The sequence below is a fragment of the Neomonachus schauinslandi genome, chromosome 8 (assembly GCF_002201575.2).
Source record: "Neomonachus schauinslandi chromosome 8, ASM220157v2, whole genome shotgun sequence".
Lineage (NCBI taxonomy): Eukaryota > Metazoa > Chordata > Mammalia > Carnivora > Phocidae > Neomonachus > Neomonachus schauinslandi.
In genome coordinates, this window is record NC_058410.1 from 94,314,544 (window position 1) to 94,386,632 (window position 72,089).

At 38.6% G+C, this 72,089-nt stretch overlaps 2 protein-coding genes across 2 annotated transcripts in view; one reads left to right on the forward strand and one right to left on the reverse strand.

Annotated features, from left to right (window-relative positions):
• Positions 1 to 10,902: 10,902 nt before the first annotated feature.
• Positions 10,903 to 34,074, reverse strand: BEND6 (BEN domain containing 6). The gene is made up of 5 exons (XM_021692093.1): positions 33,955 to 34,074; positions 26,756 to 26,933; positions 14,494 to 14,714; positions 11,812 to 12,004; positions 10,903 to 11,030 (listed from the first exon to the last, which is right to left on the reverse strand). The coding sequence occupies exons 1-5, from the start codon at positions 34,072 to 34,074 to the stop codon at positions 10,903 to 10,905; spliced, it is 840 nt and encodes a 279-aa protein (XP_021547768.1).
• A 25,704-nt stretch (positions 34,075 to 59,778) lies between these two features.
• The window catches only part of DST (dystonin), a 476,155-nt gene continuing 463,844 nt past the window's right edge, over positions 59,779 to 72,089 (forward strand). The window contains 2 exon segments of the mRNA XM_044917613.1: positions 59,779 to 59,959; positions 60,546 to 60,580. Of these exon segments, the coding sequence (XP_044773548.1) occupies positions 59,779 to 59,959; positions 60,546 to 60,580 (216 nt within the window).

The window sequence follows — 72,089 nt, forward strand, 5'->3', positions numbered from 1 at the left end:
TAAAGGAAAATTCTCCGTAGGTTACAAAATTACTTAAGTAAAATTCCAAAAAAAAAAAAATTCAGCATTTTTGTTTTTGACAGTAGAAAGTTGAAAGGAGGATTTAAAAATTCATCTAGAGGAGGGGTGCCTGGGTGACTTAGTTGGTTACTGCCTGACTCTTGATCTCAGCTCAGGTCTTGATCTCAAGGTTGTGAGTTCAAGCCCTGTTTTGGGCTTCATGCTGGGCATGAAGACTACTTAAAAAATAAATAAACGAAAAATAAAAATTCGGGGCGCCTGGGTGGCTCAGTCGGTTAAGCATCTGCCTTCAGCTGAGGTCATGATCTCAGGGCCCTGGGATCGAGTCCCACATCAGGCTCTCTGCTCTGTGGAGAGCCTGTTTCTCCCTCTCCTTCTGCTGCTCCCCCTGCTTTTCTCTCTCTCTCTCTGTCAAATAAATAAATAAAATCTTAAAAAAAAATTTTTAAAAAATAAAAATTCATCTAGAAGAATAAATTTGTGACTATTATGAAAATAATCAGGAAATCTGTGAAAAATAATACTGAATGGTATTTCATTTTTCTCCTGATTCTTTGCTAAAAAAATATTTAAAAAATTAATAAATCCCAAAGGACAGCAATGCAAAGAAGAGTTTGGGTGGAAGAAGGAAGAGGCATGTATTATCTCCACCATCATCAAAGGAATTATAATAACCAGGACCATCTGGGGCACTGAGAGTTTATGTTATGGTATTTAATGTAATATAAATAATACAGATATTACATAATATATACTTATCATATATATCTTATATATTATGTATAAACATATACTTTATAAATATATACTTTGTATATGCTTTATATATAATTTATAAATATATAATTTATATGTAATATGTCCCATATATATTTTCCAGAATTAAAAGCTGTAAGTATCCAGATTGAAAAGGAAAAGAATGTTTCCTGCACAATCAATAAAAAGAGACGCACAGCAAGGCATATTTTTTCATTTCCCTGATTTTAATACATTAAAGAAAGGGAAGATCCAGAGAACCTCAGGGAGGAAGGGAAGGCATATTCTGAATAAAAGAATGAGAATTAGGATTTCATTATTCTCTTCATAGGCTAGGGTTGCCAGATTTGGCAATAAAAATATAGGACATCTAGTTAAATTTGAATTTAAGATGAATGAGTCATTATTTAGTGCGGTATACCCCAAATATTACAAAGGATATACTAAAAAAATTGTTCATCTGATTCACATTTAACTGGGTGAGTTTAATTCATCCAGCAATCCTACAGCAGCAACAATGGGTGTAACTCTGGTAAGAACATTCAAGTAAGCATTATTTACTTGTCCCTTACTGTAAGAAATCAAATAAAGTAACAAGGAGAAAAACAAAAGAGCAACAGCAGAACACCCTGTCCTGCTATTTTTAGTAAAATAGGCAGCAGATTGGGCGCCTGGGTGGCTCAGTTGGTTAAACGACTGCCTTCGGCTCAGGTCATGATCCTGGAGTCCCTGGATCGAGTCCCGCATCGGGCTTCCTGCTTGACGGGGAGCCTGCTTCTCCCTCTGACCCTCCCCCCTCTCATGTGCTCTCTCTCATTCTCTCTCTCTCAAATAAATAAATAAAATCTTTAAAAAAAATAGGCAACAGATAATAACTGCAGAAACCAAGGACTTTTAAAAGTTGCTATTAGAAGGAAATTGTGCAGAAATTGTGCAGAGAACATCAAGGCCCCTCATGAGTAGCAGATCTCAGAAAGTGCCAGCAAAAGTATACTTCCTGAAAAGGAGAAACTCATCCAGAAATGCAAATTCTTTAACCTGTAAATCTAACAACTGAGCGGTGAGCTTCAGCAGAAGTCATGAGGTTGGGATACAGAGAAAATGCACAGAGTATCTAAGAGGGCTCCTAGCAGCAGATCTCAGAAAGATCCAGCAGAATCTTACTCTATGAAGGTCAAGGGCTCGTTGGTAAATGCAAGGGCCCTGTACTATTTGCCGCTGCTGGTGAAGGGTCTGGGAATGCAGGGCTGGTGACAGAAATCCTTCCAGACTCAGCTTGGGTCAGAGGACCAAAGGGAACAGGGCTACACAAAATATTTCTCAGGGGAGTCATCGTGGCTGCAATCAGTCAGTGGTCTCTATGACAGTGAAGAGAGAGCCTTAGAAAGGTCTGAAGCCTGGCAGGGAGCCCTGGCCCCTCTCACCAACCATAAACTCAAATGCAAAAGCTGGACGAGGAAAAACCATGTCATTATAAAGTAAATGTTGAAGAAAAGCTCTGGCACAATATTAGCACAAAAATTTTGTAAGGAAAAATGTGAAAAAGCTGCAAAAATGACAAATGCATTAAAGACATTCACAGAAAAAGGGATGTAATTATCATCTCCATGTAGGAAGATGGCAGAACACACATGTAGAAACTCATACATTAGTAAATTTTTCTTTGACACTTTTGCAGGGCTAATTGTGGATTTAGAAAGTCCTTGTCCTTCAGATAACATAAAAATATTCGTGTATTTTTTTTATCTCAGTCCAATTTTTACATTTTATTAATCTGGAATTTTTTATGAAATATAGTTTGAAGTAGGAACGTAATTATTTCTCATTCACCAGTTACCTCAGTATCATTTATTGAATAAACCTTCCTTTCCCTACTTACTGAAGGTTCTACTTTAATCATATTCTAAATTTGTATGTATATGAATACATAATACATGCATACATATACACATACATATATATCAATTGCCTTCTGGGCACTCTATTCAGTTTCATCAGTTTTCTTATTTGTAACTCATTTTTAAAAATAATTTTATTTATTTATTTGACAGAGAGAGAGAGAGAGCACAAACAGGATGAGCAACAGAGGGAGAGGGAGAAGCAGGCTTTCGGCTGAGCAGGGAGCCCGATGAGGGGCTCAATCCCAGGACCCTGGGACCATGACCTGAGCCAAAGGCAGATGCTTAACCAACTGAGCCACCCAGCTGCTTCTTATTTGTAACTCATTTAGAACCAATATATGAAGCTGATTAGAAAGACGATATATATTCTATTACCTATAAAAATTTCAAAACACATCTAAAAATATCTTAAGGAAGGACCATAGCAATTCTAGTTGAATAATAGTTATGTTTTGCAAAGACAATTTTATTTACATTTAGTAGGCAAAACATACTACAAAGTAGTTTTTTAAAGTAAATCACTTGTATCTCAATAAAATTATCATTTTTCAATAAAAATGTTAACCTTCCTGGATAGTGTGTATATATCCTACATAGCACGCATGTTTATCTTGGATATTGTCTCTATATCCTACATATAGTATGGCCCCTTAGAAGACAAACAAGCCAGAGCCACATAGGCAGTTATAATGGTAATGCCTTAATGTGTAGGGGTAGAGAAGCAATCAGCCCAGAAAAGGATCTTTTCCCTGGATTTTATACCCTAATAAGAAACGAGCAAATACTTTTTTATGTTTTCAATGAGATTTATTTATATTTAAGTAAAAGTAGCAAATGTTAACATAAGTTATTTCCTTAATCATATTTATTTTGTACAACCACATTGTTATCAAGCAGCATTATGTGGAATGTTCCCTGGGTCCACAGTTCTGAACTTCCCAGCTATTATATGCATCCTCTTTTCCAAGTTTAAACATGACCTTGTACATTGAAGAAGCATGGCTTGTTATTGCAAAGTTGTTGTGTGTGACAACCTGACATCACAGGAGAAGTCTCTTGATGAAGAATTTTTATCTTTCATTCATTTACAAAATGGTATTTTTCTTTTTATGTGATTATCCAACCCATGAGATTTTGTTCCCAATTCTTTTTTCTTCTGTTACTATGAAATCAGACCAGTTAAAACTAAGCAGTGTAGCAATAAAACCAACCAAATACATAGGATGTTATCTTATATAGGATATTTTAGATGATATTTATGTTTATATTACACATCTGTATTTAATGTACTTGGCAATAAAAAGTTAGAAGCATATAAACAAATAAAAAAATTTCAAATCGATGCATTGTTTTAATACTCACAAAAGCCTGGGTTTATTTCTTTTTCAGGAATGCAGAATAGTTTTTTTTTTTTTAAGATTTTTATTTATTTGCGAGAGAGAGAATGAGAGACAGAGAGCATGAGAGGGAGGAGGGCCAGAGGGAGAAGCAGACTCCCCGCCGAGCAGGGAGCCCGATGCGGGACTCGATCCCGGGACTCCAGGATCATGACCTGAGCCGAAGGCAGTCGCTTAACCAACTGAGCCACCCAGGCGCCCCTGCAGTGGAATAGTTTTATATTAAAATAAAAAGGTCTTGCTGCTTTTTTTTTTGGATTCTTATTTTATACATTTTTAGGTAACAGAATAATCCTGTAATTTCATTGTGAAAACACCATTACTTGGTTAGATATGATTATCAGATTTTAGGCCAACTTTGCTTCCCTCACATTCATGAACATTGATTATTTCACTGTTTACTTTTCCAAACATGTGCTTATGCTAAAGATCCAAAAACTAAAATGGGGAGTCATTGGTAATAATAAATGTACAGTGATTGAAAGAACAATGACAAATCTTAGGGGCTGAAGTTTTTGTTGCTATGATGAGTTCTATTGTGTTGTTAGCTGTGCAGAGAAACATTTGGGGACAGGAAAATGCATTATTTCCAAGAAACCATATTGCATGCTGAATTGACTGCTAGAAATTCTCTGGTTTGATGCATCACTGATATTAATGATGGAATCTACATGCAGTTTCTTCAGCAAGCTCGTTGCTCCATCAAGAGCCAGCGATATTACAGATGTCTCACAGCCTGTCACTATGTGTCTCTGTGCTCACCGCCAGGGAGGTTGCAGATTCTCCAACAAAATCCAGTGTTAGATTCAGAACTGAAGGTGTTTTATTTCAGTTACCTACAATACCCATCAAAGACAAATGAAAAAAAACCCCAGCAAATTTTGTTAGAGTTCTTATAGTACTTTTTATAGCCACATGAGTTATTTTTGTGTCTAGTACAAATTTTTGCTTAAAAATACAAATTGTTAATAGGAATTATTATTATTGAGGTGACTTAGAAATTATTTTATGATCTATTCAGAGGAATTCCAGCATAGACAACAGTTAAAATATTTACATATTTTTTATCTCAAATGACAAAAAAAAACACAACACTTTGTATTAGGTAAAATTTCAAACCCACAAAGTAAAATGAACCATCCCCACATACCCATCAACCATCCTAAAAGATTATCAACAATTCTGTTTGTCTTTCTTCAGTAACATTTATTGATTGTTTAAATAGCAGGCATTTTCCCAAATCTGGTTTACCTTTTTCAAAATTCACAAAACCCAAGTGAGCTAGTCTATAGAGGCAGATTACTATAAAGCTAATAAAGCTTGTTTGCATGAGTACCTTCCAATATGTTCACATGTATATATTTTTGTTAAATTTGCGAAAGTTAGGTATTTCAACCATAATCAGTTAAGACGACTGTGTCTTTCCCTTTCAATTGTCCCTTAGTCATATTTTCTCCTCTGATTATAACCAGGGGGTGACAGTGGGCATTTCTGAGATTTTGTTAAGGGATATACTTATTTTTGTGCTTTGCTATCTCTTCTACGTATAGTTATATTAATGGTGGCCATTCCAGTTTGCAGTGCCTTCTAGCAAAAATATGAATATGGTCAATTCAAAGAATATTTAAGAGGACTGACTGCGTAGAAAATTTGAAATGCCCTGAAATCTTATAGCTCAGATATCAGAGCAACTTAATAGAGGTTTCCCCAAATTTGACAACAATCCTAAAACTTACATTGCTACTGAAGAGTTAAGAATTTGAAAGAAAACTCTGTAAAGTGTAAAAAAAAAAGCAACTTTTCATCCACTATGCTAGAGGACAGTCCAAATGATTTTTTTTCTATTGCAAAGTTGTCAAATGAAAAGTCAATCAACATGTATGCAACCCCCAAAAAGTAAGATAAAAGTATTATATGTTAGTAAAATATTATGTAATTCCCCCTACATTAGGTGATATTTGAGAAATTTGTTAACTTTTAAACATTATATCATTTTGGGGCAGTCGGTAGAGCACATGACTCTTGATCTCAAGCCCCCCGTTAGACATGGAGCCTACACAGAGTTGTAACTGATTGTGTATTACTAATTTTGTGTTTCTTTTCTTAAGGTGAGTTCTCCAAACACTATTAAGCCTTAGGTTCTACAAATCCTGGATCCATCCCTACGGTAGATAGTATTATTATCCCTGTTTAAATTAAAATTCAGAGAGGTCAGGTGACTTTCTGAAGGCCACACATTTATCAAGATGTAGAGCAGGCTTTAAAACCAGACTTTCTGACCCTAAAACATATAATTTTGTGTGTCACCTTGGCTAGGCTATGATACCAAGTTGTCTAGACGTTGCTGTGAAGGTCTTTTTTAGATGAGATTAACATTTAAGCAGTAGATTTTCAGTAAAGCATATAACCCTCTATGATATGGGTGGGTCTCGCCCAATCAGTTGAAGGCCTTAAGAGAAAGACTGAGGTCCTTTGAGTAAGGAGGAATTCTGCCTTCACACCACCTTTGAACTCAAGACTGCAGCATCAACTCTTCCCTGGGGCTGCAGCCTGCTAGCCTGTCTTGCAAATTTTGGACTCACCAGTCCTTACAGCTCTATGTGCCGATTCCTTCAATGTCTCTTTATAAACATCCTATTGGTTCTGTTTCTCTGGAGAACCATGACTAGTGCAATAAGAAATACAAAGGACTCTGGGACTACATCAAAATAAAAAGCTTTGGCACAGTGAAGGAAACCATCAGCAAAACAAAAAGGCAACCTACTGAATAAGAGAAGATATTTGCAAATGACCTATCTGATAAAGGGTTAATATCCAAAATATTTAAAGAACTTATACAACTCAACACCAAAAACCCCCCAAACAGTCCAATTCAAAAAATTGGCAGAAGACCTGCATAGACATTTTTCCAAAGAGGACATACTGATAGCTAACAGACACATGAACAGATGCTCAACATCATTAATCATCAGGGAAATGCAAATCAAAGCCACAGTGAGACATCACCTGACACCTGTCAGAATGGCTAAAATCAAAAACACAGGACAAACAAGTGTTGACAAGGATTGGAGAAAAGGGAACCCTCATACACTATTGGTGGGAAGGTAAATTGGTACAGCCACTGTGGAAAACAGTATGGAGTTTCCTCAAAAAAATAAAAAATACAAATACCATATGATTCAACAATCCCACTACTGGGTATTTACCTGAAGAAAACAAAAACAGTAATTTGAAAAGATATATGCACCCCTGTGTTTATTAAGGCATTATTTGCAATAGCCAAGATATGGAAGCAACCTAAGAGTCCATCAATAGACGAATGGATGAGGAAGATGTAGTGTGTACACACACACACACACACACACACACACAGACATTTTGGAATATTTCTCAGTCGTAAAAGGACAAGATTATGCCATTTGTGGCAACATGGATGGACCTAGAGAATATTATACTAAGTGAAATAAGTCAGGCTGAGGAAGACAAATACTATATGATTTCTCTCATATGTGGAATCTAAAAAACAAAAACAAAGGAATAAACAAAAGCAGAATCATACCTGTAAATACAGAGAACAAACTGATGGTTGCCAGAAAGGTTAGGGTGAGGGATGGGCAAAATGGGTAAAAGGGCTTGGGAGATACAGGCTTCCAGTTATGGAATGAATACGTCATGGAAATAAAAGGCACAACAAAAGGAATACAGTCAATGGTATTATAATAGGGTTGTATGGTAACAGATGGTAGCTACACTTAGGGTGAGCATAGCATAATATATAAACTTGTTGAATCACTATATTGTACACCTGAAACTAATGTAACATTTTGTCTCAAATTAAAAAACTAATAAAAAAGTTCTTCAAAAAAATACAAAGAACCATATGTTAGTGTTGACTCTCTAATAGTTACTACTCATAAAATCTTGGCAATTCATTTAACCTCTTGAGGTTTTAGTCTCATTATCTCCAAAGTAAGGAAATAATTTTAGACCAGGATTTCTTAATTTTGGGTTAGGTAATACTTTGTTGTAGGGGGGACTATCCTGAGCCCTGTAGGATGTTTAGCAACATCTGTGGCTCTGTCCACTAGATGCCAGTAGTTTACCCAGTTGTGACAACCATATATCTCTCCAGACATTTTCAAATATCCCCTAGTCGGGGGGCAAGGGACAAGAGTTCCTCCCATCCTATTTGAGCACTGCTCTCCTAGGTCATCTTTAAGTTATAATATATGCATATGTAATATTATTGTAGAGATTAAACTGGCTGAGGCAGCTTTGGAAACTTCAGGAGAAAGCTGTTTGACCATTTAGTGGGATGTTACAGAGGTGATATTTTAATATTCTATAATTCTTATAAATAAAGTTTTCTTTAGTTCCTATAAGAAAGAAGCAAAAAATGGAGAAAAGCCAGAACGATTGACAACATGAAGCTCTTGGCAGTGAGCTGCAGGCAACTTGAGGAGAGTCACAGGAATGAGAGAGAATAGATACAAGAGGAGGGGGGAGGATGGAATTTAGCGCTTATCCTCTCAGAAACGAAGCTTAGCCGGGAAATGATTGTTGTTTCAAATCCAAGCCACCAGCAGCAACCTTGCGCTCAGCACTGGGTGGAGGGCACAGTCTACCACAGGGTCCACAAGGTGGGGGTTGCTAGGCTTCGTGCATGCATGCATGGGAATTTGTCAAAGTCTACATGATTTTGCAGTGCATAATACCTTGCTAATTGTCATGCAGAGAAAGTTATTTTTCCAAAGAATACTTTTTGGGGTGGAGCAAGGAGGGAGTATGATTTGCCTGAGTATGTGTAGTCATCTTCAGGCTTCTGTTAGATGACCAAAAAGAGAAAAACATAGCAGCATTCCACTAGATGGTGCTATATCTGACTAATTCATGAAGCGTGGCTAAATTAGGTTGGATGTGACCCTGTCTTTCCCAGCATATTTTCTCAGTCCTTTTGAAATAATTTGGATTTAGCTATACTTCAAATGAAAGATACTTGCCAATTAAGAAAAATTTTCCATTCTAGTGTTAATCTCCACTTCTGATTCTATGCACATTTCTATTCAAAGCAACTTGTCAACAAAGCAAGACTCAGGCCCAGAAAGCACCAGAATATATTGTGTTCTTAGCAAAAGATTTGTTCCTTTTTTCTATTTGAATTAATGCCGTAGTCAGGTGATTAATAACACTACTACTGGGTTGCAAGTATAAGCAAAACCGATATAAAACTCTTAACTTTAATGTCTTCAACGTTCTACTGATTAATAGGGATGAGTTTTGTGCTTACCCTTGGCATTCTGAGGTATTAAAAAGGCAGAAGTTGGGATATTAAAATACTTTGCAGAGCTCTGAAATACAATAAAGTGCTCCAAAGGGTAGCCCTATATAGCAGACCCTTGGAGCTCTGGTTACATGGCATTTAGCAAGGGAACTTGGCTATTATACATCTGGATGACTGGGCAGCTTCGTGTCAAAATGAGCAGTTCCAACGGCTCATTTAAGCAATTGTCTCCTAACTGGGAAGTTGTGAGATTCACAATCTACTGAACTTTTTAATCACTTGGGGAGAAAAAGGACACAAATATCATATCTTTTATAAATATGGAAGTTGGTCTACCAGTATGGATGAGCCAAGGGAAAGACCCCCCACCCTGCAGTTGCTATAAACGGTTTTTTTGTTTGTTTTACTATTGTTGACCCTCATCAGAGCTAGGCTTAGTTATATAGCAAAATTGTAAGCCACCCTCAAGGGTGCTGGGGGTGGTAGTGAGCAATGGGTAGAGGGTGGGTGGAGGGAACTACTGCATTACCCACAGCTCCAATCCTATTTAAAGCACTGTCAGAACATAAAGACAAATAAGATGGTCTCAAAGGTGGCTAGAGTTAGGCAGAGAACAAGTAAATTGAAAGTCAAAGATAAAAGTAAACAAAATGGAAGAAAAACCTGTCCTCATGTATTTACCATATACCTCTATTAATCAAAAAAATATTAAAAACACAATAATACATTTTTTCACATATTTTCCATCAAAATAATGGAGAGGAAGCATGAGCACAAGTGAACCAGCCAGCACATTGGGTTGCTAAAGCAAGCATAAAATTCCACTTAAAGGGCAGGGCCTGACTATAAAGTGTATTTCCTTCAAAACTCACTAGAAGCAATTATTTTTCTTTGTATAATAGAAACATCTTGGATAAAAATCCTTTTAAAACCATTTCAAACTATAACAACTGATTTAAAGATTTAAAGACAGTGAGAAGCAGGAGGGAGAATGGCGGAGGGGCCCCGCCAGTGGTTGGTATTTCCAGCCAGCGGTTGGTGCCAAAAACAAATGACTGTTTAGAATTGTAAGTTCAGTCCCATTGATGTACCTCAGAGATTTCCCTAGGATCTGTATCTCCCCTGTTCTAGAGAAACACTTCCTAAATTATCAAGTGTCCCTGCTTTGGCTCCTTTCTACTCCCACCCACAAGTTAACATACATTCTGTGAAGAAAAAAAAAAAGTTCCTCAGTTAAACACATTCGAAAAACATTACATACTCTATAACCTTCTTAGAGATTTCTGGTGCACTTGGGCATATTAAAGAATATAAAATACTCTGAGAAGTTCTGGAAAAGGAAAATCTCTATTTGAACTTAGCATTCCCAAATTTAAATCCTCTTCCCCATCCTCACCTCCACCCCCACGAATACCTATTAGCATTTCTTGGGCCACTGGCATTCTCTAATAGAATGTTCACAAAATGCTATTCCACAGATAAAAGTATTACATCCTCTTGCCACACGGAAAGGATTGTGAGGATTGAGAGGACTTACCGAAAGGATCTACTTAATGTCCTGAGAGTTCAGATTTTTGCTTAAATTTGGCTTCTTGGTACAGTTGTTTAGCTTTTGCCCTATCATTCTCCTAATTGAAACATCATCTGTGTTGGGAAATAACTGTTTTGTGACTCCTGTAAAAAACAACAGTAACACACAAAAACCCTTTTTGAGGTCTTTGCATCTTAAGGTATGAACTGAGATAAAACATTAAGCAATCCACAATGTAATTTTGTCTCCATTTTGCAAAAGGAACCCTAACATCCATGAGAAATGGCATATTAAAATACAGAGAGCTCAGATTCAGTGATTCCCTAAATTTTTTGATGTTTGCAAAAAATTATTTGATATCTAGATTATTATAGTTGAGGAGATTCATTAACTTAAACACTGTAAGTAGGATTAAGGAGGGCATGTGATGTAATGAGAACTGCGTGTTACACACAAATGATGAATCACTGAACTCTACCTCTGAAACTAATAATATACTATATGTTAATTAATTGAATTTAAATAAAATAAAATAAAAATTTAAAAAACTCCATAAGTAGGAAATTAGCCCCTATTTTTCTAGATTAAAAGATAAGGGATCTAGAACCAAGATAAGAAAGAGAAAATAAGATATAAACTGTTACTAAAATTTTGTTTGAAAGGATTTTGAAATGCACTTTTCTGAAGTTATGAATTTTATGAATTCCAACATTTCAGTGAAATAAAATTTAGTTTTATTTTAGTAACTGCTTTAATGTAATTTTTTTCTATAAAATTTACCATATTTAATAAGAGGTTTAGGCTCTCTTGAGATTTTTCTTTTACAGAAAAATAAACAACAAAAAGACCATGAAAGAATAACTTAACCTTGAATGGTAAAATAATTTCAAATTCATGTGACAATGTAATATAATCATATTATACCTATGATTTCTTGAACTTCATTCTGATTCATAGCTGGTTTTACGGCTTTGTCCCTCGAAGTAGAGGACTTCGCCCCCGTCAGGCTGTGTGTGGCCATGTACTCATTTGTGTAGAGTACTTGCATTAAATCATTAATAAACTTCTGAGGCTTGCTCTTGTTACAACGGGCAATCTGCCATTTTTCAATCTTGAACTAAAAAAATACAAAATAATAATTGAAACTGGAAAAAGAAAAGGAGAGTAGTATCTGGAGAAATATTTTACCAATTGAGTTAAGACACAACAGAAAACAAAATCAACATTCTTGGGGCGCCTGGGTGGCTTAGTTGTTAAGCATCTGCCTTGGGCTCAGGTCATGTTCCCAGGGTCCTGGGATCGAGCCCCGCATCGAGCCCCGCATCAGGCTCCTTGCTCTGCGGGGAGCCTGCTTCTCCCTCTCCCACTCCCCCTGCTTGTGTTCCCTCTCTTGCTGTGTCTCTCGCTGTCAAATAAATAAATAAAATCTTTTAAAAAAAAAAAAAACAACGGGCAATCTGCCGTTTTTCAATCTTGAACTAAAAAAATACAAAATAATAATTGAAACTGGAAAGAGAAAAGGAGGGGCGCCTGGGTGGCTCAGTCATTGAGCGTCTGCCTTCGGCTCAGGTCATGATCTCGGGGTCGTGGGATCGAGTCCCGCATCGGGCTCCCTGCTCCTTGGGAGCCTGCTTCTCCCTCTGCCTCTCTCTCTCTGTCTCTAATGAATAAATAAATAAAATCTTAAAAAAAAATGTTAATTAAAAAAAAAGAAAAAGAAAAGGAAAGTAGTATCTGGAGAAATATTTTACCAATTGAGTTAAGACACAACAGAAAACAAAATCAACATTCTTGGGGCGCCTGGGTGGCTCAGGCGTTAATCGGCTGCCTTCGGCTCAGGTCATGATCCCAGGGTCCTGGGATCGAGCCCCACATCAGGCTCTCTGCCCGGCAGGGAGCCTGCTTCTCCCTCTCCCACTCCCCCTGCTTGTGTTCCCTCTCTAGCTGTCTCTCTCTCTCTGTCAAATAAATAAATAAAATCTTTAAAAACAATAACAACAACAACAACAAAACCAAAACAAAATGAACATTCTTTAAGGGGATGTATTTTACTTTTAATACATATTTTACATTTCAGGGGTTAGAGTTAAATGTTATCTTTGATATAATTCCTAATATTTATGAGGTATTTGTTCCAGAGTATATACAAGCTCTTGTCATGTGATCTGGATTGGATGGTTTAAGGATGAGTCCCATCCTCAACATATTCTACTAAGTGTGGTAGGCAGAATAATGGCCCACTGAAGATATCCATATCCCTGGAACCTGTGAATATGTGACCTTATAGGGATGTGATCAAAGTTAAGTACCTTGAGATGGGGAGATTATCCTGGATTATTCAGGTGGGCCCAATTTCATCATAGGAACCCCTAAATGCAGAAGAGGGAGGCAGAAGAGTGGGCCAGAAAAAAGAGGCAGAAGAAGGAGGACAGATTGGAAGAGTGAGAGGGGTTTTGCCTCCATGGCTGGCTTTGAAGGTGGTGGAATGGGCCATAAATCAAAGAATGTGGCTGCCTCCAGAAGTTGCCTCTAGACGTGGGTTGCCTCTACAGTCAGCAAGAAAATGAACTCAGTTCTACAACCACAAGAAACTGAATTCTACAATAACCTAAAGAAGCAGGAAACAGATTTTTCCATAGAGCCTCCAGAAAGGAATGCACCTGCTGACTCCTTGATTTTACCACACTTCTGACCTACAGAACTCCGAGATAATACATTTGTGTTATTACAAATCACTAAATTTGTGGTCATCTGTGACATAGCAAAAAGAAACTGATATACCAAGATTCAAATATTCTAAATGTTAGATTGTTAGTATTTAATTATTGCTCTGGAAGGCATATTTTCCAAAGCTGATACCCAATTCTAATGAAACTCTTGTCTTTTCAGCTTCTGTTTCTTGAAGAGAAATTGGGGAAGTAAGAAAAGATTATATTCTTCCAGTATGCAGAAGCTTAAATTTACTTTCACTCAATGATATAATTTTGTAACCCTCAATGCATAGTTATTCATCACTGATTTAAGAATTTTCTAGTTTAATAATTTCATCATTGACCACAATTTGACTTTAGTTTTCTTTTTTTTTTTTTAAGATTTTATTTATTTATTTGACAGAGAGAGAGATAGCTAGAGCAGGAACACAAGCAGGGGGAGTGGGAGAGAGAGAGGCAGGCCTCCCGCCGAGCAGGGAGCCCGATGCGGGACTCAATCCCAGGACCCTGGGATCATGACCTGAGCCGAAGGCAGACGCTTAACGACTGAGCCACCCAGGCGCCCTGACTTTAGTTTTCTCAACTGGATAGTTGTGAAACAAACATTTTTTGATTTATTGTTAAAAAATTGTTTTATGTAATTGCAATGTTATGGTCATGACCAAAATTTACCTAAAGTTACCTGATAAAACAAGGATCATTTTGTAGTCTTTTTAAAAAAATTTTATTTTTAAGTAATCTCTACACCCAATGTGGGGTTGAACTCACAACCCTTAGATCAAAGTCGCATGCTCCACCGACTGAGCCAGCCAGGTGCCCCATCATTTTGTAGTCTTACTATAATTTTTGTATTTACTGTATCCCAGAGAAAGATAGGGCAGGCATTCCAACTGACCTGTTTCTCATCAGTATGATGCTCTTCTTCAGCTTTCAAGGAAATTGGTGAACTGGAATTAGAGTTAGAATTACTGCACGTAGAGGCAAAAGAATCTGGTGAGGAGTTGTTTGTTGCTCTCCAGAGGGTGGATGCAGATGTGGACATGGTTCCTCCACCCTTAAGCAGGGCCTCTGCCATACCAACCAATTCTTCAAACTGGGTGACTGCTTGTGGTAACACTAAAATGGCAAGAAAAAGTAACACTTTACAAATATTTTTAATAACAGGGGCATGTATTCCCATTTTTTATTGTGTATATATACATACCATATTGCATGTATAGAGTGGAGCAAATTATTAACATTTACTACTTTTGGAAAATAAACATGGTAAGAAGAGTGGTTGGGATATATTTACTTTTTATTATTTAATTTAATAACGGCTTAATAATAAATCAGTTAAAAAGCATTTGGTTGTTGCATTTAAATGTATATGTATTACTTCATAACTAAAATGAATGGTTTAAAGAGTTGATTCTTTTTTCTAATTGCTAATAGTATTATTTGAAGGTTTTTAATCTCATTAGGAGACATTGTTGATTTTATCATCAATCACCTTCCAGATGCTCATATCAGGCCAGTTTAAATGACCATTAAAACAAACCATTTCCATTTAAATTTATTAAAGTAAATTTTCAGTGACCTTTGTGTGTGGTTTTCCAAGGAGTCAAATTTCATAAATTAATAAAAATTCATTGCCACGATTCAAAACTATGTTTTCACATATTAAGGATGAATTTTGGTAATCAGCTGAATGTTCTCTTTGTTCCTCTTCTTTTTATTTAAGATCTTATTTATTTATTTGACACAGAGAGAGAGAGAGCATGAAGGAGGGAGAGGGGCAGAGGGAGAGGGAGAAGCAGACTCCCTGCTGAGCAGGGATTCCCAGGACCTGAGTCAAAGACAGATGCTTAACTGACTGAGCCACCCAGGTGCCCGCTTTGTTCCTTTTTTTAATGGAAACTTACACATTCAAAGGTTCATGCCTCCGTATAAAATGGTCTTCTCTATTTACAGTTATATCTAGTTTGTTTCCTAAGGACAAATAACATTTTGTTGGAGTTCGAAGACACTTTGAACCCTCTCTGATTCAACTCCTCACTGTATGGTTAAGGGTACTGGCTGCTGGAGAAGTAACAAGCTGAAACGTTTTTCTTAAGCATATTACTAAGCTATAATCTTTGGACTAATATTTGATGTGAGAGCTGAAAATCAGTAGCTAAAGGGAGTTGAGTTTGACAAAATGATATACCCAGTTAATGCACAGCCAACAAGATACAGAACATCTCCATCCTCCCAGAAAGTTGCCTCATGCCCCTTCCAAGTCAATCCCTGGACTCACTTTAGAGGCAACCACTGATTTGACTTCTTTAGCTAGAGAAGTTTTGCTTGTTCTAGAATTACATATAAATGGGTTCAAATGGTAAATTCTGGGTTTTTTCGGTCTGACTTTTTTTTTGCTATGGATAATGCTTTCAGATTCATTCATGTTGTCATATGTATCTGTTATTCAATCTTTTTTGTTGCTGACTAATATATTTCATTATATGGATACTCCACAATTAAAGTTTCATTCACCTGTTGATGGGTTATTTTCCAGTTGAAAACATGACTTTAATGGTTCCCTAATATTCTAAGGTATTGATGTTTTATAATTTATTTAAATGTTCTCTTTTTTTCAAATTTAGGTTGCTTCCAATTTTTCTTTTTTATTTATTTGTTTGAGAGAGAGGGAGAGAGAGCAGAGCAGGGAGGGGCAGAGGGAGAAGAGAGAGAATTTTAAGCAAACTCCGTGCTGAGCACAGAGATGACTTAGGGCTCCATCCATAGATCCTGAGATCATAACCTGAGCCGAAACCAAGAGTGGGTCGTTTAACTTACTGCGCCACCCAGGCACCCCACTTCCAATTTTTCTTTATTACAAACAAAACTCGTATGAACCGTCTAGCACATACATCTTTGTATGTATCTCTGATCACAGTGCTCCAAATTCCTGAAAGCATAATAACAGGGTCAAAGGTATAAATGTTTTCTGACCTCAACTAATACTGCTGAATTGCTCTCCAGAAAGATTCTTCCAACTTACATGGCCACCAGCAATGTAAGAAGTCAGCCTTTTCTCTACACTATCAACAGGTGTTAGTCATTAACAATAATCTTCACTACTTTGATAGGTTGACATCTCAGTAAAATTTAAATTGCAATTATTTTATTCTTGTGAAGTTAAATATATACTTATTTATTGACACTTCGAGCTTCTATGAATTATCTGTTAGACCACAGAATATTAACAGTTTATTTTTTAAAGTAATCTCTATACCCAACGTGGGGCTTGGACTCATGACCCCGAGATCAAGAGTTGTATGCTCTACCAACTGCCAGCCAGGTGCCCCTAGTATTTTTTCTATTTTTAATAACTTGGATAGTTTTTGTAAAGTGTGCCTAGTGTATTATAAGCACAGTGTGTTAAATATTATTTACTCCCTTACATATTATTTTAAAACTTTTATTTGCCATAAGTTGCAAGTATTTTTCTTAGAGTTTTTTTTTTCTTTTTTTAAAAGATTTTATTTATTTATTTGACAAAGACACAGCGAGAGAATGAACACAAGCAGGGGGAGTGGGAGAGGGAGAAGCAGGCTTCCCGCTGAGCGGGGACCCCGACACGGGGCTCGAACTCAGGACCCTGGGACCATGACCCGAGCTGAAGGCAGACGCTTAAAGACTGAGCCACCCCGGGCGCCTGGGTGGCTCAGTTGGTTAAGCGACTGCCTTCGGCTCAGGTTATGATCCCGGAGTCCTTGGATTGAGTCCCACATCGGGCTCCCGGCTCAGCAGCCTGCTTCTCCCTCTGACCCTATCCCCTCTCATGCTGTTTCTCTCTCTCTCTCTCAAATAAATAAAAAAAAAAAAAAAAAAAAAAAGACTGAGCCACCCAGGTGCCCGAGTTTTTATCTTTTAATTTCGCAATATTTTGAAAGCATACACACGTTTTTAGTTTTTATTTTAAAGTAGCAGTCTTTTCTTTAGCTTATTATTCATCTATTTTATGCTTAGAAAGTCATTCACCACTCAGATCAGTAAAATACTCAGTCATATATTTTGTATAGTTCAAATATCTTTTTACAAGTGAGATTTTTTCTGCCTGGATATATTTTTTTTAACTTCTAATAGATAATTTTAAACACAAACAAAAATTGTAAGCTCCCATCTATCCATCCCCCAGTTTCAACTCACAGCCAGTCTTGTTCCATTGATACCCCTGTCTGTTTTCTCCCCAACCACAAGAATACTTCAAGCAAATCACAGGCAGCATCTCATTTTATCTGTAAATATTTCTATATGTATCTCTAAAGGTAAGAAATTTAAAAAATATAAACATAACAATATTATGACAGCCAGAAAGCCTTATCAGTAATTCTTCATTATCATTAGAAAACCTAGCAAATGTCCAAATTTCTCTGATTTTCTCATTGTTGTTGTTTTTACTTTATTTAATCAGGATCCAAATAAGGTCCACACGTTACAAGTAGTTGCTTTTCTCGGGGCGCCTGGGTGGCTCAGTCGTTAGGCGTCTGCCTTCGGCTCAGGTCATGATCCCAGGGTCCTGGGATCGACCCCCACGTTGGGCTCCCTGCTCAGCGGGAAGCCTGCTTCTCCCTCTCCCACTCCCCCTGCTTGTGTTCCCTCTCTTGCTGTCTCTCTCTCTGTCAAATAAATAAAAAATCTTAAAAACAAAAACAAAAAACTAGTTGCTGTCTCTTTTAAAAACTATAGGTTTTTTCTCTCTCTCTTAGTTTTTTCCTTGGAATTTATTAATTGAAGAAACTGGGTTGTTTTACAGGGTTTCCCACAATGGGATTTTGCTGATTGTATCCATGACGTACTGTTTAACATATTATTCTGTTCCCTAAATTTGCCCTAAACTGGTCATCAGATCTAAAGTCTTGATTAGATTTAGGTAGTGTTTTAAAATTCTATCAGGTAGCATTGAATGCTGGTTAGCTCTTCTTGTGATATTAGTCATTACTGATGATCACCACTTAGATTCATTACATCATGAGGAGTTGCAAAATGGTGATATTCTAATACTTTTCTTCTTCGTTTATTAGCTAGAATTCTTGTACAAAGGGAAACTTCCTCCCATCAACTATTTGGTTACACTTAGGTTTATTTCCTATAATAATGACAGGATAAATACTTGTTTTTTAATCTGTATTCGCCAGTTTTCAGATGACCATTAAGTTTTTTCTTTTTTGAATACAATTATGAACTCATGCATTTATTTTTATTTATTTATTTATTTTAAAGATTTTATTTATTTGACAGAGAGAGACACAGTGAGAGAGGAAACACAAGCAGGGGGAGTGGGAGAGGGAGAAGCAGGCTTCCCGCTGAGCAGGGAGTCCGATGCGGGGCTCCATCCCAGGGCCCTGGGATCATGACCTGAGCGGAAGGTAGACGTTTAACAAGTGAGCCACCCAGGCACTCCTAAACTCATGCATTTAAATGTATATATGATAACCAGCTGTGGTTATCATTAGTATTTTTATTGGAATTCCACTCAAAGTATTAGTTATTTGGGGATGAATTGGCATCTTTCTCCACTGAGTTTTTTATTTTTCATCATTGATCACATACATTTCTTGTTAGGGTTATTAGTCGGTATTTTATAGTTGTTTGTAATTAATGTGACTAAATTCTGTTTTTTTTCCTAAGAAAATAACTGGAAATTTCTGATCTATAAGGAAATTACTGATTTAAAAAAATAGTAGCTGCTAGATTTGGGGCACCTATTATATAATATTCATTTATCAGTTTTGAAATAAAATAAGGCTTATAATGAATAACAGTAGTTTTCTGCCCTATCACTCACCACTCTTGATTACCACTCTTAAAGATCACCAATTCCAATTCATTTACCTGTTTCTTCTGGTACTTACTTTCATAGTCTTAAATAATAATATGCATATACAACTATTTATTGATTTTTCAGATCCATATAATTATTTACTGATTTTCTTTTTTCTTTTTTTTTTTAAGTACACTCTACATGCAACGTGGGGCTTGAACTCACCACTCTGAGATCAGGAGTCACATGCTCTATGACTGAGCAAGCTAGGCACCCCTACTTAATGATTTTCAACTATGTAATATGATAATATTGTTCTCTTTCAACTCCTCTCCCAGCCACACAGAAATACACATACCTGCTACTCACTTGCAAACATACACACACTCTTCTCATCATCCCAGAATAGTGGTAACACAATTGTTAAATAAATATTATGCTTACATTATTATAGTGATATAAATATTATTCACAATTCCTTTTCTTTAAAACATGATTTTCCCCCCTAGAGTTAATAATTACCTTATTATTATTATTTTTTACACTGTTTCACTCTAAATTTCTATACATCTCTAAACTTTCTATCAGAGGTGTAAAATCTCTTTTCAGAATATTTGGATATATCATGTCATCTGTCAATTTCATATTTTTCTCGGAGCTGTCTCCCCTGGAGCCCTCCCTACTCCTCCACAATCTGAGCTAGCTGCTTCTAGGCTACTGTATACTTTTCATCCTGGAGCTTCCCTTCACTATCATTCGATGACTCCTCCTTATCTCTCTCCTGAATTGGACCACCTGTTCTCTGGATGTCATGTTTTAATTTTTCTAGATTTACTCTCTCATTTGGGAGGAGTTTTTCCTCCATTAACCTTTGAAAAAGAAATCATAGGAAGTACATTAATGAGATGTTATATGAGAGTATTAGCAATCCTCACATTTGGTTGATAATTTCACTCAGGTATAGAAGTCTAGATTTACATTCCCTTCAGAATTTGGAAGGCATTGCTTAATTATCTTGGAATTTCCAGTGTTGCTGGTGAAAAATCCAATGCTATTCTGATTCCCAATCCTTAGCAGGGGGCATGCTTATTCTCTCTGAAATCTTTTGGATCTTCCCTTTACTTCTGCTGTTCTGAAATTTGACAATGTTATGACTTGGACAAGTCTTTTTGCTTTTGCTGCTATCTTTTAATGTAAAAATTTGTGTCCTTCAGGTCTAGAAATTTATAGTATTAATTTTTTAAATAACTTCTCCCTCTTCTCTCTTGTATCTTTTAGGACCTCTTGTCTTTGGACATTCAACCTCTGGGACTAATTATTTTTCTTTATCTTTTCTATTTTCCTTTTCTTGGTCTTCTTACTCTGAAATCTATGAGATTTTCTTAACGTTAACTTCCAGACATTTTATTGAATTTCTAGGTTTCTCCCCTTTGTTCTTTGGATATTCCTCTCTTAAACTATGCTGTTCTTGTTTTGTGCAGATTTCTTCTGCTCCCTGAATTGTCTCTGTTTCCTTTGATCTTATTTTTCTCTTTGTTCATTTTGATCTGTGTTCCATGTTAGAGGATTTCCTTAAATAATCACCATCCCTCAGCTTGCCCCGGTGTCCCTGAATTCATACTTTGGTCCAACCTCTTCTGAGAGAAAACCTCTATCTTTTACTGTGGTGAAGGGTGGTAGCTGCAGGCTACATAGGAAGAATTTGTGACTTTGTGGTCCCAAAAGGTCTTTATGTAGGTCTTTCAATGACTCTAGTTTCACACTACCAACACTATCATAATCCCTTTCACAGGTACAAATCCTAAACCATTTATAGTTCTGTGGTGTGATTTGGCTTCTTTCTTTTTAATTTCTCTACCTCTATCCACTCCTCATCCCCATCCCAGACACTGAGCTTTCAGATTCCTACAGAGTTAGTCAGTTACTACTCATCCATCTGTTTTTCACTTCTAAAATTTTATTGGCATCTTTTATCTGCTGTAGTCTTCTTTCTAGTTTTCCTGACCTTGTGCTTTTATGCATTTTAAGTTTATTTTTAGCAGGATTTCAAGAAAGAAGGGAGAGTCACACATATTTCACTTAAGCTTTATGTCATACTTAAAGAAACCTGGGCAAAACTTAACTGATTTTTGATTCTTTACTGAAATCTCATTTGTTACAAGAGTTGAGTTTTTAGTTGATGCTTTCTTTTTCCTAGGTATATATTCATTCTCTAAAAATAACAACTTAATACCTTCTATAAAATAGATATATCCCCTTTTTCCCTTTTATATCTTACGGTGTTGGTCAGTTGTGGTCCACAAGGCATGTTTCAAATGCTTAAAACATACATGTATGACAGACACACATTTGCCATTCTGAATGTCTAAAACGGCATATATATTCTGTCATTTTTCCTCAGTTAGTAGGCTTTATAAGCTGAAAAAGAGCCCTGATTCTTAGTTCAAAGAGTTATTAAGAGCATTACTGAGCAAAAGATAAATAACCATTTTGCAGTCTTCCCTCAGACCCTTTCTTATTTGGATTATACATAAAATTTCAACTTTCTGTTATCTTCCTACTTCCCAACTGTAGCTTCACAAGGAGGTCTCCTATGATCATGTTACTTAAGATTGTATTTAAGATCGTGTTTTTATGATCTCCTTCAAATCCCAATCCTCTTTTACCGTCCTTATTTTTTCCATAGTACTATCAGCTAACATATTATATAATTTACTCAATTATTATGTATTGTAGTTTGTGACTGTCTTGCCCCACTAGAATGTAGGCTCCACGAGAGCAAGGATCTTTGTTTTATTTACTGGATTTTCCTAGGTACTTAGAGCAGTGCCTAATATATTGTAGGACTTTATATATATTACTGAATGAGTAAATGCATGCAAGAATACCACAGCAGCAGTAGGTAGTTCCTGACTTTTCCTGTTGCCTGAAGTCCAGCCAATAGCCAACTCTACAACTTGGTTTCTGGAGGTACACTTGTGTGTGTGTATGGAGGGGGTAGACAATATTAAATAGATTATATAGAGTATATAATAGATATATAGAGATTATATAGAGAGTTGTAAGTGCCAAAGAGGAAATGAAGCAGGGGAGGATAAAAAATGTTGCAGAGAGTTTGAAATTTTATTTTTATTTTTTTAAGATTTTATTTATTCATTTGAGAGAGAGAAACAGAGAGAGCACAAGCAGGGGGAGAGGTGGAGGGAGAAGCAGACTCCCTGCTGAGCTGGGAGCCTGACGTGGGGCTTGATCCCAGGATCTGGAGATCATGACCTGACCTGAAGGCAAACGCCCAACCATCTGAGCCACCCAGGCACCCTGAGAGGTTGAAATTTTAGATTGAGGAAGGAGTTTAGGGAAAAGATAAATTTAGAGTAAGGTCTTGAAGTGAGTGTACTTATTTGAAGTAAGTAAGTGGATATCTGGGGGAAGAACATTCCAGCCTGAGGAAATGGCCAGTACAAAGATACTGAAGTAAGATCATGTCTGATGTCTTCAAAGAAAACACAAGTGGCTCAGTGTGGCTGGATCACAGAGAAGGAGGGGAGAGTAGTAGAAAATAAAGCCAAGAGAGGTAAGTAGAAAGGAAATAGCCAGATTATGTAAGGACTAAAGATCATAAAAAATGACTTCCGTTTTCCCCTGAGTGAGGTGGAAATGCACTTAAGGGTTTTGAAGAGAGAAGTGACATGAACTGACTTATGTTTAACAATTATTCTTGCAACTGTGCTGAGCATAGACTAGAGAAAAGCAAGAGCAAAAATAGTGACACCAGCTAGGAATCCACCATGATAATCTACATGTGAGATAATGTTGGCTTGGACTAGAGTGGCAGTAGTAGGGGTGGTAAAAAGGATTGTATCCCAGAAATGTTTTGAAGGTAAAGCCAGGAGGATTTGCCAATGGACTGAGTGTAAAGTGTAAAAAAAATATAGAAATTGGTTTTTCGTTTGAGAAATTGGAACAATAGAGTTAGCATTAACCAAGATGAGCAAGAAAGAGAAAAACAGGTTGAGGGAGAAGGTCAGGAGTATGGTTTTGGGCATTTAGTCTGAGATACCTATCAGTCATGTCACGTATACAGTTGGACAATAAGTCTGGAGTTAAAGGGAGAAGTCCAGGCCGGAGAATCATAGCTTATTGATGGATTTTAACATCATATAATTGGATATGATCACCTGTGGAGTGAATGTACATAGAAAGGAAAGAAGTTAAAGGACTGAGTTTGGGGCATCATCAGATATTTAGAGGGTAAGATAATAAAATAAATCAGCCATATAGATTTAGATAGAAAGAAAGATCAGCAGTGTAAGAGGAAAACTGGTAAATGTGAGGTCCGAGACGCTAAATGAGGAAACTTCCAGAGAATGAGAGACAGCCAAACGTTTTAAATGTTGGTCACAGGGCAATTTGATGATCATTGAGAAATGGCTTTTGAGGGGCACCTGGGTGGCTCAGTTGGTTAAGTGTCTGCCTTGGGCTCAGGTCATGATCTCAGGGTCCTGGGATCAAGCCCCACATTGGGCTCTCTGTTTCTCCCTCTTACTCTCCCTTTGTGCTCTCTCTCTAAAAAAAAAAAAGGCTTTTGAGATTAGCAATATGGAATGTTATGGGTTGAACTGTATCCCCTCAAAAAGATAAATTGGAGTCCTAACCCCTAGTACCTCAAAGTGAGAATTTATTTGGAAGTAGGGTCTTTAGAGACGTAGTAAGTTTAACTGAAGTCATTAAGGTGGGCCCTGATCCAGTATGATTGGTGTCCTTATAAGAAGGGGGAAATTTAGACATGGTGAGAGATAAGCACACAGGGAGAACAGCACAGGGAGACAGGCGTTACATGGCCTCAAGTCAAGGAGCAACCAGAAGCTGGGATAGAGGGCTTCGTTGGTGCCTTTAGTGGGAGCGTGATCCTGCTGACACCTTGATTTTGGAGTCCTAGCCTCCAGAAATGGGAGACAACACATTTCTGTTGTTTAAGCTATGAAATTTGTGGTACTTTGTTACCAGTAAATTTATATATGGGGGTTATTAGTGAACAAGAAAAAAGAAGTTACAATAGAATGATAAGGAAGTGGATCCAGATCTAATTGAAGTGGATCCAGAGAGAATAGGAGGGGAAAAATTGAACACAGTGTGTAGCTTCAAGTCATTTAGGGAATTTTTCCTATAAAGGGGAGGAGAGAAATAGGGTGGAAGGTGGAGAAGCAAATAGCCTAAAAGGGGTTTGGTTTTGTTTTTTAAATGCGAGAAATAATACTAAGTCCAATGCTAATGGAAATGATTCATTAGAGAAGGAAAACTTTATCTTGTGTTAGAGCCAGGAGAAGCTCTGGAGCTATGTCCTTAGATGAAAGAGGATGGCACCTGATGCATAGGTGGAGATACTGCCTTTGGCTAGACAAGAGGATAGGTCATCATGAATGTCAGGAGAGAGTGAAGCATAAAGCATGGGTGCAGGGCTAGGGCACCTGGCTGGCTCAGTTGGTAGAGCATGTGATTCTTGATCTTGAGGTCGTGAGTTCAAACCCCAACTTGGACGTAGAGCTTACTTAAAAAACAAAAATACAAAAAAATAAAGCATTGGTGCAGGGGAGATGATAGTCTCTTTCATATCCTCCAATTTCTCAATGAAGTCAGAAGCAAAGTCATCAACTGAGAGCGAGGATATGGGAGGAGGTGTGAGAAGTTGGCAGAGAGAAAAAAATGAAATGGCAATTGGGAGCGTGGGAGGGAGAAGAAGCTTGTCGTAGTGATTCTTTTCATATACCATTGAAACTCATTTGCTACTCACACTTAGAATTTTCTCACCTAAATGTATAACAGAAATTGGTGTAATAATTTTCTTTTTGGGCTTTTATGTGTCAGGTTCTGGTGTTGATAAAAGCAGAAACAATAACAATAATAAATATCATTACTGAGCGCCTATCATGTGCTTTGGGTGAAGCATTTCTTCCAATGATCTCTTCTAATCTTCACAGGAGCAAGGACATGGTAAGTTGCTCCCTGGCCCCCATTTTGTAGATGGAAAGGTTGAAGTTGGGGCTGGGAGTCCAGTAACATGACAAGGCCACAGCTGTATAGCCAGTAAGCAGAGTTGGGATTCAAACCAAGACCTGTAACTCAAAAATCAATACGTTTAACCAGCAATTTATGCTAACTTTATAAACTAGATTTTCATCTTATTCTAAGTCCTGGAACAGATGATAGGAAAACGAGAATGATCTGTCCTTTGAAATCACAAAAACCTCACCAGAAAAAAAAAATTGGTTACAAAAATTCAATACTTAAAGTTGAAAAAAAAATAAAGAGATAATGGCTTGGTGTTGGAATAAACATATTTTAGCTGTAACTGCTTCTGCTTAAAACTATGAAGTCTTCAATGTGATAAATATTCTTAGGAAAGCATGTGAGTCATTACCACGAAATAGAAATCTAGCTCATCACCATGCTCTGTCTCCTATCATTTCTACCTCCACAATTATGTGGAACTGTCCTCTTTACTTCCATAGCCATTACCCTGGGCTAGGCTGTCATCATGTTAGTCTGGATGACTGCAATACTGTTGGAGAGTGGCCCTTCCCCGATTTCTTTCTTGTGTTATTTGTACTCATTTTGTACACAGCAGCCAGAGGGATTTATTTTCAAAATGGTCTGTGTATTTACTGTTTTGCAACAGAATGCTTCCCAACACAAGACATGTTTGCCAAATATTCAGCAGCACAAAATAGTGCATGATGCTTAACTGCAAATGGAAAACATAATTTTTGAAAAATAAACACTTAAATACAATATAGGATCCTAAAAAAGACATTATACCAAGTGGTTTTTAATTTTCATAAACTGATCTTTCTTCTTTATTAGTCTTCAGTGGAATGTGATTTTTTTCCCAGACTACTCTTCCCAACTCCAAAACTACCCTTCAATATATAGGATCTTTAATTCCAGTGGTTCTATAATGTATCATAACAGGTCTCATTTTCTAGTGCTTTCCTTAGCAGAGGGGAATGAGATAGCATATCATGAACATGATAACATATTTGTTCTGTCTTACTAATCTTTTCTCTCTGGGACCTACCACAGTGAGTAGCCCCTATTAAATGCTCAATAAATATCCATTGAATGTTATTAAAAGAATACAACATTTGGTATTTTGTAGGAATAATAAAAAATTCTCTAAGCCATAAACTAAAGGCTTCAAGAAGAGTGCTTCTGTGTTTAGGTAATCACAGATTTCTTAAAATGTGATTTTTTATTTTTTTTTCTCTAGGTACTGATTTGCTTTTTCATTCTTGAGAGCTGATTTGCAATAATTTTCACTCATCATATATTTTTCCTTTTATCTAAAACTGTCAATTTTCTCTAAGTTTACCTTGAAGCATGACCAAAGACTGTCGAAGTCGGCTGTTTTCTTTCCGGGTGTTTGTTAGTTTTTGTTTCAGGCTTTTTATTTTTGTGCACAATTCTTCCTTTGACAATTCTGCTAAAGGCTCTTCATCCTCACTGGAGCTCTCACCAGGCAGAAAGGCATTTCCTGAATATGGGTCTCTCTAAAATACAAGGCAGGCACAACAAAAGAAGCTTCAAAGTGACTTTAATGGTTTATCCCATGTTCTGTATGCTGAAGGGACTTAAGCAGACCTATGAATCCCTCATCTCCCGGGCATTTCCTGCTCTGGATGAAGAGTTGTCCTACCTAGTGAACTAGCCTCAGCTTTGTCTTCCCCCCTCCAGGGAAGCTCAGAAAAGGGAAGACATCAAAGTTTCATGCACACATCTGACACATAGCAGAAATCAGGATTCTGTCTAACTTCAGTGAAGAATATAAAGTAGAAAAATGGTATAACAGAGAAGAATCAACCAGACTGCCATTCAGATCTTTGTAACTCATCCCCACCCTCCATTTCTCCCCTAACTTTTCACTCACAGCCTCTCTGTTGAGACTGAGAAATCTGGGGTTTATTGCATCAGAGAAAAGAGAGAGAAGATTCACCTAGAACAAAGCATTCATGCTTTCCTTTTAGTTTTAGAAATAATTTTTAAGGTCAATAGCAAGACAATAGTCTGAAAACATGCATTTGAGTTGCAAAACCCAGGCTGTGTTGAGACAGAAAAGGATTTACTCAAATTACTAAGCTTGTGTGTGTGTGTGTGTGTATACATATATATGTATATAAACATATATATGTAAAATCAGAGCATAGAATGGAATTTATAAGATCCAAAGGCTGGAGTATAAAGTTTTTATTTTTAATTTTTATTTTATTTATTTTTTTTAAAAGATTTTATTTATCCATTTGAGAGAGAGACAGCACAAGTAGCGGGGAGGGGCAGAGGGAGAGGGAGAAGCACACTCCCTGTTAAGCAGGGAGTCCAATCCAGGGCTTGATTCCAGGACCCCGAGATCATGACCCAAGCCAAAGTTATACACTTAACCTACTGAGCCTCGCAGGCAGCCCTGGAGTATAAAGTTTTTTAAAAATAAACTTTAGAGTAGAAGAGATAATGTTATGACATAAAGAAAATTTCTGTTGCACAGGAAGGGAAGAGACATTCTGGTGCTAGGAGAAGCCTGGAAAATAAGGAGTTGGGATGGCAGGAAATCAGATTTAAGTGTTTTTGCTCTTCCTGACCCCACTGTTTGGGGGGAAGGTAGATGGGCAGGGGCAAGGGTATATGATAAAAACATCCAGATAAATGAAGAACAATTCTAGAACAACAGGGTTGGCTCCTTGCTTCTCAGTGCATTAAAAGCTCCCTAAAGAGGGATACCTGGGTGGCTTAGTCAGTTAAGCATCTGCCTTTGGCTCAGGTCATGATCCCAGGGTCCTGGGATTGAGTCCTGTATTGGGCTCCTTGCTCAGCAGGGAGCCTGTTTCTCCCTCTGCCTGCCACTTCCCCTGCTTGTGCCCGCTCTCTCTCTCTGACAAATAAATAAATTCTTTAAAAAACAAAAAACCCAACTCCTTAAAGAGGTCCCATGTCCAGCATTAACATCAGGGCAATATGATGCCTCTCTGGATCATAAATCAGAAATGGCCAAAATTAATATCTAGATAGCTGGATAAGAGAAAGCAGCTAGACTCTCCAGAGTTCTTGAAAAGCAGCTAGAGAATCCAAATAGTCCCTGTGTCCTGGTCAGGAGACAGGTAAGTGCTGAGGAAACTGGTGAAATAGAAATAGTTTAGTGTGTAGACAGTGAGTCCACACAATGCCAGAATCTTGTAGAAGATGGCATTGGGCCCCACCCCTGCTGGCAAAGAGAGCCTCTGCAGACAACGGGGTTGAAGGAAGAAGAGGCCAAGACTCACTAGCAGAGCATAAGCAACACATATAAGAGATACTCCCTGAAGTGCTAGGCCCTGGGGAACAGGGGACACTGCACAGCAGAGCACTACAAGACCTCTTCTTCATAAGGCTGTTATTGTTAACAGCAAGAGAAGTAGCTGACTTTCCTAAAACAGAGAAACAGACACAGAGAGTTAGACAAAATGAAGAGACAGAGAGGAATATGTCCCAAATGAAAGAACAGACCAAATCATAGCAAGAGACCTAAGCAAAACAGATATAAGTAATATGCCTGATAGATATTTTAAAGTAATGATCATAAAGATATCACTGGACTTGAGAAAAGAGTGGAGGACATCAGTGAGACCTTTAACACAGACATAAAAAAAGAACCAATCAGAGATCACGAACACAATAAATGAAATTTAAAATACACTTGATGGTTGGGGCACCTGGGTGGCTCAGTTAGTTAAGTGTCTGCCTTCGGCTCAGTTCATAATGCCAGGGTCCTGGGATCAAGACCCATGTCTGGCTTCCTGTTCAGTGGGGAGTCTGCTTTTCCCTCTCCTTCTGCCCTCCCCCTGCTCGTGTACTCTCTCTCTCTCAAATAAATAAAAAAATCTTTAAAAAAATACACTTGATGGAATAAATAGCAGACTAGGTGAAGCAGAGGAATTAATTAATGATCTGGAAGACAGAGTAATGTCTTCCAAAGTAACCAAGCTGAGCTAAGGAGAGGAAAGAAAATTATGCAAATTGAGAATAATCTTAGGGAAATCAGTGACTCCATCAAGCATAATAACATTTTCATTATAGGGATCTCAGAAGAAGAAGAGAGAGAAAAGGGGGCAGAAAATTTATAAGAAGAAATAATAGCTGAAAACTTCCCTAATCTGGGGAAGGAAACAGATATCCATGTCCAGAGATCCCCCTCCCCCCCCCCCCGCCCAATTCAACCCAAGGAAGTCCACACCAAGACACGTAGTAATTAAAATGAGAAAAAGTAATGATAAAGAAAAATATTTCAAAGCAGCAAGAGAATAGAAGACAGTTACATACAAGGGAAACTCCATAACATTGTTAGTGGATTTTTCAGCAGAAACTTTGCAGGCCAGAAGAGAGCGGCATGATATATTCAAAGTGCTGAAAGGGAAAAATCTGCAGCCAAGACTACTCTATCCAGCAAGGCTATCATTCAGAATAGAAGGAGAGGTAAAGAGTTTCTCAGAAAAAAAAAAAAAAAAAGGAATTTGTGACCACTAAAGCAGCCCTACAAGAAATATTAAAGAGGACTCTTTGAATGGAAAGGAAAGACCATAAATGAGAGTATGAAAAGTAAAAAATACAAAAGCAGTATAAGAAGTATTTTTGTATAAACCAGTCAAGGGTATTCATAAAATGAAAGGATGTAGAATATGACACCATATACCTAAAATGAGGGGAGAAGTGTAAAGAATGGTTTCAAAATTAAGCAATCATCAACCTAATATAGACTGTTCCATGCAGAAGGTGTTATATGCAAACCTAATGGTAACCACAAGTCAAAAACCAGGAAGATATGAAAAGAATAAAGAGAAAGGAATCCAAGTGTATCAGGCCAACAAACCATGAAAGAGGGCACCGGAAGAAAGGATCAGAGAAAACCCAGAGAAACAACCACAAAACAAATAACAAAATGTCAATAAATACATATCTACAAATAATTACTTTGAATGTAAAGGAACTTTTTAAAAAAATATTTTATTTATTTATTTGAGAGAGAGAGAGAGAGCATGAGCAAGGGGAAAGAGTAGAGGGAGAGGGAGAAGCAGACTCCCCACTGAGGAGGGAGCCTGATGTGGAACTCGATCCCAGGACCCTGTGATCATGACCTGAGCTGAAGGCAGATGCTTAATCAACTGAGCCACCAGGTGCCCCTTGAGTAGTCAGTTTAGACCCAGAGATAGAGGCTGCATGTTGAGTAAGGTAGATCAGCAAGATAAGAGTGATCCTCAACATTGTGGAGCTGCCATAGTAAACCCCAACTGCCCTTGCTGTTATGTGAAAGGGAAGTAAATGTATTTGGGTCTTTGTTATAGCCTTTGAAACACACATCATAACTAATGTGGGTTTTGGTATCCAGAAGCAAGATATCCAAAACCTGACATATGTTTGAATTACTTAGAGATCAGGTGGTGGGCCAAAAAAGCAAAGATATAACATTGAAAAGCTGTTGACTCTTGCTCGACCTTGGTGACATATTTGGTAAAACTGGAATACCTTGGAAGTCAGATCATGTGCTTACTGAGTCTGGAAAAAAGGACAGTGTGTACCAGAGATTTCTTGTCAGTGACAGCCAGTTTGCAGAGATGGAAGGTTTTCTCCTTCCACCTACATTTAGATTGCAGCCTGTAATCTAAATTTACTGGTAATCAGTGAAAAAGCAATTTACCTTTACATCTAAATAGCAGGAGGTAAGACTGTGATCTCAAGGCTTTCTCAAGAGCTTCTCTTGATATCCATTGAGATCCATCCCAATGGTAAGCATCAACTTCAGTGTGTTGCCTTCAAGCTTATTGTTTCACGTGGCCATTAGGTAACTGCCATAAGTTGGAGAGAAAAGAGGCTGAGCGCAGAATCCATAATAAAAGAGGAGAGTTTTGGGGGCGCCTGGGTGGCTCAGTCATTAAGCATCTGCCTTCGGCTCAGGTTATGATCCCGGGGTCCTGGGATCGCATCCCACATTGGGCTCCCTGCTCAGTGGGAAGCCTGCTTCTCCCTCTCCCACTCCTGCTGCTTGTATTCCCTCTCTAGCTGTCTCTCTCTGTCAAATAAATAAAATCTTTAAAAAAAAAAAAAAGAGGAGAGTTTCCAGGCTAATTTATGACCAATTAAGATCTCTGGCTTAGTTACTTGCCATGGAATGAAATAGAAAGTAGTTTGGAAAGCTATAAACTTTTTAAAGAAAACAAATTGCTAAAGAAATTACAACACTGGCCTGCAAGATCATGTGACTATTTTACTCCTCAAGGAACCACTGGGTCTCCCAAACCTGCACCATTAAATTGAAATAAGATGTCATTTTCTCCCGTCATTGCCAAAAAAAATGAAATATGAATATCAATGCTAAGTGTTGGTAGGGAAATACAAATAGAGGAGCCCCTCATGCCCTGCTTCTGGGCATATGGACTGATGTAGACATTCTGGAAAGCAGTCTTATAATATCTAGTCAAATGAACTAGAAACAAACATATAACTTATAAGCCACAAATCACCCTTCTATGTGTTTATTCCAGAGAAAACCTCATTTGTTTCTTAAAAAGACAGGTATGAGGAGATTTATTTTTTCATTGTTTGTAGTAGCAAGATACTATAGGAAATTTAGGTGTTAATCACTGGAGAAAAGGATAAGTAAAATCTGGTGCTATGCAGTAGTTAGATACAATGGATCAGACATATAATAGCAATGTAAGTAGATGTTAAAAACAGAGCTGATTGAAAAATCAGAAACAGATTGAGGTATATATCATGATACCAATGTACTACTAAATGATGTATCTATAAGGTTGTACAATGCAGTGTGATCTGTAAGAAGGAAAAGGTTGGAAACAAGCCATATCCATCATAGGAGACTGGCTAAATAAAGACTGGTACATAGACACAGTGGAATAATATGGAGCTGTAAAAAAGAGAAAGTTCTTTATATACTAGTGGAAAGATCTTTAAAAAATGTTAAGTCAAAAAGCAAAGTACAAAGCAGCATATCTGTTAAGTTCCTTTTTTGTGCAAGAGAGGGGACAAAAATATCTATTTTAATATTTTCTTTATTTGAACAAAGAAACACTATAAGGATGAACAAGAAAGCAATAAATGTGGTTACCTATGGTGGGTGGGTGGGAGGTGGGAACGGGGTGGATGGGAGACAGGGATGTGAGGGAGAATTTTCACTGTTTACCTTAAAAAATATATATATATATTTATATATTAATATATATATTTATATATATTAAAATATATACCTTTTGATTTTTTTTAACTCAGAAAAGCTTTATTTTTTATTTAGCTTTCTGACTCTGTTCTTGTGCCTTCAACACTTTAACAATCATTTTCTGCTCAATAAAGTGCACTTAATCCTGTCATGCACACATTTAGCACACATGGAACCACCATGGGCCCTGCTGACATGTTTTTTTCATTTTAGAGAACCTTATAAGAACTTTAAAGATTTATTTATTTACTTGAGAGAGAGAGCATGCATGGGCGCGAGCCAGGGTGGGGGGAGGACAGAAGGGGAGGGAGAGGGAATCTCAAGCAGGCTCCTCACTGAAGAAGGAGCCCGACTCAGGCTTGATCTCAGGATTCTGAGATCATGACCTAAGCCAAAATCAAGAGTCAGACATCTAACCAATTGAGCCACCCAGGCACCCCTAGATCCTAGTAAGAACTTTAAGTCTCACAGCACAAACTCCTTAAAGATGGACTGAGAACACCCAACAAGCAAATTTTGCCAGTTTCCCAATCTTCTTGGTATAAAGGTAAACAGTTCTATTACCAGGGTTTTGGGAAAGCCTAGTTTTGCTAGGGGTGTATTGTATGATACCCTATGATAGTGTGTCGAATGCCGGACCATCCTTAATGCCTCTAGACACCATCCCTGGAAGATTAAAAAATATTTTAAACCATGAGAATGTATTTAAAAAAATAAGAATACATGCACATAGCAAACTACATGTATTACAAAGACATACACAAATGTATGTATTACAAAGACACACAAGTAAAATGAAAACAGGATAAACACATTATTGGGTTGTCCAAAGCATAAGAGGACAATAGGAGTGGGCAATTCAAATTAAAAAGGAATAAATCAATAAAAATAAGAAAGGAGCCCAGATCAAACCAGTGATAAACATGGGCCACAAACTGGAGTTAAAAAAGAAAAGAAACAGTAAATCTTAAAGAAGAGGTATTTCAATTTTTTTAGTACTTTTTGAGAGGAAAAATAGTTTCTGACAAGTTTGCTGCTCTTTCATTTCCCAGAATATGAGGGAAAGTTTGAACAATGGCATAATTGGCCATACTCAAATAGAAGCAGGTAAAATGTCTTTTGAGTATGTTTCTAACTCAACTTGTTCAACGTTAGAAAGAGAACATGAAATTTTATTCCCTTGGTTGAACAAAGAATTAAAGGGAACAATAAGTTAATAGAAGAAGGGAAAGTACTAACTAAAAAATTATGAAAAGGATTTTGGAATTACGCTGGAGCTAGATAATAAAATTATATTAAGGTAACAGAACACCAACCTGTCCTTTATCCATGTCACTATTTGCATTCTCTGAGTCCATTGTCTCTGTTCTTTTCCTCTTTCCTTTTCTAAAAGCTTGGGTTTTGGTAATGTCATCTGTTTGCAAGATCTTCTGCATTTTCTCAAGTAGTTATCAAAGATTTTCTGAAATTGTAGGAAGAGGGAATGCCCATGTAGATGATGCTATTCTGAACGTAGCCCCAAAATTAATGTTTTTCCTTAAAAACAAAAACAAAAAAAGATACATAATGTATTTACAACTATATGTTTGTTTCATAACGGCAGTAACCACTCAAGTAAAGTTCTTTTACTAAATGCTTTCTATCTTTCTCCTGCTGACCAATTTTGTACACATTTTCATTTGATTCAATATCTTTTTTTTTTAAGATTTTATTTATTTATTTGACAGCGAGAGACACAGGGAGAGAGGGAACACAAGCAGGGGGAGTGGGAGAGGGAGAAGCAGGCTCCCTGCTGAGCAAGGAGCCTGATGCAGGGCTCGATCCCAGGACCCTGGGATCATGACCTGAGCCAAAGGCAGATGCTTAACAACTGAGTCACCCAGGTGTCCCCATTTGATTCAATATCTTTCAATTTCATCATCATCATGAGGATGTCTTGTTTCCATGATGTGCCCGGTATGCAGTGATTTTATAAAATGAAGTGTGAAAATTTTTCATCTTCACAAGTTTTTTCTTGTCAGTCAGTTATAAGGAGTCTAAAAACCAACATATAAGCATAAATTTATGCAGACAGTATTTCACAGGACCAAAGTTATAAAAGGCATTAATAATAGTAGATCTCATCAGGATCAAAGTATTCCAAGGGAGATCAATAAAAATTGCTTAGAAGTTTGTTTTGTTTTTTCTGAAAACTCTATAGTTTTGAGGTGGAAGATTTTGCTTGGTGTAAATTTAAGAATTTACCATAAAGAATGGAAGAAAAATATACCTCAAAAGCAAAGATACATTTCATAAAAAATTTTAAGGGATAATCATTTTTCAAAACCTGAAAAGCAGATGATAATTCTTAGGTAGAACAGGGTTGAAATGATCAAATTTAATTTTTGTTATGCACAGATGGTGTAGTACATTTGGTCTTAGCATCCTTATTACTCGCACATATTGGTTTGTTTCTATGAAGAGACATTTAATTATAAATATCTTTAAATACAGAAGGGGCTGAACTTAAAGGGACTTCAAGAAATATGTAGACTATTGAGTAGAAGGTAACGTATGCACCTTACCAAAGTATACTAAATAATTCTTTTAGAAAATATGGCACTTTTACCTACTTAAAGAGAAGTCCTCATTCTTTACTCCAAACATGAAATAATATTTGGAATTGTCTTGCCAAAATTGCTTGTTGTGACTCTTTAAAAACTTACTTTGGGTTTTATTTATTTATTTATTTTTAAAGATTTATTTATTTGACAGAAGAGAGCACGAGAGAGCACAAGCAGGGGGAGCAGCAGAGGGAGAGGGAGAAGCAGGCTCCCTGCTGAGCAGGGAGCCCAATCCAGGACTCGATCCTAGGACCCTGAGATCATGACTTGAGCCGAAGGCAGACGCTTAACCGAATGAGCCACCCAGGCGTCCCTGGGTTTTTAAAATAAATGAATAATATTTCAGCTCATACATGGAATTGAACTGTCATATCTGACTCACAAATATCAGGGATTTTACCTAGCATCAAGCTTTATTAATAATTTTAATGATACAAGCAATCAAGAGGCACAGGTCAAGTAGGGAGAGGTTTAGGGCATCCTGCTGGCTTTGTAGGTCCTTCCTTCTCAGATCACATAGGTACTCTGTGGTCTAGAAGAAGTGAGGCCTCTAAATGAGGTTTGAGGGTCACCTCACACAGTGGGGAGTGTATAAGTTGTAACACATCTCCATTTTATATCTCCATTTTATACCTCAGAGTTGTATAGCTTGCATGACCTTTTCTAGGAAGTTATAAACCCATAGGTTCTAGGTATGTTTGCCTAAGCAATCCTAAATCAGGGATATATAATTTAGAACATTCCATAGATAAAAACTTCACTCCTAACAAATATCATTAATCCATTTACCCAGAGCAAGGTCGACAAACAATTTCTATAAAGGTCGCATAGTAAACATTTTAGGCTTTGCAGGTCAAGAGGCAAAATTGAGGATATTATGTAATTCTTAAATACCAAAAAAGAAAATAAGTTTTTACAAAATTTTATTCATAAAATTGAAAATATACTATTAATAATTGAATACAACTTTTTGTAACACAGTTCTACTAATGAGAATAGAATAGAATTTAAAAAAAACCATCTTGTTTAATTAAGGTTCAAAGTTTTCCCCACTGTCAAAATACATTTCCAAGTATTCATTTGTTAATACTGACCTGCAATGAGATTATATGTATTCCATATTTGAAAATGTCTTTCACACCGTGCTTGCTTCGGCAGCACATATACTAAAATGTCTTTCACACCAACAGGTATTGCCATATATTGATAGTAATCCATGAGTTTATAATTTTCTTAATTGAGATAAAATTCACATAACATAAAATTCACCATTTTAACCATTTTAAGTATATGTTCACTGGTTTTTTAGTACATTCACAATATTGTACAATCATCACCAAGAAAGTTCATACCTCCCAATATAAGTTAATAATTTTAATTGAGAATATTCACCTCTTAGTAGACTTTTATAGAATTCTATTAAATTTGTTTGATATTTGCCATTTTAGTGTGCCATTCCATTGCTGCAATTAATTACTTCCAATTAAAGGTTAGATAGAAGCTCCTCATTGCCCAGTTAAATGTATTTTTTAAGATTTCTTTATTTATTTTAGATAGAGAAAGAGAGAGAGGGAGTAGGGGAGAGGGGCAGAAGGAGAGAATCTTTAAATAGACTCCCTGAGGGGTGCAGAGCCCAGGAAGATGCTGGGCTCGACCTCATGACCCATGAGATCATGACCTGAGCTGAAACCAAGAGTGGGATGCTTAATGCACTGAGACATTCAGGTACCCCTTAAATGTATTTTGGAATAGGAAAATTTTCTTTGTATTTGCATTAAAGTCTGAAACACAATACTAGAACTGTAGCTTGAACTGGGGTACATCTGGTACAAATTTGACTGGAGATGAACATCTCAATTCTTGTTATAACTTTTGGCATCAGGGGAAGTATATAAAGCAGCCTGAGACATTACTTATGAGTGACATATTAGTTGTTATTGAAATGACTTTACCTCGGTGTAATTTTTGCATATAAGTACTTGTTTTGTCTTGTAATTTTGTCTTGTAGTTTGTTAATGAATTCATTAAGAAACATTATCAAGTCTGTTACAAAAGGTAATTTCCATTAGCCATTCAGTGTTCCAAAAGCCACTCAGCATTCCATAGGAGTGGTTGAGGGCAGTTCCCATTCCCAGAAATTTCAGTCTTGGCCCTGAGCTCACACATTTGCAGTGAGACTTCACCACTGGTAGTTATGGAAGTGTTGTATAGCAGGGCAAGTCAGAATACTCAACTTCTATTTCTGAAAAAATTCATGGAACTGATGATGGTCAAATCCACAAGAAGGAAGTTCACCATTGACACTATTGCTTCAATAATGATAATGATATTTTCAGAAATTGCAAGGTGATCTTAAAATTTATATGGAAATGCAAGAGATTGACAATGGCCAAAACAATCTTGAAAAAGAAGGAATTTGGAATACTCACAATTCCCAATTTTAAATCTTACTACAAACCTACAGTAAGCAAAACAGTGTGGTACTGGCATAAGGATAGACATATAAATCATTAGAATAGATTTGAGAGTCCAGAAATAAGCCTTTACATTTATGATCAATTGATTTTTGACAAGTTTGCAAAGAAAAGTAAGTGAGGAAAGAAGAGTCTTTGCAGCAAATGGTGCTGAAACAACTGAATATTCATATGCAAAAGAGCGAATCCTACTTCACAGTATATGCACAAATTAATTCAAAATTTACATTTAGATCATAGACCTAAATGTAAGAACTAAAACTATAAACTCTTAGAAGCAAACCTAGGAGTAAATTTTATGATCTTGGGTTAGGCAATGATTTTATAAATATGACAACAAAAGTGTTATTCACAAGTTAGACTATCAAGAAAGTAAAAAAGGCAACCCACACAATGGAAGAAAATATTTGAAAATAAATCTCATAAGGGGCTTGTATACATGATATACAAAGAACTCTTACAATGCAATAATAAAAAGACAGCCCAGTTTTTTAAATGGACAAAGGATTTAAACAGGCATTATTTCAAAGAAGATACACAAATAGCCAATAATCACATGAAAAGATGCTTAATATCATTAATCATTACAGAAATGCTCATAAAAACTATGATGAGATGTCACTTCATACACACCAAGATGGCTATCAACCAAAAAGACAGAAAAAAACAAGTGTTGGTAAAGATGAGAGGACACTGGAACCCTTATACATTGCTGGTGGGATTTTATTTTATTTTATTTTATTTATTTTATTTTATTTTTTAAAGATTTTATTTATTTGACAGAGAGAGCACAAGCAGAGGGAGAGAGAGGGAGAAGCAGCCTCCCTGCTGAGCAAGGAGCCCGATGTGGGACTTGATCCCAGGACCTGGGATCATGACCCAGGCTGAAGGCAGCTGCTTAACTGACTGAGCCACCCAGGCGTCCCATGCTGGTGGGATTTTAAAATGGAGCAGGCATTTTGGAAAAAAGTTTGGGAGTTCCCCAAAAAGCTAAACATTGAATTATCCTGTAACACATCAATTCTACTCCTAAGTATATACCCAAGAGAAATGAAAACATATATCCATGCAAAAACTTGTAGACAAATGTGCATAGTTATATTATTCATAATAGCTAAAATGTAGAAAATCCCAAATGTCTATCAACTCATGAAGAGATAAATAAAATGTAGCATCCTTAGAGTGAAATATCATTCAGCAATGAGAAATAAAGTTCTGGTACATGTTAAAACATGTATGAGCTTTGGAAACATGCTAAGTGGAAGACACCAGTCACAAAAGATCACACATTATGTGATTCCATTTATATGAAATGTCACAAATAGAGACAGAAAATTTATAGAGACAAAAAATAGATTGGTGGGTTCTTAGGGGTAAGAGATTGTGGGGGTGGGGAGTAGGTATGATTGCTAATGCATATAAGAATGTCCTTTCATTTAGAGAGAACAAAAATGTTTCTTAAAAAGTGGATTGTGGTGATGGTTGCACAACTCTGTGAATATACAAAAAATATTGAATTGTACACTTCAAATGGGTGAATTGCATGGTATGTGCATAATATTTCAATAAAGCTATTTAAAAAAAGATGTAGTAAGTTCAAATGTTTTCTGCAAAGTACCTGCTGATAAATAATAGAATGAATAACAGTAGGCTTTAAACACCTTATATTTTCACAAGTTTTGTAAATTTGTCCGACTAAACGCTTTTCTGCTCCACACACATTTTTACCACCATCGGTTGTAACACATCTTAGTAGATTCCACTTCAGGTTGTATTGAATCATTGTTTTCTCAACTCCTTTGAAAATACTGTCTCCTGTAGTTGTTTCACAAAGACTATAGAGGCTAGTTTGTCAGTCACTCTAAACTCAGCAATTACTCCCAAATAAACAAGAACAACTGAGTGGTATCAGTAACATCTGTTGACTCATCAAGCACCAAGAAAAACTCAAAGTCATTTGCCCTGTTTTTAAATTGATTATGTTGTTCCTGATGTTCTCAGTTCTTTGAGCAACTGCTTTTGCTGAAAGTCTAATGATCTTAAGTAAGTTTATTTTTTTTTCAGGTCCATGTCTTTAGCTACTGCAATCAAGCATGATTTAATTAACTCACTATCTGTTAATGGTTTTCCTTGTGTGGCTAACAAATGAACCACTCAGAAACTTATTTCAGATGCAGACTCACTTTCATTTCATTTCATTTTGTTTTGTTTCATTTGTTTGTTTAGTAAGCTCTGTGCCCAATGTGGGGCCTGAACTCATGACCCCAAGACCAAAAGTCGCATGCTCCACTGACTGAGCCGGCCAGGCACCTCCATTTCTTATTTTTGTGAAGAAATTCTACTGGGACGAGATATTTCATTTTACTTTATTTATTTATTTATTTATTTATTATTTATTTATTTATTTATTTATTTATTTATTTTTACAGTTGCTGTCCTGTGAATTGGAAATATTGTGATGAGTGCTTAGTTTGGTAATATTGACACATATTATGTTCTTTTAGCACACTTACGGTATCTCTGGATCATAAACACAAGGCTTTGCCACCTGATTTGACAACAAAATAAGCCTGTGGCTTTAAAAGCATGAAATACAGTTTTCTCTTTTTTTTTTGTTTTTTGACATGATTGGCATGCACCAGTAATAAAAAAATAAAATAAAATGCCACAGTGTGATAATATGCATGACACTGAAACACTGTGAAGTTATCGTAACTGCATTACTGTGATTTGTGGGGCCCTGAGCAGCAGTACAAAGTGATAAGATTGCCTCATATGGTTTCTGTCACAACTACTCAAGTCTGCCCTCATGGCATGAAAGCAGCCATAACAAGATGCAAAAACCTAAGTGTGGGTATGTTCCACTAAAACTATTTATGGACACTGAAACTTTAATTTTACAAAATTTTCACATATCATGGCATGTTGTTCTTATATTGATTTTTTTCGACTATTTAAAAATGTAAAGAACATTCTTAGCTTGCATGCTGCATAAAAACAGGTGGCAGGCAGATGAGCAGTAGTTTGCTGAACCCCATGGGGGCTCAGTTATCATACTTAAATGGAGTTTAAACCGTATCATCTGCTTTCTTTTTGTTCATCTTCATTTCTTTTCCTGCAGAGCAAGCCAGCTGCTTTAACTTCTTTTGCCTCAGTGCCTTACTTCACTGTACATTACTACTAATAAATTAAGAACAGTACTTGAGAGACATAATATACAGCAGGTAAGATCCTACAGCAAATTATTATTATTTGATAAAGTTGAATTTTGCCAGATTTAACTGATAGGGACCTGTTAAGTATCATTTAGTGATGGTGACAGATGCCAGACTCCTAGGTCACTGGGGTTGAGGATAACCCCAGGGGTGGAGGGAAGGGAATAGGGAGTTATTGTTTAATTGGTATAGAGTTTCGGTTTTGCAAGATGAAAAGGGTTCTGGAGATGGATGGTGGTGATGGTCGCACAACAATGCCCCTGAATTATACACCTTAAAATGGTTAAGATGGTAAATTTTATGTTATGTGTTTTTACCACAATAAGAAAATTGGAGAAAATTAGTTTATAAAAATGTTGTTTTTGTAATATCCCTACCTGTACTAAAATCTTAGTTACAGAGCAAATCTCAAGTTTCTTCAAAAACACACAATTCTTTCAAGACTGACCAGCAGGGACATATCTAACCTCTTTTAGAATGACTACTTTTCAGTAGACTTCAGGCCAATATTCTGTTAAAACATCCACAAATAGATGATTCAATGTTTATACTACCTGCTAATTAACAAATTCAGAAAGGATGTTGTGAACTTGGTAATGTATTAAATACTCCTCTTAGTTCCTAATAGTAGAAAATTCACCATGTAGTTATCATCCCCTCTTTATTTTTTGCTAGCAGACGGCGTTTCATTAATTCCCAAGGTAGTACTTGTAGGATGTGAAATTAAACATAAACACAGCCATGAGAACACCCATGATATGTGTTTGGTTGGATAATATAAGTTAGCGGCTTTCAACCATTTTTTGGCAGTTCACAGTGAAAAATACAGTTTACATTTTGATCCAGGAAATACACACACAAAACTAAAACAAAACATGTGATGCACTCTCTCAGTTTCTCTGTTGCTCCTGACCTGGCAAGGTGCTAAATGACCCAGCTTTTGTCTTAACTGCAGTTAGGGTGACCGGTTTACTTTCATCTTGATATATTCAGGAAGAAGACTTCTATAGCAGAGAGGTATTAGCACAGAAATCAGAGGCTGGGAATGGTGGAGGACAATCTTTACCTGCTCCACAATGTCATTTATCTCCACCAATTGTCTACGAAAAGCCTGTAGCCATGTGTGGAATTGTCTGAAAGCTTGCACAAGAAAGTATATGCAAAACTTAAAGAGACTCTGGACGAGTTCTCCTGTGGTTCTAGGGCCTCCAAAATATTTTCTAAGAAATACCAGTTTTTGTGAGTAGTTTTTCCTTGTCTATTTTTCTGTTACCATCTTCCCTGCACCCCCACCAACCCTCGGTATTGATGCGACTTTTCCCCATTTATCAGAAACACAGATGCCAAGTTAAACATAAAGAAAAATAAGAATCAATTAAAAGTTCTATTTTAGAATAACTATAAGTCATGTAAATCATCTTCCATTTCACATTTTCTTGATTAATGCAGGACATTCTATTCATCTTGAAAGTTGAGGGCAAGATGAGATCATTATGCTTTTTGCTTTAAGTAATTGTACTCTAGAACATTAAATTTTAGACCAACTTCTAAAATTCACGAAATGTAATAGTTCTGATGCAAGAATCAATGACTATGCATTAAAAATGAGGAGTGATTCAACTTTTGAATATTAATTTATCATATCAATTATAACATGAAAGGAGAAACCAATTTCTCTTTGAAATATCTGCCCCATTATACCCTATATGAATATATATTAATGAAATAGTTGGTTACCATTTAGATAGTCTCTATTATTTTTGTACCTTTATAGTCTCAAAAGCTGAGGTCTAAACATAATGTGCTGAGTCACATATTTCAGATAATTTACTTAATAAATCACCTTAAGTGGTTTGCCCCCTCATCTACTACCAATAATTTTCTCACTCTAATTTTCTTTCATACCATGTTAAAGCAACATAAAGCAAAATAAAAAAAAAGCAATGATCAGCTACATTTCACATTTTTTATTAAGTTATTTCTCTACCTCCTATATATAGGTCATTAGAAAAATACATTCATGTGTCTTTATGAGTGACAGTATTTTTCTTCAGTAGATTCATAGAATAATGAAGATGGGAGGAAATGTAAGAGACCATCTCCTCTCTGTTACCTGTATTGCCAAGCCTGGGTGTGGGCAGCCATAAGGCAAGTCAGGACTAGAAATTTAGAAAAGGTTGGAGAATGCAAGTATTGATGGAAAAAGGAAGCCCAAGGAAATGGAATGGATCTACTTAATCCAGCTGAAGTCTAGAAAGCTACCCAAAAGCAAGGAAGGATAGATGAATACAGTGAGTTCAAAGTGAGGGAGCCAACCTCAAGGTTCAGGAGTGTCAAAGACTGAGAGGAACAGGGAGCTCAGAGGTGGTGGCATTTTGGGACAAGGTTGTGAATTCTTGATTCCATAGTAGAGAAATGGCTCAAACAGCCAAGGGAGGCAGAACCTCAGGCAGATATACCTCCTGTTCACAGAAAGAAGGGGGAGACTAAACTTGTCCTCCTACCAAAGGATTGAAAGCTTAGTGAAATACCTTTTTTTGTTTTCTTGCTATGTAGGTCACTCGAGAGACTCTTCCAGTCTGAATCTTTTGTGAATATATTAGATGATAAAGCAGGGTCACACAGGACCTAGAATCAATCAAACTGTCTGGATCCCTAACCATAGATCCAATACTTCCTAATCACGTAACATTTCTGTCTCTGTTTCCCCATCTGTGAATAATAACAGTACCCCATCATGAGTTGATATCATAGGTATATTAATAGCATATTCATTATTTTATTTATTTAGTTTATTAATAGTAGTATTTTTATTAGTAACTGAAGGAAAAAGACCCAGATCCCCCTTATACAAGCTTAGACCAAACATGTAGTGTGTGTGTATGTGTGTATGGTGTGTGGGGGGGTGTTTACAAGCAGCAGTGGTGGGGGAGGCATTAAGAAACATAGTTAATTAATCTGGATGCCTATGATGCTATATTAGACAAACCACAGTCTTACTAAAAAATATAAAGACAGGGCGCCTGGGTGGCTCAGTTGGTTGAGCGACTGCCTTCGGCTCAGGTCATGATCCTGGAGTCCCTGGATCGAGTCCCGCATCGGGCTCCCTGCTCGGCGAGGAGTCTGCTTCTCCCTCTAACCCTCCCCCCTCTCATGTACTCTCTCTCTCATTCTCGCTTTCTCAAATAAATAATAAAATAAATCTTTAAAAAAATATATAAAGACAAATTATTAGGGCTATCCATTTTTTTAAAAGTAGGCTCATACCAACATGGGGCTTGAACTCAAGACCCTGAAACAAGAGTTGTATGCTCCACCGACTGAGCCAGCCAGGCACCCCAAGAGCTATCTTTTTTAGGAAAGACAGTCAGATGGTCTCTAATAGAGGCCTTTTTCCAAAGTGGGACTCTGCTTAGCCCCCCCAAACTTGTTTAGCTTCCTGGAGGTGCTGAGTTGAATTTACCCAAGTGATAGTGATGGGGCAATGAAATAATAAGAATGGATCTATAATTTTTCAACAAAAGAAGTCTTGCTGCATTGAAGGATAGGGGAAGTGGTCTAGGCAAATCCTTCATAGGCTAAAAGGGAGGAGCAGATCCCTCGTGTGCTGGGAAACAGTTGATATACTGCTGGAGTGTCTGGTTGGCCCTCATTCATCTGGTTTGGGTTAGTCTAAGGACAGTCAGAAGAGAGATAGGGTAGCTGCCCAGCAAACCTAACTGGGAGGAGTTCCTTTAGGGGTGAGGCTACAGTGGGCAGGGAGGCAGTGTAAATGAAAAGCATGTAACAGAAACTGTATGGTTTTTGAAGTGCTGGAGAATCGTGATGGCATTTGCCATCTTGGGGGAAATTCTATATCTCTAAGCCTCAAGGTCCTTATCTGTAAAGAGATGAGTAGTACTTACCCATGGTTGCTGTGAGGATTAAATGAGTAAATGTATGTAAAAACATTTAGCAGAAATTTAGCAGAGAATAGATACTCAGCAAGTGTTAGCTACTACTAAAACAACTTAGTAGTCCACCCCAGGATAATCATTCAGTAATGAGGAAGCTCAGGACATGGTGTCCCATGCTGTTTGAGTGAGAGGGAGAGAGAGGTGGATAAGATTATACCAACCAACTCCCAGGGTGCTGCTGCTGGTGCCCCTTAATCTAGGCACTAAGACCCAGACTTCAACAGCTCACAGGTGGCAGACCGCCAGGGGGTCTGGTACACTACTCGCAGTCCTACAGTGTCTTCTCAAGGTGGATTCCTGCCTCATTTCAAATGGCCACAAAATGAAATTGTGCAAAGAATGGTGCTCACTAGAGCGAAGAGTCTGAGCCACTCAATAAATGGCGTCGGTTCAAAGTTGGTCTCTGTGTGGAACGCATGAATGTTGTGCCACTAAACCCTTCACAGGCTAGAGGGTCAGCAGGGAACTTGGAGGAAATAGAACCAGCCAAACCGAGAGATCAGAACACCCCTGGAAACTGGGCCTGCCCACTGGAGTGAGAAAGTCACATGATGAAATAATAAGCCTCATGATGTGGCAGAATGGGATCACAGTGATAAGACAATGAGATCCAATGTTCTGAAAATATGGTGGTGGGGTGGAGTCAAGGTTCATAAGTATGGCAATTGTGGGAAGCTAGAGATACAGGTGGATGGAGCTGAGCATTTGGCATGGACAGGAGGTCTTCCATACCAAATAAAGGAATTATCTTGGTGGGATTGAGGGCCCCAGTTACCAAGTCTCCATAGAAGGATGAATGGTGAAAAGCTTTATAGACTGTGGCTTGAGGCAGGATTTAGGAAAAGTAATTGCTACATTTGCCAGGATGTCTAGGAGTAGCTTTGGGGAGCCTGATATTAAGTCCTTCTGCCTTTCTTTTAAGCCTTAAGACTATGGAGTCCTTGCAGACTCTGAGCTCAAGACCAAATTTTAGTACCAGTGTTTTTGGCTCAGAATGGGTTTATGCATCCAAATATCTAGATATAAATTGGGATGCTTAACTGGTCTGAAGGTAGCTCAGGAATCAAGTTAGCCCTTCCCATGACAGCAGTCTGTGGAAGTGGTCCTAGATAGTTAACACAGTCTTCCTTTTCAGGGTTAGAACAATATCTCAATGAGAGTTAACCTTAGGGAACTCATTTTTCTCTTTCCTAATCTGTTCAAAGTTGCAAGAGGACAGGAAACTCACAGCACATCATCTCCAGTTAGTCTCAGGGTGGGCAGCATTTGCCTGCATTTGGGAGATGTCCCAGAACTTTTATATATTAGAATTGAGAAATTCCTCTGCTCATGCTAAGACTCTTCTCCTAGTCTCAAGGAGGTACCTAGGTGATGCTAATGTTGATGGACTGAGAGGAGCATTTGATACTGCAGAAGCCTTGGAATCTGTATGGATCTGTATGGTTCTGATAATTCTCTCTCTCTCCCTCTCCCCTTCGCTTCTTTCCTCCCTCCCTCCCTCTCTATTTTGTTCTTTTTTTTTTTAAGATTTTATTTGTTTGCCAGAGAGAGAGAGAGAGAGAGAGAGAGAGAGAGCACAAGTGGGCGGAGGGGCAGCAGGTAGAGGGAGAAGCAGGCTCTCCGCTGAGCAAGGAGCCCAGTGCGGGACCCCATCTCAGGACCCTGGCATCATGACCTGAGCTGAAGGCAGACGCTTAACCAACTGAGCCACCCAGGCATCCCTCTCTTTTGTTCTTAATAACTCTTTAAGAACTTGATGAAAACTATGGACCATGGTCCCCAAAAGAGACCCACATTTTTATATATAATTTCAGGATCCTAGAAGTCCATTCATTAATTCCAAGTCCATTAATTCCAGAACTCCTGCAGCAGATAGGACAGCAAGAACAGGCTTTAGGTTTTGGGTTTTCTTCATTGAAATACAAACTCCACTATATTCAAATTTAGTGTGTTTGCTGTTTGTTTCCCTATTTTACCCCAAAAAGTTTTTGGGGTTAACAAAGACATTTTAAGATATACTTTTCTTTCTGTTATAGATCCACAGGATGTCATTACATTGGGATAATTTCAATAACCTTTGGAATAGTGTGTTACTGAAACATTTTTTTACTAATCATCAGTTACTCATTAAGTTCTCTGTTCTTGTTACCTCTGCTGTCTTAGTGACATTATTCTTTCAGGCTATCAGCATGCTAATGAATTAGCATATAAATCTATTGGCAGAAAATATTTAATGTAAAAGTGCTACAAAAAATTATAAGAAATGGAGGAAATTTAGCTATTAGATGTTGCTGTCATTTCATTAACACAATTTGTAATTTCATTCATAAACATTAGGCAAGATTTTATTCATCTCATATTTACTATGCAACTATAAACTTCTTACCTTACTTTTTTTCTTTTTTCACTTGAGAATGTATAAATGATTGTAACCCTTACGTTGGAATTGGAAGGCACTAACTTCAGCTTTCAAACTTGCTTTGTAAATTGCCCCTACTTAGAAATGATAGAAATATTTTACACTGTCTGAATGATAATGAACAATGCTGCTCAGTGATTTATAACTCTAAGAGCTTTATAATTTGATTTATGAACAGCTCTCAAATTTTCCATTGGCAGTTCATACAACTATGAGTAAATTTTCTGGCCAAATGACTCAGTATTTTGCTGCATGACTAATCCCACACTCAATATTAGGAATTATATAAATGAATTCTATTTGCTAGTGGATAATAAATGATTACTTTCCAAAAACTGTCTGCAAAGCATTATAGGATAGATGAATTCAATTATACTGACATTTTTTTAAACTCTCAGACTCAGTAGACTTTTTTGAGAAGCCTGTAATGTTCACAAAAAAGAACATTCCCCCCCACCCCAACAATATTATTCGGGATTCTGCAACCCATAGGACAACAAATCCTAATTAGGCTCTAAAATTTCTAAAATGTTACAAGAACACTTTGGAACAATTCACTTGAGATTGCCTCCAACATTACATTAGACGATGTAATTTCTTCTAGATGATGCAGCTCCTTTACCTTTCAATACAAGAACCCATGCTTTGTTGGCACAGGTTTTGGTCTCAGATTGTTATGAAAAATGATTTGGGAATACATAGGCCATACAACACGTTTCTTCAGATGCCTCTCAATTTTCCTTTTACGCCACTTAAATTCTGAGAGTAGAAAACTTTACCTAGGAACAAGTAGGTTACCAGTCCAAACTCAGTATGACTTATTTCTAAAAATTTGTTGCTAGAGCCATTCTTACCTAAACTTTTTGCTTTCAAAAAGGTAATATTTCAATGTAATTACATTGTGTGATTACCAGCTGGGTAATATACTCACTTCCATTTAGGTTTGTAATAAAAGCTTACAGATAATCTGGGCTCCATTCCAAGGTATTCTTTATCTTTCCCTAAAAATCTTTCCTCTAGTCTGAGTGTTAGTAGCTAGGGTTAGTGGGGAGGAGACCATGGGCAGGGAGTCATCCTAACTAGTCAGGGTCAGTGTTAACTGAGGAGTCAAAAGCAGTGGAGAGCAGAAAGAACCCATCTGGGGGACTACAGATATGTTAAACAGCTAAACCATAAATGCCCAGAAGAATACCCCTTCTCCCCTTTCTTTAACTCTTAATTTCTCTCCCACTGCTGGTTCCATTTCTCAAGTTCCCTGGAAACATGCTTACGTACCCCATCCTGATTTTAAAAAAATTTAAAAAGCCATTGCTCAGGCTTTAATCATGATTCTACTCATCCTTTTTAGATGAATTATCTTTCAGAGCTAGAATTTAACTTTTACAGTTAAATTTCTCCAAAGTTTGTGGACAGAGGCTCTCTCCTGTTTTCACCTCCTACTCCCTCTTCAATCCGTTAACGACTGGTTTTAGCCTCTCCCACTAGGATGAATCAGTTCTCTGGAAGGCTTGCAGAGGTCTCCTAGTCATCAGTCCTCAGTCCTCACACACCTTAACCTCCCATTTGTGCATCTGTTCTAGAAAGCCACTAAATTGGAACACTTCCTATTTGGACTTCCACAGACTTGCTTTCTGCTGTCCTTCTCCAGTCCACAAATGGAAGTCATCTCCAAAGTTCCGATTCCAATTCTTTCTATAGTTTCTCTCCCTTAGTCATTTTGTCCATATCCATGACCTCAACTATAATTCATGTTGATGACTCCCAGTCTGTCTCTGGTTCTAACCTCTCCACCCATGTTTCCATGTGCTTGCTGGATAATTTCACATGGATATTCTTCCAATACCTCTACCTCAATGGATGTAAGACTCAGTTTGTCATCTTTTCCTTCAGAACTGTCCTTCCACCCTAGCTCAAAACTTGAGTCGTCTTCATTTCTTCCCTTTTTCTCAATTGGCCCCTACACAGATTAGGATGGAGCCTTCTTTTCTTTCTGACCCATAAATTAGGAATTTGTGCCACAACTTCCTATCTCTAGGGAAATACTGCAGAGCTTCTTTCTTTTTATTAAAGCCCCTTACTCACTCTTATTTTGGCAGGTGAATAACTCAGTGATGGGAGAAATCAGGGAGGGCCTTCCAGCCACTAGGGCAGGGCTGATGTCTGAAAGTCCCCTTCTCACATATGGTCCTGTTCTCACTCAGTCATACTGCAAGCCTCATGGGTGGGAGAGTGTCAGGCTCTTTTTGGCTTCTGGTCTCCAGGTAAGAAGTAGTATCCTGGTGCCCTAGTGTTGGGAAGGCCTGTAGTTCTTCAGCTGTGACTGGGTGGGTACACAGAGTTAGGGGAAAAGGAATAAGATGTCCCATTTTGGCCTTGGATCTAAGCCATGTTCTTCAATCTGAATTTACCCTGAGTAAAGTTAATATTTTAATTTCCTTTTGGTTCCTCATGTGCATTCTCAATTTGGTTGAGAATCCAAAGGGAAGAAGGGCTGCATGATGGATCATCTTCTACATACTTGATACCAAACACTCTTAGCCATTTTTATCAACTCATTTGTCTTCCCTTGGGTGACAGTGCTAACTCACTAGCATAAAAAGTCAAAAAATTATCTATACTTTTCCATCTTGGTTGTTCTTTTCTTCGCATGAAACATTTGATCAAGGACCTTCCTCCTCCATTCCTACTGCCAAACCTTAATTTTTTGTGACTTTGATATAACGTCAATTATTTTTTGTAATGAAAACCTAGCAGAAAGAAAATATATGAATTCTACTAAATTAACTTCCAAAAAGGATTGATTGGCTGATTTAATATTTATTAAATTCCACAATGCATTAGCATCACATAAACACACAGAAAGAAGCAATTAATAACAGGAGGAGCAAGATGGCGAAGGAGTAGGAGACCTGGATTTCGTCTCCTCTCAGGAATTCAGCTGGATAGGGATCAAACCATTCTGAACTCAACAGGAGATTGAAGAAAAGAAGAGCAACAACTCTCTGAACAGAAAAGCGACCACTTTCTGGAAGATAGGACGTGCGGAGAAGTGAATCTGAGGCGATATTCAGGAGGCTAGACTGCGGGGGAGGGGCCTCCGTCGGCCGCTTCTGGCAAGTGATAGAGCCGCGGAGCACAAAATCGGAACTTTTAGAAGTCGCTCCGCTGAGGGACGTCACTCCGGTGGCTAAGCGGGGGGTGGAACCCTCGCGGGACCGTGTGGTCTCAGGACCCTCAGGGTCACAGAAAGTCCGGGGGTGCCTGAGTGTGGCAGAGCTCCCAGGTATCGGAGCAGGGAAGCTGGCTGCAGAGACAGAGCCCAGGCGCAGGCTCTCAGCTCGGGGTTGCCATAAACCGTGATCCGTGGCACAGTCAGGCCACTGCTCCTCCAGCAGGGACCCAACAAGTGGCAGATCCAGGGAGACTCACCTTCTTCCCCCGGGAGGAGAGGTGCGGAAGTGCACCGCAGGGATCTGCGGGGTTTGGAGACTCCACCCGGGGTCGGGTGCCAGAGATAGAAACGTGCGGTCACAGGCCGGGTGAGCACGGAGTGCGGCCAGAAACCGGGGAGACGGGAGTGACTGACTGCTTTTCTCTGGGGGCTCACTGAGGAGCGGGGCCCGAGTTCTTGGCTCCTCCGAGGCGGAGATTGGGAGGCCGCCATTTTCACTCTCCGCCTCCAAAGCTGTACGGAAAGCTTGCAGGGAACAAAAGTTCCGGAGAGCAAACCCAAGCAGATTACTTAGCCTGGACCGGGCAAGGGCGGGGCAATTCCGCCTCCGGCAAAGACTTTTGGAAACCACGGCAACAGGCCCCTCCCCCAGAAGATCAGCGAGAACAGCCAGCCAAGACCAAGTTTACTGATCAATGAGAACGGCAGAACTCCAGCGCTAGGGGAATAATGCACATAGAATTCATGGCTTTTTAACCATGATTCTTTAGTCTTTCAAAGTTAAATTTTTTTTTTTAACGGTCTTTTTTTTTTTTTTGAATTTTTCTTTTTCCCTTTTTCAACCAACATCTTATCAATCCCTTTTTTAAAAAACCATTTTCATTTTTCATTTTTAGAGTCATATTCTATCCCTTCATAGTAGTTACCTGTATTTTTGGCATATATATATATATAAGTTGTTCTCTCTTTAAAATTTTGAGATAGTTTCTTCTAACAGATCAAAATATACCCTAAATCTCTAGTGTATGGTTTTTTTCTACTCCCCTGCCTGATCACATTGTCTCCCTTTTTTTTTTTAATCCTCTTCTTTCTTTTTTCAAACAACTTCTTATCAATTCCTTTTATAAAATTTTTTATAATTTCCATCTTTACAGTCATATTCCACCCCTTCATCATATCAACCCTTATTTTTGTACATATATAAGTTTTTCTTTCTTTAAAATTTTGGGAGGCACTTTCTTCTAACAGACCAAAATACACCCAAAATCTAGTGTGTGGCACTGATCTATATACCAGCCTGATCATATTTGATCACATTCTGGTTTTTTTTTGTTTTGTTCTGTTTTTGTTTATTTTTATCTTTATCTTTTTCTTTTTTTCTTTTTTCTTTCTTTCCCTTTCTTTTCCCACTGCTTCAGGTCTTTTCTGATTTGTTTAGAGTATATTTTCTGGGAACGTTGTTACCCTGTTAGCATTTTGTTCTCTCATTAATCTATTCTCCTCTGGACAAAATGACAAGATGGAAAAAATCACCTCAACAAAAAGAACAAGAGGTAGTACTGACTGCCAGGGACCTACTCAATACGGACATTAGTACGATGTCAGATCTAGAGTTCAGAATCATCACTTTAAAGATACTAGCTGGGCTTGAAAAAAGCATGGAAGTTATTAGAGAAACCCTTTCTGGAGAAGTAAAAGAACTAAAATCTAACCAAGTAGAAATCAAAAAGGCTATTAATGAGGTGCAATCAAATATGGGGGCGCTAACTGCTAGGATAAATGAGGCAGAAGAGAGAATCAGTGATATAGAAGACCAAATGATGGAAAATAAAGAAGCTGAGAAAAAGAGAGATCAACAACTACTGGATCACGAGGGCAGAATTCGAGAGATAAGCGATACCATAAGACGAAACAACATTAGAATAATTGGGATCCCAGAAGAAGAAGAAAGAGAGAGAGGGGCAGAAGGTATAATGGAGCAAATTATAGCAGAGAACTTCCCTAATTTGGGGAAGGAAACAGGCATGAAAATCCAGGAAGCACAGAGAACCCCTCTCAAAATCAATAAAAATAGGTCAACACCCCGACATCTAATAGTAAAACTTACGAGTCTCAGAGACAAAGAGAACATCCTGAAAGCAGCTCAGGAGAAGAGATATGTAACCTACAATGGTAGAAACATTAGATTGGCAACAGACCTGTCCACAGAGACCTGGCAGGCCAGAAAGGACTGGCAGGATATATTCAGAGCACTAAATGAGAAAAATATGCAGCCAAGAATACTATATCCAGCTAGGCTGTCATTGAAAATAGGAGGAGAGATAAAAAGCTTCCAGGACAAACAAAAACTAAAGGAATTTGCAAACACGAAACCAGCCCTACAAGAAATCTTGAAAGGGGTCCTCTAAGCAAAGAGAGAGCCTAAAAGCAACATAGACCAGAAAGGAACACAGACAATATACAGTAACAGTCACCTTATAGGCAATACAATGGCACTAAATTCCTATCTTTCAATAGTTACCCTGAATGTAAATGGGCTCAATGCCCCAATCAAAAGACACAGGCTATCAGATTGGATTAAAAAACAAGACCCATCAATATGCTGTCTGCAAGAGACTCATTTTAGACCCAAAGACACCCCCAGATTGAAAGTGAGGGGGTGGAAAACCATTTACCATGCTAATGGACACCAAAAGAAAGCTGGGGTGGCAATCCTTATATCAGACAAATTAGATTTTAAACCAAAGACTGTAATACGAGATGAGGAAGGACATTATATCCTACTTAAAGGGTCTATCCAACAAGAAGATCTAACAATTGTAAATATCTATGCCCCTAAGATGGGAGCAGCCAATTATATAAGGCAATTAATAACAAAAGCAAAGAAACACATTGATAACAATACAATAATAGTGGGGGACTTTAACACCCCCCTCACTGAAATGGACAGATCATCTAAGCAAAAGATCAACAAGGAAATAAAGACTTTAAGTGACACACTGGACCAAATGGACTTCACAGACATATTCAGAACATTCTATCCCAAAGCAACGGAATACACATTCTTCTCTAGTGCCCACGGAACATTCTCCAGAATCAATCACATCCTAGGTCATAAATCAGGTCTCAACTGGTACCAAAAGATTGGGATCATTCCCTGCCTATTTTCAGACCACAATGCTTTGAAACTAGAACTCAATCACAAGAGGAAAGTCGGAAAGAACTCAAATACATGGAGGCTAAAGAGCATCCTACTAAAGAATGAATGGGTCAACCAGGAAATTAAAGAAGAATTAAAAAAATTCATGGAAACCAATGAAAATGAAAACGCAACTATTCAAAATCTTTGGGATGCATCAAAGGCAGTCCTAAGAGGAAAGTATATAGCAATACAAGCCTCTCTCAAGAAACAAGAAAGGTCTCAAGTACACAACCTAACCCTACACCTAAAGGAGCTGGAGAAAGAACAGCAAATAAAGCCTAACCCAGCAGGAGAAGAGAAATAATAACGATCAGAGCAGAAATCAATGAAATAGAAACTAAAAGAATAGTAGAACAGATCAACGAAACTAGGAGCTGGTTCTTTGAAAGAATTAACAAGATTGATAAACCCCTGGCCAGACTTATCAAAAAGAAAAGAGAAATGACCCAAATCAACAAAATCATGAATGAAAGAGGAGAGATCACAACCAGCACCAAAGAAATACAAACAATTATAAGAACATATTATGAGCAACTCTATGCCAGCAAATTAGATAACCTGGAAGAAATGGATGCATTCCTAGAGATGTATCAACTACCAAAACTGAACCAGGAAGAAATAGAAAACCCAGGGCCAGATGGCTTCCCAGGGGAATTCTACCAAACATTTAAAGAAGAATTAATACCTATTCTTCTGAAACTGTTCCAAAAAATAGAAACGGAAGGAAAACTTCCAAACTCATTTTATGAGGCCACTGTTACCTTGATCCCCAAACCAGATAAAGACCCCATCAAAAAGGAGAATTACAGACCAATATCCGTGATGAACATGGATGCAAAAGTTCTCACCAAAATACTAGCCAATAGGATCCAACAGTACATTAAAAGGATTATTCACCATGACCAAGTGGGATTTATCCCTGGGCTGCAAGGTTGGTTCAACATCCACAAATCAATCAATGTGATACAATACATTAACAAAAGAAAGAACAAGAATCATATGATCCTCTCAATAGATGCAGAAAAAGCATTTGACAAAGTACAGCATCCTTTCTTGATCAAAACTCTTCAGAGTATAGGCATAGAGGGTACATACCTCAATATCATAAAAGCTATCTATGAAAAACCTATAGCGAATATCATTCTCAATGGGGAAAAACTGAGAGCTTTCCCCCTAAGGTCAGGAACGTGGCAGGGATGTCCACTATCACCACTGCTATTCAACATAGTATTAGAAATCCTAGCCACAGCAATCAGACAACAACAAGAATTAAAAGGCACCCAAATCGGCAAAGAAGAAGTCAAACTCTCACTCTTTGCAGATGATATGATACTTTATGTGGAAAACCCCAAAGACTCCACCCCAAAACTGCTAGAACTCATACAGGAATTCAGTAAAGTGGCAGGATATAAAATCAATGCACGGAAGTCAGTGACATTCCTATACACCAAAAACAAGACAGAAGAAAGAGAAATTAAGGAGTCGATCCCATTTACAATTGCACCCAAAACCATAAGATAGCTAGGCATAAATCTAACCAAAGAGGCAAAGGATCTATACTCAGAAAACTATATAATACTCACGAAAGAAATTGAGGAAGACACAAAGAAATGGAAAAATGTTCCATGCTCATGGATTGGAAGAACAAATACTGTGAAGATGTCAATGCTACCTAGAGCAATCTACACATTCAATGCAATCCCCATCAAAATACCATCCACTTTTTTCAAAGAAATGGAACAAATCATCCTAAAATTTGTATGGAACCAGAAAAGACCCCAAATAGCCAGAGGAATGTTGAAAAAGAAAAGCAAAGCTGGCGGCATCACAATTCCGGACTTCCAGCTCTATTACAAAGCTGTCATCATCAAGACAGTATGGTACTGGCACAAAAACAGACACATAGATCAATGGAACAGAATAGAGAGCCCAGAAATGGACCCTCAGCTCTATGGTCAACTAATCTTTGACAAAGCAGGAAAGAATGTCCAATGGCAAAAAGACAGTCTCTTCAACAAATGGTGTTGGGAAAATTGGATAGCCACATGCAGAAGAATGAAACTGGACCATTTCCTTACACCACACACAAAAATAGACTCCAAATGGTTGAAAGACCTCAATGTGAGACAGGAGTCCATCAAAATCCTAAAGGAGAACACAGGCAGCAACCTCTTCGACCTCAGCCGCAGCAACTTCTTCCTAGAAACATCGCCAAAGGCAAGGGAAGCAAGGGCAAAAATGAACAATTGGGACTTCATCAAGATAAAAAGCTTTTGCAAAGCAAAGGAAACAGTCAACAAAACCAAAAGACAACCGACAGAATGGGAGAAGATATTTGCAAATGACATATCAGATAAAGGGCTAGTATCCAAAATCTATAAAGAACTTATCAAACTCAACACCCAAAGAACAAAGAATCCAATCAAGAAATGAGCAGAAGACATGAACAGGCATTTTTCCAAAGAAGACATCCAAATGGCCAACAGACACATGAAAAAGTGTTTATAGCAGCAATGTCCACAATAGCCAAACTGTGGAAAGAGCCAAGATGTCCATCGATAGATGAATGGATAAAGAAGATGTGGTATATATACAATGGAATATGCAGCCATCAAAAGGAATGAGATCTTGCCATTTGCAACGACGTGGATGGAACTGGAGGGTATTATCCTGAGTGAAATAAGTCAAACAGAAAAAGACATGTATCATATGACCTCACTGATATGAGGAATTCTTAATCACAGGAAACAAACTGAGGGTTGCTGGAGTGGGGGGTGGGGTGGGAGGGATGGGGTGACTGGGTGATAGACACTGGGGAGGGTATGTGCTCTGGTAAGTGCTGTGAATTGTGCAAGACTGTTGAATCTCAGATCTGTACCTCTGAAACAAATAATGCAATATATGTTAAGGAAAAAAAAAAAAGATAGCAGGAGGGGAAGAATGAAGGGGGGGAAATTGGAGGGGTAGACGAACCATGAGAGACGATGGTCTCTGAAAAACAAACTGAGGGTTCTAGAGGGGAGGGGGGGTGGGAGGATGGGTTAGCCTGGCGATGGGTATTGAGGAGGGCACGTTCTGCATGGAGCACTGGGTGTTATGCACAAACAATGAATCATGGAACACTACATCTAAAACGAATGATGTAATGTATGGGGATTAACATAACAATAAAAAAATTAAAAAAAAGAATCAATAACATACCATTATTTGGAGATGGAAATGATAAATTAGCAACAAATCAGAAAATAGCAATGGAACCTGAATACTAAATTTTTTCAATGATTTGGTTTCCTTATTATTAGTATCCTCGAGATAACTGATGTAAAGAACAAACAAATGCCTCTAAAAAGAAATATCTATAATCCTACTGCATGGCAGTTAAGGCATTTGCCTGCCAAGAGAGATAAACGATGTTCTTGTGTGTATTTGAAACTTACAAATGGCTGCAGCAAGACACAGGATGATAACAATTGTGCTAAAGTAATAGCTCAGAAAACCATAATTGTTATTTAGTTGCTTTTTGTTGTTAAAAATGCAGAGTTTGGAACAAATTGGTTACTATGCTGTGTTTGTGATCTTAGACACCTTTCAAGGATATTTAGGCCATGTTAGCTCACTCACAAATTTTAGCTGGTGGGAAGTACAAAGTAAAAGTGACCTTCGTAAATTCTATTAGATATTTCTGCCAATGTTTGCAGAAGGTTAATTCAGTTTTGTTGTTTTAAATTATTCTACCGGGTCCCTGGGAGTCAATGCAGTAAAGAATTCTTCCTTTCCTGATGTGCCACACATTGCAGACTCTCAGGATTCTCTTCAATACTCCTGCACAATGGACAGGAATACAGTCTCTCACTGCAGTGGGCTGCGGTAGCAGGAGACCTTTGAGCAATGTGAACATGTTGCAGTGCTACCTGGCCGACCCCGAGTCCCAGGGACCTATAAGCCTATCCTGACTTGTAGCACAGCCTCTTCTTTGACATTCAACATTCTCACCTTATACAGCATCTGCAAGCCAAGGTCCTTGCATCTTCAAACCAAAACAACCGAATGTGATGCAACACATCTCAACAACTTGAATGTTTATTTTGCTTTAGGAAACAACTTGTAGGTAAGAAAATTTCATCCATGGTTTCCCATATTTATGAATTGGCATTTAGGAAATGCATTAGGCAATGCCTTTTTGAGTTTCCTTTAAAGCCTACACATGGTAATATGCTCAAGGCCTTGGAAACATCAATGGTTAAGCTTTTATGCAGAGTTGTACAGTTGGTTTTGTATAGTTAGAAAACGATACCGATTTTGAGATCCCACAAGCAAATACAACTTAAGTGTTGTCATCTATTCTTTAAATGCTTTTCAGAATTTTACAAATTACTTTTTTAATGACAATTTCTTCAGTGTCTTAAATATTCCAAACTAAGAGTCCACCTCAGTAGTTAATAGAGACTCCACAAAGGCGATAATGTGTTAGTTATGTCACTATAATTGCAGTTGCCTTATGTGAGTAAATAAAACAAAATAAGCAAAAAACAGCCGTCCCTCTCCGCCTCCCACCATTCCCCGCCAGGGAATGCCTGCATTGCTTAGGGAGCAGCACAACGCGGTAAAGTACCCGGCCCGCCGGCCAAGGCCAAAAGATGCCGCAGACTGCAGCCGCAGCGGCTTCCGGGCCAGGTGGCAGTGGCTGTCCGCAGAAAGGCACACTGCAGCGCTCCCGCCACACCTTCTGCGTTGACACTGCACCAAAGACCGCTGTAAAATCTCCTGGCCATCAACAATATACTTTTTGCGGGTTATGAAGAACGAGGAGGGGGCAGGAAGGAATGTGTGCGTTTTGAGCGTGGCAGATCATTATTTCCTCACACTCCCTAAAATATTTCTCCTCAAAATATTTACAAGCCAGTCTCCAACTTCCTTTATCTGCCAGTTCCCTAAATCTGAAATTGCCTCTCTCTTCAAACGCACTGAATGAGTCAAGGTTTGACGGTAAACGCAGGGACGCAGGAGGATCTAAAGTGCCCATTTCTCGGCTGAGAAATAACACCTAGTTTGGGGGTGTAACAGTTCATGTCTGCAGACCGGAGCGTTCTACTGGGGAGCGCTCCCACTTTAGAGGGGCTTGGAGAGGGTGGGCCTCCCGTGCCTGGAAAACCCCAATTCCCAGGGAAGGCCCTTCCCGGTGTTCACGCTTCAGCGTGCGAGGAACCCCCCGCAAGCAATAGCTCACCCGGCTGCATCCTCCAAAGCCCCAACCTCGGGGCGGGGCGCGGGGAGGTGGGAGGTGGGGGTAGCACCGCCTGCAGGCTCCCGCCGGCGCCTTACGGTTTTCCCCCGGGCTCCTTGGCGCCCCCTGTCGCCGGGCTCCCCAGCAATTCGGCCCAGGGAGGCTGGATAGGTGGAAGCCCCGGGTGTCGGGGAGCAGAGAGGCGCGGGGTCTGTGCATCCGCGGACCGCGCGTACTGGCGGGCGGCCCCGCGGGAGGGCGCTGGGCACTCAGGCCCGGGCGCAGCCCGCGGCCGCCGCCGAAGCCGCCGCAGCCATGTCCGCGCGCCCGCGTTGCCGCAGCCCGGCCGTGATGTCATCAGGCGAGCCCCCGCCGCGGCGCCCCATTCCCGCCCCCCGCGGGCCGCCGCCGCTGCAGCCCGGGCGCCGCGTCCCCGCCCCGACCCACGTGCGCCCGGCTTCTGGGATGCCGAGGCCGGTGGCGGCCGCAAGACGATGCACGGGACCCGTGTGGCCACAGCGGCAGTGCTGCTCCTCCCAGCCCGCCGCGTCCCTGGCGGGGCTGCGCCCGGGGGCTGCGCACGGACGGGGGCGGGGGCGCCTGGGGAGGGAGGGGATAGGCTCCCCGCCGCCAAGTCCCTGCCTCGTCGCCGTCTGCTGAGTCATGGCAAGCGCTCCCCGCAGCCTTGGATCACTCGCATAGCGCGGCTGGCGCGGGGTGCGCAGCCATTGGGCTGGGCGCGGGGCCGCGAGCGCCGGGCATGACGCGCTAAGGCGCGCTCGTCCGTGCCCGCCGCTTCGTGGTGCGCCCGGCACGGGTGCCTGTGCCGCCGCCCTCCAGCCCCGCCGCCGAGCCGCCCCCGCCTCGCCCGCACCATGATCGCCGCGGCTTTCCTCGTCTTGCTGAGACCCTACAGCATCCAATGTGCCCTCTTCCTCTTGTTGCTTCTGCTGGGCACCATCGCCACCATCGTCTTCTTTTGCTGCTGGCACCGCAGGCTCCAGAAAGGGAGGCATCCGATGAAATCGGTCTTTTCGGGTCGTTCAAGGAGCCGAGGTAAGACACGCCGCGACGGGTTTCTTCGGACTAGAAGGAACATTTAAGCCAATTTGGAGAGTGAAGCGGAGCTCGCGTCTGTGACGCGGTCCCTACCCCCATCATTGCCCACTCCGCAAGCCTAGTACGTTTATGTGTTTAACGTCCCTTGCCCTTTCTACCCTCACCGCCTTCCTCCGGTCTCCCCGGATGGGATAACCACGGTGATGTCCAGAGCTGGGAGGGGAGGCACGGACGCAAATTCCAAGTGTCAGTTTGCTAAAGCCCTAAGGGTAATAGGAGCGGAATCCGGGGCTGCGGCATCCTCACTTCACCTATCCATCGCTGGAGCTTAGGGGTAAGAAAGTAAGGCATGGAGAGTTCGGGGCTCCCCAACTCTCCCAGAACTTTCCCTGAAACTTCTCTCGGAGAACTCACCTAGAGACCGATGGCCTAATAACCTCCCCGCCCTACAGTGTGTCCCCACCGAAATCAAGGCGTCTGGAAGGTGCCTTCCCGACCCTTGTCCCTCATGTAAGTCATTAGCAACTCGGCAGGTGAAGAACAGGGAGTTAAATGAAGTCTCGTTTTTCTCTTTTCTCCCCAGATGCTGTTCTGAGATCCCACCACTTTCGTTCTGAGGTAATTTATTTAGCGCGCACGCTCAAGGTCAGAAGAAGTTCTCTTTCCTGAGTACCAATATTAATCATATGCGTGTTAAGAAACCAGTAGGGCATTGAATGGCGAGCATGCTGCCCCCAAGTCGAAAGTGACGTTTCTTTTTAAGCGATTCCCCAACATTAGTGCCTAACAAACGAACGGTGTTCACAAATTTCTTGTGTAGCGGGGCCGCTGTACCAGAGGGGGAAAGACAGCCCCTAAAAGCGCTAACAGACCTCAGGAAACTTAGCCAAGGGGTGGATCTCAGCTTCGTTTGCTGTCATTTGCCGGTGGAAGCTCTCTGGATGCTGTGGTAGTTCCCTTGGACTTGGATAGCCGACGACAGAGAGCTCTTAGGAAGTTAGTGCAGAGCAATTTGATCCGTGTGCATTTCATTTTAGGCTCTCAGGTTTACCTTCATATTCACCCATAAAGCTGTCCATGTTTTACTGGGGCCATCCGAGGATTTTTGCAAAGTGGTGGTAGTGATCTGGCTTTATCTGATCGTGTGTGCTGGTCTTTGCTCTGGGAAGGCGGACATACCTCCCTGAGCAGGTGATGTGGGTGCAGTGATGAGGGCGGACTGCTATGGGACTGAGCCCCACTGAAGGTAGAACAATACGGAAAAGCACAAGCTTTCCCTGGCCCAGCGTTCCTTTATGAATTTCCAGGCCAACCCCCACTTAGTGTGAGATAATTTTCTCTCTTTTTAGGAGAGTTTCACACAGCCAGGCTGGGAGGTTACTGGTAACAATGCTTGGTGCAGTTTACTCATTTTAGCAAAGACTTCATAGTTAGACACCCTCCATTTCCTTGCCATTTACCTGAGAAGTTATTTCACATTTCGTTTCACTAGTTAGTCAGATGTTTTATTGCACCCTAGATGTTTTGTTGGACTCTGGTTGCTTGATTCAGCTTTAACTGCATTATTACAATATCATTATAATGTTGCACAGTGAGTAATTCTATTGCGTGTGGCCCTGGAGGGTGAGAACGCTGTTCCCAATTTAGGATACTTAAGAGAAAAAATTAACCAGTCAGATAATCAAGAGGTTCCATTCTTGTCTTTACATTAACTAGCTGTGTGGTTCTGGGAAACTTTCTTAACTTCTCAGCACCTCAGTTTCCCTATCTGAAAAATAGGACCAATAGTACCTTGCAGAGTTATATTGGGAGATTTACAAGTAATTACGTAAAATAAACATAGTTCATAGTAAATATTCAGTACTGGGTAGCGATCATTACATCTTGTAAAATTGAATTTAAAAATGTGGAAAAATAAAAATCTTTGCACAATTTGAATTCTTAATTAAACTAATTAATTGAAATTTATGGGAGACAACATAAACTGTGTCTATTATGAAGCAACATTTTTGGATGTCTGATTAAAAAACAACAACTCCTTTAGATGTGACAGAAAATAAATAATGGTCAGGATGCAAACATCAAAATTTAGGATTTTGATTTTAAAAAGAGACTACCAGCTCCATAAACATAAGTGATAGAATTAAGATAATCCTTTTATGGATTATTATATTAGCCATTAGGCATTTCAGCTAAAACACACACCAAAAATTGAGCTAGGAGTATGTCTTGTTCAGTTATCTCTGAGTTAAGCATTCATCCTGAGCTTGCATTTGGTTAGGAAAGCTGGGAGCAGTTGTTTAATTCTTTAACTCATCACACAAGATCCCTAGTCCTGTTTGACATCTTGTCTATGCTTCACATTTGCCTCATCTGCTAGCCTGTGAGCTCCTTGAGGACATGAATCATGTCTCTCTTGTTTAGGGCTGTATCCCTATTGCCTGGTATATAGTGAGTTCTTAATAAATACTTATTGAATGAATGAAAAATTTCTCAGTGTGTGCCACTTCACGGAACTGGGTGATTAGAACTCAAGAGTTGGGCAGAAAAAAATGCACATTCTCAGGACATTGTTTGGAATTCAACATTTGCTGAATTTCTTTCTAGCTTTTAAAAATTGCCCTGGAGTTGGTATTAAAAATGTAAGTCACTAATTATAACAAAATGGATTTGGTTAGAATATTTTTTTCTCAGTGTGCCTTACTGACTCAGTCGGTGGAGCATGCTGAGTCTTGGTCTCGGGGACGTGAGTTTGGGCCCCAGGTTGGGTGTAGAGCTACTTAAAAAAAAGGAAAAAAATATTTCTTTTCTCGGGAAATTAAATACAACATTGGCTTAATTTGTTGATGGGCTACCTGTGTTCCTTTTTGTACCAAATTTCTTTGATAAACCACTCAAACAAAGAATGTTATCTTATAAGTGAAAATCCTGAGTCTGTATTGTATGAAAATGTCACGTTTCCTCACTCTTTTCTTCACTGGTAGAATATTTCTGTATCTTACCACAAATAAAACATTTTCCCTTGAGGAAAACATTGGGAATTATTTTTTCTTCTCCCTTTTTCTCAAAATGCCCTTTCTTAAAGGATTTTCTCCTTGAGAAATAACTCTGAATTTTTTGGATTCCAGCATTTAAAAAAAATTAGAATTTGAAGGTATAATGGATATTCTTGTTGCTTTTTAGTAGTAGCCTTGCAAAATATTTCTCAAAAAAAGTGTTTTGATTTTTGACAAGTCATAATCATATTGAACTAAGAAGTTAGTGCCTTCCTCATTCCAATCTCAGTAAGTAGATAATTCACTTTCAGCATTTCCATAGTGGTCAAACGAGGAAAATGAGTTTAGGATGTGCTGACTCATTTTGAAATGTGAAAAAGCTTTGGGAAAGCCCTTGAAGAAGTTCGTTGGTCCTGTGCTGCTTTCCCTGGCAGATGATATTGCTTCTGCTATCTACATGCCCAGGAAGGAGTCCCAACTGGACTGGAAATTTCAGGATGTACCTTCGCAGGTAGTCAGAGAATTCCTTGTCAGGGGGTCCGGGGGGGAGACCATGGCATCAGAACCCACTTTGCTTTCTGAAGAAAGTCACATCTCTCGTCTGAGGAGCTCCAGCTTTGTTTTCTTCATTAAATATATAATGAACACATTTCTTCAACATGCAGCAGTTTCCTCCTCATGAAGCTACAACTAAATAACATTCATGTTTATAAGATGTTTTGGAACTGTAACCACCTACCAGCCCTTTTGATCTTGACATACTTGTAAATTCATCTTTACTGGCTTAATAGTCCTCAGAATTTTAATAATAGCATATGAGAATGTGAAACTATTAGCCTAACCAGTAAGGGCTGAACGCTGTAACTCCAACTCACTGACTATAAAGACCCAATGAGATAGATAGAATTATGTGTTTTATGTATGAATGTAAAGAACTTGTGTAGTTTTTTTTTTTTTATCATAAACAGCCAATGAAGAGAAGTGACTTCACACTGAAGTAGGACACAGTGTAGAAAGCAGGTGTTCAATCTGGGTATCTAAGAAGGGTACTTTTCCTGAGGATTTATGTTTTATGCTGTGACTTTACACAATGGTTAACTGTTACCCTGGATTCCTGTGGTGAAAATCGGGCAGTGACAATTCTGATTTTAAGGAAATTTCAGAAAGTGATATGGGTAACTGAGGTACCATTAGATTTCAAGAAAGTCTTGGGAGTGCTTCAGTGAAGACAATTATAATGCCCTTTGAGAATGCCCAGAGTGAACAGTGGTAAATGATCCCTATTCATCAGCTCAGTGGAATAAGGGAAGCCTTGTTTCACATTTAGAAGGGGGAAGAGTGTGTTGTACATCTATCAGGATTCGAGTAAATATCTTCACTTCCCGTTTGAGGTAAAGGAACCAAAAGAGTTAAGTTAAGCAGTTCCCAAAGAGTCACATAGCAAGATAAGGACTGAGTAAGACAAGAACTCCCTGGCTACATTTTGTCTGCCCTGTGGTGTTTAACTGTGTCACTCATAGCTCAGAGAATAATATGCCCAACATTCTCAATGAAAGGGACAAACTAAGTTGAGTGAATTGTTAGTGGATATTTCTAACAAAGCAGAAGAGATTAATCCTTTAGGCTTTTCCAGTGATTATCCAAGTTATCCTAGATGAAAGGATGTTCCACGTAAACTCTCTTGGCCTCATTATATTCCCAGAGTGAACCTTTATCAAACCATGCAAGAATAGTCAGCAAAATAACCATATTTCATAACTTCTCATTAAATGTGTATATTTCATTGAGAGTTACCCAATTCAGTGGATTAGAGAAAATGATAGTTTATTATTTAGCTCTCTTTTGTAATTGGGTTATTTTTATAAATAAATTCTTTGCCTAGAGTTAAATCCTAGGTCTAAATTAATTTATCCTAATTAAATCAGTCATAAATTGAACTCTACACATGATATAGTATTCGTTTATCTTCATGCAATTATTTTCAAAACAAACAAATTTACTTTTTTGTTCTGCACAACATGTGATGTTAGATAGTAGGGCTAACAGAAGGTCTGAAGTATAGCCCCTGCCCTTGACGATTACTTCTAGGTCATTTCCGATATCAGTGCTGAAATATTATAGTTGCTGGTTTCTTCCGTTACGGTAACTGAACTGCTGTGCTGTTTCCAACTATGAATCACAAATGTGGCAAGAGCATCAAAGGCCAGGGTATTACAAGTACAGCCCATACATTTGTAAAAAAGACAAATTCACCCTGTTCACCGACCTTTATTATGCCAGCATCACCACTACCATATAATTTATCTTTACTTTAGCTACATGGCAACAAAACAGAGTGCTAAAAGGAAAAAAAATGAGGGAAGAAGAGAAACCCACTTTTTTCCCATGCAATCCAAGCCAATTAAATGCAATCTCGATGGAAGTTGAAATAAGAGCTTTTCCAGAGAAGTTTGAATCTTTGTGTAATCTTAAGGCTCAAGAATGACTCTTTTTTGAGATTTGGTTTATAAAACAGAAGTAGGCTAATTGCAAGTCTTCGTTTAATGAAAGGAATGTAAGAATAGAGTTTGAACCCTGATTTTAGGTTCCAGCTGTGCCACTAACTGTGTGATCTCGGTCAAGTTCTTAGTGTCTCTGAGACTTAGAGTTGATGTTCACTGGTAACATGAAGATGGTCGTTGAAGCCCCTTCCGGAAGTAACGGGCCATGTTTGTGCTATGTGCAAAGCATCATGCTAAAAAAGCATCATGTACAACATGATTCCTGCTTTCTAGGAGATTAAGGCAGGTAAAGATGAAGATATAATTAACAAAAATACCAAGTAACAAATTATGTATAGAAAAGGAATGGTTGGGGGATGCCTGGGTGGCTCAGTCATTTAAGCGTCTGCCGTCGGCTCAGGTCATGATCCCAGGGTCCTGGGATCGAGTCCCAAGTCACGCTCCTTGCTCCCCGGGGTAGTCTGCTTCTCCCTCTCCCTCTGCCCCTCCCCCTCACTCATGCTCTCTTGCTTGCTTTCTCTCTCAAATAAATAAATAAAATCTTAAAAAAAAAGAAAAGGAATGGTTGGAATTGTTCTGATGAAATGACTGCTTCTAGCTGGGGTGATCAGAAAAGCCTCCCAAGAGGCAGGGATATTTATGCTGAAGCATGCAGGTTGAGTAGTATCTGGCTAGAGAGAAAGGAAATGAGAGCAACCCCCAGCAGAACACCTGAGGATAGGCAAAGATTTAGGAAGGCACATGGCTGTTTTCAGAGCTCAGAATATGCCGATATGATTAGGAAAAAAGAGGTTCCTAGCTCTACATTCCTTTAAATCTGTAAAGAAATATAAGTGAATGCCAGCTACAGTAAAAATATTTTTCATATACTACTTGACAGTTGGCAAAGGCCCTTGACATAACATTATTTTATTTGAACACTGTAGGAGGTCACCTGCTATGAGCCCTCTCAGGAGAAGCAAAAAAATCGCTTTTTGATTTCTTTTCCGGCAACTATAGCAAAACAGCCTGATCACTCTTTTTTCACACGTAGTGAGACTGGAAAGTCATGTCCACTGCTGCAGAGGGCCTGGGAGAATGACTGGATGTGTGCCTTTCTGGTAGCCCTGAAGCTGTGCTTTTGCAGGATACCATGTTTTTCAGATCCAGTGCTCAAGTATCATTGGGTTGTATTTTGACTTCGGATACCATATATATGTCCAGGGATTTGTGACATCTTGCTCATGTGTTCAGTGTGGTCATTACAAATCCTAATGCAAAGTATAATAAATTTGTAGGTAATTAGTTATGTACAAGGTGGTTTTTATCAGCTTTGAAATATATTACAGTTTTTTAAAGTATTCAAGATGTGTCTCTGCTTTTAAACTTCTTCCTTGCAAATCTGTCTCCCATAAGAATTGCTTTTTAAAAAAATTTTATTTTATTATGTTATGTTAGTCAACATCCATCATTAGTTTTTGATACAGTGTTCTGTGATTCATTGTTTGCATATAACACCCAGTGCTCCATTCCTGTAAGAATTGTTTTAAGTGTCTATGATCTCCTCAAATCCTCAAGCCTACTCCTTCACCCTTGGCCAGTGACTTTTGTCTCCTAACTCACGGAGAACATCGATGCCATCAAGCAGTAGCACTTTATTTATTTATTTATTTATTTATTTATTTATTTGAGAGAGAGAGAGCATGAGCAGGAGTGAGGGGGCAGAGGGAGAGGGACAAGCAGACTCCCCACTGAGCAGGGAGCCTGACATGGCGCTTGATCCCAGGACCCTGAGATCATGACCTGAGCCGAAGGCAGACACTTAACCAACTGAGCCACCCAGGCACCCCAAGCAATAGCAATTTAAACTTTTTGGCCCCTAAAAACTAAGTGTATCTTAAACTTTCCTCCCAGTCCAATAGAAAAACCCATCTGTCGTCCTCCATTCTCATATTTCATGCTTATGTCATGAATTCCTTTTCTTCCCAACTCTTGGAGATGTTGTTCCATGAATCATCCCTTCCTCATTTATTTTCTATTGCTCCCTCCTTGCAGGCTCTTTTCCCTAACACATAAGCATCATATCTGCTGTTTTTTAAAAAAAATTTTTAATTTAAATTCAATTTAATTAACACATACTGTATTATTAGTTTCAGAGGTAGAATTCAATGATTCACCAGTTGCATACCACATCCAGTGCTCATTACATCAGATGCCCTCCTTAATGCCCATCAGTTTACCCCATTCTCCCACCCATCTCTTCTCCAGCAACAGTTTATTCCCTGTAGTTAAGAATCTCTTATGGTTTGCCTCCCTGTTTTCCTTTTATTTTATTTTTCCTTCCCTTCCTCTATGTTCATCTCTTTTGTTTCTTCAATTCCACAAATGAGTGAAATTATATGGTATTTGTCTTTCTCTGACTGACTTATTTCCTTAGCATAATACCCTCTAGTTCCATCCATGTCATTGCAAATGGCAAGAGTTCATTCTTTTTGATGGCTGTGTAATATTCCATGATACATATATACATACATATACATATTTTTATATGTACACACACACACACACACACACTGCACAACTTTATCCATTCATCCATCGATGGACATCTGGACTCTTTCCACAGTTTGGCTATTGTGGACATTGCTGCTATAAACATTGGGGTGCACGTGCCCCTTCAAATCACTATGTTTGTATCCTCTGGATAAATACCTAGTAGTGCAATTGCTGGGTCATAGGGTAGTTCTATGTTCAACTTTTTGAGGAACCTCCATACTGTTTTCCAGAGTGACTGCTCTGTGCTGCCTTTGAAAACAATACAAACCTCCTTATACCACCAGTTCTTCTCTTGGTGAGAAAAGTTTCCTGAAAAAGATTCTTTGTTACCTTCTGTTCCTCACCTCTCATTTATTCCATAACTTTGTGTGATCTGGCTTCTGCCACAACTACTTAAAATCACTCTTAGCACCAGTGAGTTCCAGATTGTTCAATCAAATGTGTCAGTCTTTAACTTAATCAACATATTTTGCATTTGACACTGTTAGCCACTGATCCTTCTTTGAAACTTTTTCTCCCAGGTTTTTGGACAATATTCTTAATTTTGCTCCATTTTCTTGCCATGATTCCCTCTGTTCCTGCACTGGATCCTCCTCCTACTTATATGTTGATATTCCCATGGTTCTGCCTTGAGCCCAATTTTTTTAACAGCTTTATTGAGCTATAATTCACATGTTATACAGTTCACCTATTTAAAATGTACAATTCAGTGAGTTTCAGTGTATCTGCAATGTTGTGCAACCATCACACAGTTTAATTTTAGAACATTTTTATTACCGTCAAAAGAAACTCCATACCTGTAAGCAGACATTCCCCATTCCCCCCTCCCACTTCCTTCCTCCATCCCTAGCCCTCAGCAAACACTAACCTACTTTTTGTCTTAATAGATGTGCGGGGCCTCATTTTTGCCCACCCTATTTCAACTCTCCTTGCAGGATCTAACCATCCTTACTGTTTTAGTTTACCCACATATAATGGTTAGTCAGAAATCTGTATCTCAAATTCAGACTTTCACTCTTGACCTCCAGCTACAGACAGTCAGCTGCTTTCCCCTCATTTTCACATGGAGGTACCGTAGGTATCTCAGACTGAATACTGACCTCGTCAGTCCCGAACCCTATCTGCCACTGTTTTGGAGAGTGGCACTACCTCACCCCTACCCTTGCAGCTGCTCAAACTAGAAATCTGGAAGATATGACAGATCCCTTCCTATCTATCCTGTCCTCTTTTAAATCTCTGGAGTCCGCCTCCCTTACTACATCCATTATGGTTGCCTTGATTCAGACCCTATAATAGGTCTCCAAACCAGTCTCCCTGCCTCCTCATCCCCAATCTGTATACACTAATTTAATAAAAACCATTCCAAAGTACAAATTCTTTTTTTTTTTTTTTTTAAGTAGGCTCCCTGCCAAGCATGGAGCCCAACATGGGGCTTGAACTCATGACCCTGAGATCGAGACCTGAGCTGAGAGTTGGCCGTCCAACCAACTGAGCCACCCAGGTGCCCCATAAAATACAAATTCTTAACACTTAGTCAGGAAGACATTCAGATTCAAGTAATCCCAACATAAAAATGGATTATTAATAAACAGGGATTTATAGTCTCTCACAGCAGGAAGTCTAGAGATGCTTCAGGCTTTGCTTGAGCTTCATGCTAGTAGGATGGCTGGCACGGCTCCAGACATCATGCCCCAATTCAAAGAAGGAAGGAGAGGAAGGGATAGAGCTAGCCAAGGAAGGATATTCATCAGGAAATCAAAATTTTTGCCAGAAGCCTTTCCAGTTAGGTTTCTTCTTACACTTCACTGGTCAGAACTGTGTCACAGGCCATCTGCAAGGGAAGCTTGGGATGTGAGCTTTTATTTTCCCTAGCTTCTATAGTAGAGGTAGTCAAGGGAGAAAGGGTTGGGTAAGCCATATTCCGCCCCTACTTATTATCCTTCAGTGGCCTCCCATTTCCTCCAAGGTAATTAAGTTCAACTTTCTTTTTTTATTATTTTTTTAAAGTAATCTCTGCACCCGTTGTGGGGCTTGAACTTACAACCCTGAGATCAAGAGTGCACACTCCACTGACTGAGCCAGTCAGGTGCCCCAAGTTCAACTTTCTTAATATGACATCAGAATGATCCCTGTCCTGATGTCCTTGTGATAGTTCTAGTCTGACCATTTGTCCACATTTTTAATTCTCCAAACAGATTGTGACCTTTTAGGATTATTATTTTGTCCATGTTATTTCCAACTGAGAAAGCCTCTTTTTCTCTTCCATTCCTCTCATTGCCCACCCACTGCCAGCAAAAACAAAAATACTCAGGCACAAGAGGCTAACTCCTGACTTCCCTTTGAAACGTAGTTCATAGATCATTTCTTCCAGGAAACTTTCTTAGTTCTCTCTTCATAATAATAATAATTGAGTTTTTTGTTCATCTCTTCTGCAAGATTGTGAGTATCTTGAAGGTAGTCGAAATCCCTAGTTCTTAGCCCAGTGTCTGGCACTGAATAAAGCTCAGTAAATGTTTGTTAAATGAATGAATATTTGATGTTTTATTTTTTAAAAATTATTAAAATTATTTTTTAAAAGATTACTTGAGAGAGAGGGAGAGAGTGAGAGAGATCACAGAGGGAGAGGAAGAGGGAGAAGCAGACTTGCTGCTGAACAGAGAGCCCAATGCGGGGCTTGATCCCAGGATCCTGAGATCATGACCTGAGCCGAAGGCAAAAGTTTAACCAACTGAGCCACCCAAGCACCCTGTCTTCTTTTCTTTTCTTTTTAAGATTTATTTGTTATTTTAGAAAGAGAGATAGAATGGAGGGGAGGGGCAGAGGGAGAGGGAGAGAGAATCCTAAGCAGACTCCATGCTAAGCTTGGAGCCTGATGCAGGGCTTAATCCTATGACCCTGAGATCAAGACCTGAGCCAAAACCGAGTCAGAAGCTTAACTGACTACACCATCCAGACACCCTGCTGTTTTCTTTATAAAGTCAGTTTAATTCTCAATTTTCATGGATTCTGTAACTTTCCAAATATTCCTGTATCTGTCTTTTACTTAAAGGGAAATAGATGGTTTTCATCTTTTATTTCAGACATACAGTTATGCCTTAGTTAACTTTGTGTATTTACTTTGAAAATACACAGATTCAGGCACTTTTAAAAAAGAGTTGAAAATATTCCCTGACATTTTTATTCATATTGAGGGGATTTGCATAATTTGATGTGAGAGTTTCAAACAAAAATTTTAATATTTAATATTTTTACTCCAATTTATAATATGAAAAAATCAATGTAAGTATGTTCTGTATTGTCTTGTAACCAATTTACCTTATCACTGATATTTTCAGTCAGTTCCATTGCCTGAATTTTATGTTTTGTTTACAATCACATTGGTACCAAGTGGTATTGTTTTAACCATCATGATCTTAAGAGAAAAGATTAGGGCAGTGTTAATGTGTAATTTATGCATTCATGCCCAGTGAGAGCCAAATGTTGTTGTTTGGTAATCTCTATACAACTATTTTTGAGAAATGTGGTGGTAAATTTGAATAAGGAGCATCAGAAATACCAGATATTAAGGTAAATATGTAATTCTATTTCATTCCTTTTAATTTCTTTAAAATACATGTAAATGTTTAGAGCATAAATTTATAACATTGTCTTGTGGGATGTATGATGTATACATAGAGATCTGACAATTATAGTAGACAAGTACAGGGGAGTAAATGGACTCCCTGTATGATTGCAAAGTTTTTACATTTTATATGAAGTGGTATATTAACTCTAAGTAGAATGAAAAGTTAAGGATGCACATTTTAATTCTCAGAGCAACCAATAAAAAATAATGCAAAGTCAATAGATAAACCCAAATTGAATTCTAAAAGATATCCAAATGATCCAGAGAAGGAAGGAATGAAGGAACAAAGGGACAAAAAACAGAGGGGACAGGCTGAAAATAAAATCTGAAATGGTAGACCTAAATCCGTATTATAATTGCATTAAGTATTAATGGATTAAACACTCTGATTAAGAGACAGATTATGAGAATGTCTACATAGTGAGACCTGACAATATGCTATTTATAAGAGATGTACTTAAAAACCTAGT

Bases quoted from the DNA above. Each gene is read 5' to 3' on its own strand.
- BEND6 (XM_021692093.1), bottom strand. From the start codon at position 34,074: ATGCAGAAGATCTTGCAAACAGATGACATTACCAAAACCCAAGCTTTT. The intron at 26,934-33,954 runs GTTGGTGTTCTG...CTTGTATTTTAG, and splicing joins GTGACATGGATAAAGGACAG to AGAGACCCATATTCAGGAAA. The intron at 12,005-14,493 runs GTCAGTTGGAAT...GTATTTTTTTAG, and splicing joins ATCATACTGATGAGAAACAG to TTCAAGATTGAAAAATGGCA.